Source organism: Primulina eburnea, chromosome 16 (assembly GCF_022965805.1).
Source record: "Primulina eburnea isolate SZY01 chromosome 16, ASM2296580v1, whole genome shotgun sequence".
NCBI classification, from domain to species: domain Eukaryota; kingdom Viridiplantae; phylum Streptophyta; class Magnoliopsida; order Lamiales; family Gesneriaceae; genus Primulina; species Primulina eburnea.
This window is the reverse complement of record NC_133116.1, coordinates 20,728,168-20,800,256: the sequence shown is the minus strand read 5'-3', so window position 1 is coordinate 20,800,256 and position 72,089 is coordinate 20,728,168. Positions and strand designations below refer to the sequence as shown.

Here is a 72,089-nt window from a genome sequence, read left to right as displayed (position 1 = left end):
ACGACAATACGACACGACGGAGTCGGAGTTGGCTTTTTCCTTCTTGTTTCTGCTGTTGTTCTCTCGAATTCAGCAGCTGGTTCTTTCTGATATTTCGAATGTAAGGGTGTAGTTGATGTTAGGGATGAAGGTGTATGATATAGGAGGTGTTAAAGGAGTCTTGAAGTGCATTTAGTGGAGAGTTACAAGTCAAGGAGGTGAATGGTTTTGAATTGTTCCTTATTCCCCTTGCCGTTGGTTTCTTGCACTTGTTTTGCGGTATATTTTCTATGATTTCCTTAGTAATTAGTTGGGCAGAAATGAGGTGTAGTATTGCGTTTGAATTACTACTAATTAGTGAATTAAAAATGGGAATGAATACTCCATAAAGTGCGATTAGGAGTGATTTGAATGGAGAGTTACCAAACTTTTGAAATATTTTAAATTTTGGACTCATTATTATTATTACTACTACTTTGCATGTGTTTTATTGTTTAAATCTTTTATTTTACTTGCTTAAAGTTTAGCACCCTCATTATATATTATAGTGAATTTACACATTACATTTAGGATAGATTATTGCATGGCATTCATGATCTCAAACTTAATATTCAAATGCTATGATTAATTTCTTGAATATTTTATACCTAAATTAATTCATCCTTATTTGTTTACACATTTTATTTTAAGCTTTAATTAAATATTAACCTAAAGAACTTATTTACCAACTTAGCTCTAATTAATTTATTAAATCACAAGGACATTATTTTTTTTAAAATTAAATTATTCTTTGAATTAAATTAAATTTAGGAATATTTTCTTATTATTAATCTTATTATTAATCTTATCTATAATCTCCAAACTCCGGTCCGACCTTGCGTATTTATCCTGAAAAGATAAAACTAAACATCTATCTTTAAAATGAATAATCATGACTTAAAATTATTAAAATAAATCAAACACTTCATATATTTATAAAAATTCATTTGTAATTTAAATAGTAGCAATTATGCATGGCTTATACGTAACCTGATTTTTCGGGTTCTACAATGTTATTCCCTATGATGATGACGTCATCCATATATACAAAGAGAAAAGTTATTCAAGAAGATTCATGCTTAAAAAAAGAATGGTCGTTTTGTAATTTTTTACTCCCAACAACTTCCATCAAAATTGTAAACTTGTGATTCCATCGTGTAGAAGCTTGCTTAAGAGCATATAGTGATTTACACAACTTGCGTGCTTTATGAGTGCCCTGAACCTTATACCCAAGCGGCAAAGTCATTAATATTTCCTCATCCAGATTTCTTTGGTGGAAAGCATTTGCCACATATAATTGAGTAAGACTCTACCCATGAATAGAAGCCAAACTTAACATACAATAGATAGTTAACACTTTTTCAGTAGGTTAAAAAAATGTCGTGGAAATATATACCAAGATATTGAGTGTATCCCTTGGAAACCAACCGCATCTTTAATCTGTCTATTTTTCTATCAGGTAAATTATATTTTATAAAACCATCAACAGCCAATTGGCTTCGCATATGCAAGTAAATCCACCACATCTCATGTATGATTCGATTCCAATGTTGTAAGTTCTAATCCATTGCATGCCTCCATCTAGAATCATTGAAAAAAATAGTTGTTTTAGAACCGGTTATTTTGGAGCGGTAGACACCCGCATCGAATGCTTACGGTATTAGAAGCGGTTATTAATTATCAGATTCAATAGAGATTCTGTAGACGCGGTTCTATTAGACCGCTTCTATTTAGTGAATTCAGAAGTGGTTGATTGGAAGGGGTTTTATGAACCGCAACAAAAGAGGAAGGGCTAGAAGCGGTTACATATTATCTGCTTTAATAGAATTTCATTCGAAGCGGTTTAACCAAACCATTTCTATTTAGTGCATTCATAATCGGTTTTTTCAATCGGTTTTCTAACCGCACCTAACGAGTATGGTTTTAGAAGTGGTTATTTATTATCCGCTTCAATAGAATTTCATACGAAGCAGTTGAGTTATACCGTCTCTATTTAGTGAATTCAGAAGCGGTTGGTAATTAATGTTTGTAAAGTTTTATTTTGAAGCGGTTGAAACCGCTCCGAAAACTAATACATAAGCAGAATTTCATGCTAATTTAAACAAAACATAAGCATAATTTCATTTTAAACAAAACGTAAGCAGAGTTTTATTTTGAATCGGTTGAGAAGTGATCGAATCATTTTAAAAAACGTAAGCAAAATTTCATGCTAATTTAAAAATTTACCTCACATATTTCATTTATTCGATCGGCGGCCACCAAGTCCACATTGGAATTATGCTTGTCATTTTTAGGTAATTTCCCAACTTATTTAGAAAAATTAATCAATTTTTTTTCCTTGAAATCCTTATTTTTTAGATTATATTGTGTTCCATTGCTAGATTAATCAAGAGTGAGGTTGATAGATATATTGTCAGTTTTGGCCCATACTTTAATTTTTGATGTTTTAGATTATTAAATTTTTTTATATAAATGATTTTTGAATACATTCAAATCAAGTTTAAACATCTGTATCTAATATGTTTGTTGAAATGACTAAAAGAAAAGGTGTTCGAAATTTTATTTCCTCACATACCTATATGTTGATCTATTTTAGTGTTTTAGGATTGTACAATAGTGAAATTGATTATGTTTGAGTTATATTATAGGTTCAAACAATGAAGGCATGGATGGATTATCCTCGTGGCAGTCTTGAGTATCAGGTGGGAATCCGAAATTTTTTACGTTATGCATTTGCTATCATGACTGATGAAGTCACGAAACCGTGTCATTGTCGTAAATGCATCAACTCATTGAATCATGATCGTGAGATAATACATGAACATTTGATGATAAACGACATTTTACAAGATTATCGTATTTGGTATTTTCATGGTGAAAAGATGATTGTGCAATCTCATGATAACATGAGAGATGAGATTCATGCCTCAGGAGAAGTTTATGATACAGTTAACCATGAATCAATATGACAAGAAACATTACATGATTTATTTGGGATGTCTGAAGGATCACCCATGAGGAATGAAAATTACACTACTGCATCAACAAATGGTACACCGATGCAGTCTAATGTGGAAGAATTCTATAAATTGTTAGAAGAAGGGAAACAACCTTTATATGCTGGATGCACTGATTTTTCTAAACTGACATTTCTTGTTGAGTTATTTCAGTTGAAAGTTAGTGGAAAATGGATTGATAAGTCCTTTACAACATTATTGGATTTTCTTCGACGAGTACTGCCACATGAAGCACAAGTACCAAATTCATTTTATGAAGCGAAGAAATTAATTTCTAATTTGGGACTTCACTACGAAAAAATACATGCTTTTCCGAACGATTGCATGATTTATTGGGGCAATGATGCTAATGAACAATCTTGCATAGTATGTAACCTTTCAAGGTGGAAAAACATGCACAAACAATCGAAGAAGTCACGCAAAGTCGGAAAGAAAAATCTACAGATGAAAACTCCAGCCAATGTTTTTTGGTATTTTCCATTGAAACCAAGATTACAACAATTATTCATGTCATCTTTACAACAATTATTCATGTCATCTAAGACATCTGAAAATATGCGATGACATTGTAAGAAACGGGTTTCAGATGGAATTTTAAGGCATCCGGCTGATTCACCAGCATGGAAGACATTTGATGAGCGACACGTTGATTTTGGTGCAGATCCTAGAAACGTTCGTTTGGGACTCGCCACCGATGGGTTTAATCCATTTAAAAATCAAAGTATGTCACATAGTACATGGCCTCCTGTTCTAATGCCTTACAATTTGCCACCTTGGGAATCCATGAAACCTCATTTAATTATTTTATCCACCTTAATTCCAGGACCCAAAGCACCAGGTAATGAATGATATTGATGTATATTTACGTCCCTTGTTTGCTGAATTGAAAGACTTATGGGAAAATGGGATTAACACTTATGATGCTTCCAACAAAGAAATGTTTCAAATGCAGGCTGCATTGCTTTGGACAATTAGTGACTTTCCAGGTTTGCGATGTTTATCTGGTTGGAACACATATGCCAAGAATGCTTGTCCAACATGTGCTGATAAGACAGATGCAGTATACTTGAATAATGGAAGGAAATGGTCGTTTAGAGGGCATCGCCGCTTCTTACCATTAGATGCAAAAATCCGAACTATGACGAGTTATGGCAAGCCAGAGCAACGTGAATTAGATTTGAAACCATTGTCAGGATCTGATGTTATACAAATGACCCAAAATAGGAATATGGTATTTGGTAAGAGTAACATATCGAAACCATCTGTGCGAGCAAAAACAGGTTCCACTGAACAAATGTGGAGGAAACAAAGCATTTTTTTCACTTTGCCTTATTGGGAGTTTAATTTGATAAGACATAATTTAGATCCTATGCATATTGAGAAAAATGTTTGTGATAATATCCTTGGAACACTTTTTGATGATTCTAGCAAGAGTAAAGATAACGCTGCCGCACGCAGAGATTTGAAAATATTGGATATTATGAAACAATTATGGCCACAACTACAACTAGATGGCACAAAATATTTACCCCCTGCATGTTATTGTATGAGCAAAGCTGAAAAAAAGTTGTTTTGTTCAGTGTTTAAAGATATTCGTGTCCCTGATGATATGTCATCCGATATTTCAAAATATGTTGATGTTGGACGTTGTAAGATTATGGGTCTAAAAAGCCATGATTGTAATGTCATAATGGAACAATTTCTTCCAATAGCTCTTCGTCGTGTGTTATCAAAAAAGGTAACTACACCATTAATTGTTTTGTGTGAGTATTTCAGAGCAGTGTGTGCAAAGTCTTTACGAGAAGATGAGTTAAAAAAGGCTGAAGAAGGGGTTGTATTGGTTTTATGTCAGTTAGAAAGAATTTTTCCACCATTATTTTTCACAATAATGGTGCATTTGGTGGTGCATTTGGCATATAAAGCAAGAGTAGCTGGGCCTGTACATTATCGGTGGATGTATCCAATAGAAAGATATATTGGAAAACTCAAAATTTTTGTTAGAAACAAAGCACGACCCGAGGCCAATATTGCAGAGGCATACTTAGCAGATGAATGCGTTGTGTTTTGTTTTCGTTATTTAGAGTGTACTGACTCGTTTGGCAATAAAGACGCAAGACACCAGGAGACCCCCGATAATGAGTATCCTTTATTACACTTGTTTCCACAAATAGGACGAGCTACAAAAAAGCGTCAAATAGTTACTTTGGACAGCAAAACTCTGAGCCAAGCTCACGGATATATCCTTTCTAATTGCACAGCTCTACAATTATATCGTGAGTAAGTATTATTTTGTAAATGTAATTTCAATTTTATTGTTTTGTCAATACTACAAGTTTCTAATCATCAATGTTGTGGTGGAATAGAGAATTAAGAGACGAATTGAAGAGAAAGCATATATATGGTCATTGTCCAACTAACTTTCAGTTGGATTATATGGTTTGAATGCAATTTCCAGAATGGTTTGCTAAAAGAGTAAGTAACATATCGATTGATGTATTTGGAGGAGGTTGCCATTAATATCACACATGAGCTTCAAACATTAACATATTTATGTTTATGTTTATAGGCACGATTCATAATCTCGGATCAACATCAAGATTTTTTGATGCAAATGATGGGGGTTGCATGGAGGCGATGGAGCACCGAAGTTAAAGCTACATCTTATGACTCCAATATCCCATTAGAAGAGCTTGTCTCCATTCGCCCTATTCCTCATGGGTTGGCTACAGAAGTTTGGGAAAGATTATGTGCGTACTGAAAGGCTACTGAGGTAATCATGAGTATTTATTATTAAATATATGTATATATATTTTTATGGATATTCATAGTAAACATAATTTTTTTTTCAGAAAAGTTCTAAAATACATCGAGAAAATGGAAAAAATAAAAAAGGAACTCATGCACAGGGACGAACGAGTATCCCTTCTCTGGAAGACAAATTTATAAGCATTAATCTGTATTTTTCTTTGCAAAAAGTCTCATATTACCTATTTGTTGTTTGAACTTTGATGTTATAGATAACTAGTGTTATATGCTTTTATGGTGTTGTAAATATAGATTAATAATTATATATGATGTAATTAAAATTTAAAGATATGTTGTTATTGATCGATTCTAGTTTTTCTTATCATTTATTTTGTTGTTTGTGAATGTGTGAATTAAGAGTATAAGTTTTGTTGTTTGTAAAATTTCAGCAGTCATATTTTTTGTATATATGATATTGTTCTTCTATTAGTTGAAAGAGAATGGTAGGAAGCCGACTCGCATCGAAATAATGCATTTGAGTCAGAGAAGTAAAAAGAAAGGAGGTGCTCCAGTTGATGCAGAAGCCATACGCTATGAGGTGCTGATTGGTTAAAATTTTATATAATGACTTTTGAATAAAATTTTCATTTACTTGACGTATTGTTTGTTAGAATTTGTTGGATGAGGCTGTTCAAACTCGCTTATAAGACATGGCTGAGGGGACACAAGCAATAGAAGTGCATGAGAATGCATTTCGGTTATATTTTCTTTAAAATTTCATATTATTTTTGTTAATGTTATTACAAAATATATATGTATTAATTACAAGTTTTATGCAGTGATGTATTTGGAACCGAACATTCTGGCCGAGTTCGATGTCTGGGAGCAGGACCACTGCCTAGCCAAGTCTTCCCTGAACAATGCAGGCGAAGCTCATTCTACAATAGGTAAAACTATCATTCTACTTTGGATATGACAAATAAATTCAAAGAAATGCAAGAACAAATGAAGAAAGATATGGAGAAGCTAAATCGCAGTTGTGAGCAAAAATGGAGGCGCAAAAAGCACAACCACGGACAGAAATGGAGAAAATGAGACAAATGCAAGATCAATTCGAAAGTTGTACATGGGTTATGCAGAGTATGATACCTGGAGGGTCTAGTGGGCATGAATTGTTACCAACACAGATATTTACATGTTATAAAATATCAAATGAAAAAATTGGTTGCTTGTTCTATTCTTTGATAATTTCGATTTATTTTTACAGATGACAACTGTAATGACAAACATCATTCAGAATAACATTTATGCCACATAATGAAAGAGAAAATGTAACGCTCCGAAAATTTAAAAGCCCACACGAACCACATGCATGCAAATTATTAAATTCTCTTGTATTTTAATCAATTGTTTTAATTGCATTAATTAATTATGTTGAACATATTTGCATGTTTAAAATATATTTTTCTACATGGTTGCATTAAAATGTATTTTTAAAGGTTATTCAAGTTGCGATCGAGGAACGGAGACCGAGGGCTGAAGAAAATAGAAAATGTTTTTATTGGTTAATTGTTTTTAATTATTTAAATTATGGGTGATGATTTTTATTATTTTTGTAAATACGGGTTTTGAGGTGATTTTATACGCCGGGACGTAATTTTTATCAGTGTAGGTTTTTCGACAAAATTACGAACTTTTTGGCAACCCGGCTATTAAATTCACAAACTTAATTTTACTAAAACTATTTTAATATTTTAATTAAATCCTAATTAAGACTAATGAGCCTAAATTGTTGGCTTAATAGGCCTAAAGCCTTGTTATTGATTAATTAGTATTTAAATATGCTAAAACCCTCCCCAAACCCCACAATCTACACGCCTTCAATTCTGAAAAATCTCCTCACCATCACACGGCACACAACTCACACTTTGGGAGGAAGAAAATCAGTGGAAGCTCAAGGGAAATTCAAAATAAGGTCTTGCTCCATTTTTCGCCATCGTCAACGATAAATCGTGCGTTTAAAACGCAAAGGCACGCCATAATTCTCCTTTTACTCATCCATCACACAATAGTATTTATTTAACTGTGTTTTGCATGAAAAACAAATTGCATCATGTTATATTTTCGGAATTACATCATAGGTGATTTTTACCGCTTGTGTTTTCATCCAAAAAATTTGTTTAATATGTGTTAAGGGGCTGCCATGGCTAGGGTATTAATCAAGGACGTTTTTCACAAGTTTTAGGGTTCTAATAACACACCCAAACACGCTGCATCATGATAAGAAAACAAACTGGTACCATCTTTCTTTTATGCAGGAGTTGGGTTCGGTTTTATGGGGTATGTGGTTGGGCTTGGGTTCGGTTGGGACCACAGCCTGGCTAGGGACGTGTTTGAGTCAAGGGAAGAGTCCTAGCCATGCTAGGACTCGAAAACCAGGGGCTGGGAGGAGTCTTTACCAACAAGGACTCCATCCGAGTGATAGCAATGGACTGCGCAGGTTTCAGAAGCTTGTGCAGGGAAGAGGGGCTCAGCCAGGGGGCTTGGGCTGGGCTAGGTTAGGTCCTTAGGGACCTATAAGGGTGCTAGTTGGGTTGATTCAGGGCCTGGTTGGGTTGGCTAGGTCCTAGCAACAGAAACGTAGGGTCCATGCTCATGTGGGTTTCTCGGCTGCTTCAAGTTGCTGAGATGTGGCTTCGGTTTTGGAGCTTGGGGTCGGTCTAGGTGGTCTGGACGGTGGCCAAGGATGGTACATGGAAGGTTAGGAAGGGCTGGGCTCGGTGGTCTCCTGGGTAAGAACCTCCACGAAAGAAATAACAGCTGTACCGTGAGGGAGGCCTGCTGCACGCACTACAAAAAAACAGGATCGAATAGCGACGGTTTAGACAATCCGTCTCTATATTTGCGACGGTTTTTTACAACCGTCGCTATGTAGCGATGGTTATACAAAAAACCGTCGCTAAATAAAACAAGCGACGATTTACTAATACCCGTCGCTTTTTTAGCTACAATGTATAGTTTACCGTTGCTATTTTAGCGACGGTTTATAATAAACTGTAGCTAATATGGCGACGGTTAAAAAAACCGTCGCAATTTATTGCGACGATTTAAAAACAACCGTCGCTATAAAAAACAAGCGACGGTTTAACCATAACCGTTGCTCTTTTAGCGACAATTTAACCTTACCCGTCGCTATTGTAGCGACAGTTTAACATAAACGGTCGCTAATATTACGACGGTTTCTCCGCTAATCAAAATAAGCGACGGTGTCTAAAAACCGTCGCTTTTTTAGCAGCGGTTTAGAGTCAACCGTCGCTATTGTAGCCATTGTTTTTTGGACAACTGTCGCTAATATAAGCGACAGTATTATAACCGTCGCAATATAAGGCGACGGTTAATTCTAAACCGTCGCCGATCTAAATCGGCGACCGTTAAACATAAACTGTCGCCGATCTAAATCGGTAACGGTTAATTAGTATGCCATCGCTATTAGCAACGGTTTAAGATCTAACCGTCGCCATTTAAACCGTCGCTATAATTCTATATATATACCGAGGTTCGCAAACATTTTTCTTAATCGATTTTCGCCTATCTCTGGTAGTAACGAATCTCTATAAATTTTTCGAAGTTTCGGTTTTTAATTTTGTACTAACTATTTCGTATATATTTTGTAGATTTTCTACTCGGTGTGATTTCCCAGCGTTACGTATAATTGCATGTCATCGCGCAACATCAGGTTTTAAAGCTTTTTTTTTACAGAAAATTTAATACTTTTGCGTAGTAGTTTTTTTATCTGTGTAAATTAATACATTAATTTTTGCGTAAATTTAATATCTTCGTGGCATCAGGTTCGATTTTCATGAAACACCGTCGCTATATTAAGCGACAGTTTTTGTTTTACCGCCGCTTATTATAGCGACGGTTTTTTAAACACCGTCGCTTAATATAGCGATGGTGTTTTACAAACCGTCGCTTAATATAGCGACGATGTACATATAACCGTCGCTTATTATAGCGACGGTCTTGTTCAAAAAAACCGTCGCTATAATAAGCGACGGTTTGTAAACCGTCGTTTTATGAATGCGACGGTAAATTTAGTTACGGACGACGAAACCGTCGCTTTAACCTTTTAGCGACAGTTTTGTAGTGACGAGGTTGTTGTCCTTGGTTCAGGGACTTTGCTGCTTGGTTCAGGGGCTTGGGCTGGGGGTGGCTCGGGTCTAGGACAGGTCTAAGGTTAGTAAGGGTCATGGGTGCTCAATGGTTAAGGGCTGGTAGTGTCCCAAGGCAGCTAGGAAACCTACTACACTTAGGACACTAACACACGCACACATGCATGTAATTGGGTCAAGTTCAGTAGGCTTTTTGAGCGGGTTAGGATCATTTTCTTTGGGCTGGGCTTGGTCAGTAGGGTCCCTAGGAGGGTTGGCTAGGGTTTGGCTCAAGGTGGCTCGAGCGTGGCTCGAGTGAATTGGGAGATGGCTCAGTGTGTTCGATAAGGTGTCAAAAACGAAAATAATAAAGCTAAAATTAAATACAAGGGTCCAAGGGGGTGGCTCATGACTTGGAAGGGTAGAATAAATCATGAAAAGGTTATGTTAAAATTTTGGGATCAAAATAACGAGTTTTGGATTTATTCGAGATTTAATCGCCGCACGAAATGCGAATTAACGAGTTAATTGAAACACCTAGTTTTAACCGTTATAAAATTATGAAAACTTATATTTAAGCTTAAATAATTATAATAAATCTAAGTTTTAAATTTGAGAATTTTATATTAAGGTTTGGTTTAATTCAGGATTAAAACACATTAATACGTAACATTTAAAGATTTATTTAAAAATATTCGATTTAAGCTAAATAAAAATATTACAAAATTCATGTAAGCTTAAATAATTATTTGAGACATGTTAGAGTCAACTAAATTAAAAAAACGTCAAAAACGTGAAATGTCACGTGCAAAGATAAAACGGTCTTTTTACACCTAAAAATTAGTAAACGTCATGGCACTGTCTTGAATGCTGTTTTATATGCTAATATGATTATTTTCAATGATTATGGATGTTTATATGTTACTATATCAATTTTAAATGTTTATGGATTTTTAAGATAATATGTTTAATGTTTTATGGTTTAATATGCTAAAACGTTTATTTTAAATGTTTACTTTTAAGATGTTAAAATATTTATTTTAAAATTATCATGGATTTTTATGATTTTTAATATGTTAAATTATGATTTTTAAATGTCTATGATTTTTATGATTTAAATTGGACATTTAAACGATATGTTGCATGTTTGGTTTCAAAATAAAATGATAATATATGCATGTTTTGATTAAGTGATGGAAATACGACATGTCGAAGGATGTGAAGGATTGTGACTACTACATTTTGGAAATATCGTGAGGGTTATGGTCTCAGTGGGAGCCCGACGATCATGTTTCTTTGGTTACGGATACGAATACGAATACGAATATGTTAATACGTAGGCCAGGGCCCAGTTGACCGGTGAGAGTGTTGCTGGTGTCCCCCGCTGCCTAATACTGTGGTTTTTTAGATGGATCCATCGTCCAATACGATCAAGAATATGAGTCATAATCATGATCTGAATTCAACATACACGAACATGAATATGAATATGTTAATATAAATATGAATATGAGAACATGAATATGTTGATATGAATATGGATATGAATATGAATATGTTTATGTTTATATGAAAATGTTTGTGCATAAGATTATGAAAATGTTTTTATTTAAAAGTTTTAATCATCATGAAAATGTTTACAAAAATGTTTATGTTTATGCATATTCATGAAAACGATATTTTAAGTACAAGTATTTTTCACTGTTATATGTTAACTGTATTACGTATTAATTGTTATCAAGAATATGACGTGTTGAGTATTTAGACTCACTAGGTGTGATTGATGCAGGTGATATTGATTATTAATATGATAATAGATGTCTTGATGTTGACTTTGCTGGACTGAAGGTGCACATAACCCGAGGACTGGCGCTAGTTTTTCGCACTAGCTATGATTTATGATTTTAAATATGTTAAGATATTTTTACGTCTTTTATTTATGTTATGAGAGATTTTTTAGAGGTTATAGTATGAGCTATATATTTCAAATAATGTTTTTAGGTTGGTAAAATATTTGACGATTTTATGCTTTAAAATATTTTTCTTTGGATTTTTAAATGGCAGTTGGATGTTTATTTTTAAAATGGTGACAAGATATTTTAAAATATTTATATACACGTATATTTTTAATTATGGAGATTAAGGAGAGAAAAAAAATTATAGCACGTTTTAAGAAAACGAATAACAGACGTTTCAGAAAATGATGGTAGAACTCCTCCAGAAGAATCATCTGGTGATTAGATAGATATTTAAGAAAAAAACATACTTTAGTTTTAATCTTCGTTTGCAATCATCAGTATGTTTTTTTTAAAAAAAAATTCATGTTTCTGCAAACTTAGATATTCATTTGTGGATTTTTTTTGGTTTCCCAGTAAATGACAAATATTTTTGTTGATTTCGAGTTATTTATTATATATGTATCATGTTTTTTTCCATTTTCTTGTGTAGAAGGAAATGAATATAACAATTTGGAATTATTTTTTTAAAAAATACTTATGAATTGGTTTACAACCGCTCTTACAAATAAAAATGTATCGCATTTACAAGCGTTACTTAAGTGCTCCTATATCGCCTCGAGAGCAAAGTAACCAAAGCGGGTCTTTTCATTCGGTTCCCAACCGCTGTAAAATAAATGGAGCACCAGTGGTTAAAAACAGATTGTGTTGCTACTTATAGGGGAGTTTATAAACCGCTTCAAAATAAATGGACCACAAACGGTTACTAGCCACTTGTGTTGCCACTTGTAAGAGTGGTGTCTTACCGCTTCAAACGAAATGCAGCACCAGCGGTTATACACCGCTTGTGTTGCTTCTTACAGAGGCAGTTACAAACCGCTTCAATAATGGGCTTTAGGATAGGTTGTTATTGTTTCACCACCGGCTGTGGTTACGGTGCAATAGATGCTAAGAGCGGAAGAAATGGAGTCGGTACATTAACCGCTTCAAATAAATTCGAAGCGGTGAAAAACCGCTACAGATAGTCCCAAAAACATGTTCTAAAACACGTTTTTTTGTAGTGAATCATGGACTACTTCATTGATACTCACGGGAAATTTAGGGTCCGCTTCCAGCAAGTGTCACTAGTACAGACGCAGGGTTTTGGAATTGTCCTGAGCCTGAAATCACGAAAAAGACCGTTAAAGGGGGCCAGGAGGGTGTCCTGGCGTAGCCCCTCCGACGCTCAAGTCAGTGACTGAGGATATATGGGGGGAGCAGCTAAGGGTGCTGCTGAAAACGATATATTGAATCAATTATCATACGCTCAAACCTGGTATTTATAGGAGAATACCTGGGCTTGTCATGAGCCAGTCACTTGTGGGCCTCAGAGATGGGCCGGGAGTTTGGGCCGGATCTTGAAAGGTTCATCCCGGGGGTATCATTCATGATAAAACTAAGGTTCTTTAATGGAAGAAACATTATCCAAAAATTCTTGATATGTATTAGAGAACTTTGAAAGAGGATACAAACAAGAATTGGCTTGAGGCAAGGTTGAACATGAATAATCATGAGTCCAAATAGATGTCTTAGTGGATCTAGAAGATTTCTACAAAGGTGGAGATGAGACACGCGGGACCACATCAAAACAAGGAACATGACATGGTTGATAATGAAGGGTTTCAATTGCACGAGGCACAAAAGTAGAAAAAAGTTAGAAGTTTGAGAAGATGGTTGAGCAAAAGAGAATATGGTCTCATGGAAGACAATGTCTCGGGAAACAAAAATCTTATAAGTTTTTAGGTTGACAACTTTATAACATTTTTGAACACTTGAATAGCCCAAAAAAGCACAAGCCCATGCTCTGGTAGAAAACTTATGCTTAATAGATAACTAAGTGGTATAGCAGTGGAATCCAAAAACACACAAATGATCATATGCCTGTGAAGCAAAAACTCAAAAGGAGATTTATTATCAAGGATATGAGTTGGTGTTCTATTGATGTTGTAGATGGATGTCAAGACACAATCCTCCAGAATTTGAGAGGAAGGGAAAATTGAAATATTAAGGAATGAGCTATGTTAATGACATGTCGATTCGCAATCTCCACAACTCTATTTTGTTGAGGAGTGTAGTTGAGGAGTGTACGACTAGAACACTCAGATTTAAGAAAGTACAAAGTGTTGTCAGATCGAATAGACATAATCTTGGTGTAAAAATGAGTAGAAATCATGGTAAAGAATTGGGTAAGAAGTCGCAATATGTTGAGTTTGGATTTAATAAGAAATGCCCCGAAAATAGTCATCAACAATTGTTAAAAAATAATATTCCCCATTATATTAAGTCGTTCGAAAAGCCCCCCCCCCCCCCCCCCAATATCCATATGTAACAACTCAAATGGATATGATGATCTTGACATACTAGATTTAGGAAAACACAACCGAGTTTGTTTAGCTTGTGGGCAAACATCAATGTGTTTCAATACAATGTATTTGGAAGTAAAAGTTAACATGTTCGTTCTGGACAGTGAAATATGGTCTAATATTTGATGTTCAAACATCAGTAGTAACAAATGTACAAAAAAAATACATGTTTCTGGAATTGTAAAGTACTACAACGAGACATTATATAAGATAAATTGGTGTAATGCATGGAGAAGATTTATGAGACATATAGGTAGTAAGCTTGTAACGTCCCAAAAATTTGAAGGTTCGCGTTAAACACATGCATGTAAATTATTAAATTTCTTTGATATTTTAGTAAATTCTTTTAAAGCATAAAATGCATGTTTATTTTATTAATTTGTGTTTAATTATTTTCATGCATTTTATGCATAAGTATTGCATGATAAGGGTTTATTTCATGAATTTTCTTAAGTTCATGCATTAGGTTTTCTAGATACATTTCACGCTCGAACGAGGAACGGAGACCGGAGAAGTTTCAAGAAAATTATTTTTTATCACACAATTTATTTTATAAATTAATGCAAGGTGTTTTTAAGTCGATTTTCAAAAATGGGATTTTATTAGGTATTTTTACCCGCATGGTTTTATTTTTTTACGATACGCAAATTTAATCGAATCGGGGACGTTTTGAGGTTTCGGATTGTATTTTTAAAATCTTATCAATGCGAAATATTTTCGGGAGTGTGTTTGGATTAAATGGGCCTACTATTAAGCTCATTGGCCTTAAACATCTTTTAAAAATTTTAATCAACAAGATTAGTGCCCATTAACTTTCTAATGAACTATATTATTTAATTCAAGCACCTCTTTAACTACCCATAACCCATAACCCTCAACAGCCGACGCCCACCCCTTTTCCATTCAAAAGCCTCTCGGTTTCATCAATTCTCAGCTGAATAATTCGGTCACCTCCATTCTCGCCAAGGAATCACTCGGTGCTGCATTGCCACTTCATTATTGTTCCTCCAATCATCAGGCACGCCTCATGCCCTTCTTTTCTCATCACACACTCCATATGTACCTAGGCTGTTATGTGTGAATTATTTATGTTTTTTGTAACGAACCGTACTTTTCATACTTAAAATTTGCGGAAAAATTAAAAATTTTAATCAAATAAAACATCCGTACGGTCGTCACCCAACATACATAAAATATCTTTAAAATAACCCATCACCAAATAAAAGTTTGCTAAAAGAACGCTGTCTCAAATCGTCTCACATTCAAATCAAAACATCAGAGTATTTTAAAAGTTTGCATGAACATAAACTTGCGGTCCTCGGGTTTAGCCTGCCGCTCAGCCCAAGCCTGCCCCTTGGTCGCCACCTCTTGTCTCCTGCTCATCGTACTCACCTGCATCGATCAAGTCTAGTGAGTCTAAAGACTCAACACGTATAAACTGGAATAACGAGTACTACATAATAAAAATCACATGCACTTTAAAATAGGACCTACATAATTTGAAGCTTGAACATACGTACATACAAAACTAGACGTGCCATCAACATAAACTTTCATAAACATACTGCATACGTAAACATACATAACTTCATCATTTTGTGTAGAGGATGTTTCAAAGCAAGTGACCCATACATAATAAACGCCTGATCAGACACACCACAGTACTGGGCTGACAGGGACGTATCCACTGCCGCATACATAAGATCCCCGTTCATAATTTAACGGGCTGGTTGGTCCCCGTTCATAATTTAACGCTTTCCAACCACGATCTAACCCGTTCATAATTTAACGGGCGGATTGGTCCCCGTTCATAATTTAACGCTTTCCAATCCTAACATAATTTGGTCACAAGACATTTAGCATACCTCAAAAACTTGACATATTTTCTTTGCACGTCAACATACTTACTTGGCGTTGAGGGATTCGTTTGGACTTCGATCGGGGCCGTTGCTGCAACATACTAACGTGAATTTTATACTTAACTTGCATTACTTAGACGTAGAAAACTCATGCTTACTCTCAAGCTCAATCATATCTTAGGACCTTCTACAATTTCCCACGACATGCCCTTAATAATCCTTGCACTAACCCATAACATCAAACTTAAAATGAACTTACAAATATTTCCCAAAAATAAGGGTACACGGACCCCGTGCTTGGGTCCGGGAGAGGGTCCGTGTACGTACTGCCTAGAATGTGTCGGAAAACGGAAGGGGCACGGACCCCGTGCTTGGGTCCGGATGGGGGTCCGTGTAGGTACTGCATGTCAAGTGTCTCAAAAAGGAAAGGACACGGACCCCGTGTGAGGGTCCGGGTGGAGGTCCGTGTGGCTACTGTCTTGGAACACCAAATGGAAAACAAAAGCACGAACCCCGTGCTCGGGTCCGTGTGGGGGTCCGTCTGCACACTGTACGAAGAAACCTGCGAGAAAACTTATGCACATGCCTACACACCCAAATTGACACTTGAACACTATGATCCAACACCTTAAGGACACCATAACATTGCATAAAACTTATATAAACACTTCAAGATACGACGTCCACCATACTACCCAATACAACGCTAATTAGCAATTGACATCAATCGAGTTCCTACGACTTTAAACTAATTCAAACGCCTAACGACGTCTAACAAAACCTTGAAAGATACAACAAACCTCAATACTAACATACTCATACGCAGAAACGATCGCCCGTCGGTTTCCAACGAAGCCTGCAACACTGAAACTTCAAAAATACAATGATACCAAACTTTTCTTAAAATTTCAGTTTGAGCAGTCACACGAAAAATATCATAACTCTCTCATTTTTTGTCCAAAAATCTCGTACTTTATATCAAATCGAAGGTATCAAAAAGTTCTACGTTTTTGCCGTTGAAAGTTTTCTCAAAATATGAACAGAAAATTCGAAGTATTTGAAAAGACAGCAAAAACGAGTTTTAGATCTAAAATTTTACCCTCGAAATTGATCCGATCTATAATCCGCTCAAACTACTAACATGATACATAACTTTTAAACATAAAAATCAACGCAACGCATAATATGACTTGATCGACACAGCAAGAACAGAATATACGTGCCTTTATGACGATAACGTTACCGAAAGATGACACCGAAGCGGAGATGGGGAGAGGCTTGATCCGAGACGAACGTGGCACCGTTTCTCTTGAATAAAACTGACCGAAATCTTGCTGGAGATTGAAGGGAAGGGGTGGGCGGCTACTCTAGGGAAATAAGAACCCTAACTTTTGCTCTTTCAAAATAATAAAACTTGAATGCTAGAGTGTGTGTGTGTTTAGGCGTTTTACAGGTGTGTGTAAAAGTGGGTTTGTGTGTGTGCGTGGGTATTAAATAAATTAGGAGACTAACTTTTGTTTAATTAAAATAATAGTCTACTAATCAAAACACTAACTCACACTTAACTTTTAAATAAAACTCTTTAGTTAAAATATCACACACCATACTAGACTTTAAAAGTTCTAAAATCATAAACTCACTAAAATAAATAAATTTAGGATTCACAATACTAACATCTCATAAAATACTAAATTTTAAAAGTTTTAAACTCTTAAAATCACTAACTAAACATTTAGGCTCAAAAATGCTAAACTCACTAAATTATTTAAAATGCCCCCAAACTCAACTTAAAATAAAATACCATCTTTAAAATTGCCAAAAATCGTCCCCGGGTCTCTTCCTCAATCCCGCCTCGAATAATTGCCTGAAACATGAAACTCGAAAGACATTTTAACGTGCATTACATAAACGTAATTAAATTAAAAATAATGCATTTAAATAATTATGCATGACTAAACTCTTTTAAAATAAATTAAATGCTTTAATAATTTAAACAGATGCATGGGTTATACGTGTACTGAAATCGGGTTCTACATTTTTTCTCGGTAATTTCATGACTAGTGCTGATGGCATCGGTTTTTCATGAATTAAGCATGCATCCTTTTAGCATATCACTCTTTACTATCCTTGTGCAAGGGACTGCTGAACTTCGGTGTTAAGGGGCTGCTGGGGTGTGTTGTTAAGAGTTTATATTAGTGTCTCGTTGCGTTTGTGGGAGTAATACCGATTGGAGTCGTTGGAAGTGGCAAGATCGAGAGTTTGAGATGGTGCTCGTTGGGGGATGTGGATCACGTGGGGTGGAACGATCGGTATAGGGGCTGAACCAGGGCTTGGACCAGACCCTAGTGGGTCTGTGTCACTACTCAGGGAGGCACAACCACCGTTGGAAATGAGTTTCCGCCTACATGCAAGAAATCATGCGAGGAAAACTTCTCTATCTGGCTGGTTCAAACAGGAACTGCTCCATGCCCACCGGTTTAACCAAAACTAATCTCTTCTGAAAATCGATCAATACTCTGTTCCTCGTCAGCCAGTCCATTCCCAGAATGATATCAAACTCTGGCATTGATAAGACGATCAAGTCGGCATACACTAGGTGGCTGTGAAATTCCAGGTCGATGTCCCTGACCACACTAGTAGCTGATAATTCTTCCCCTGATGGGACTGTCACTGAGTAACTCACGTCGAGACCAATTGTCTTGATATCCAAGTGACTAGAGAACGTCTCTGATATGAAAGAATGGGTGGCTCCTGAGTCTATCAGGGCCTGAGTGGCTATTCTCTTAATGAAAATATTTCCTGGGGGACGTTAGCACAACACAAACTTATATCCAAAAATTTCTAACATTATCCTCAAGCATTGAAGAAATTAGTATTCCAAGTCACTCAAAAGTATTACTAGCACACTAATAATCCCAAATAAAATTCCACATGTAAGGGAAAATAATACTGAGCTTAGGTAGAAAAGTTTACTTGTCAGTAAAGTCGTGTATGGGTTCTCTTCCTGTGCATGCATGGCGAACACTCTGCCCTGTGTGGGCTGCTTCCACTGTGGGCACTCTTTTAGCATGTGGTCAGTAGCTCCACATTTAAAACACTTGCCTGACCCGTATAGGCACTGCCCCGGATGCTGGCGGTTGCACTTAGGGCATATCGGGAAAACAACTGGCCTCTGTGGCGCCCCTTGCTGCTGAATTGGACCCTTGCCCTTTGACGGTCCCTGATATGGCTTCTTCCCTGGCGGCCCCTGAAACGGCCTCTTAAACTGAGGTCGTTGTTGTTGTTGCTGCTGCGATGGAGCCCGATAGGGCCTCTTGCCCTGCCTGTCTACCTCAATATCTCTCTGATCATGTTCTGCTGCCAAAGCTCTTGACACGGCAACCGTGTAGATAGTAGGACCAGCAACTCGGATATCACGGCGCAAGATCGGCCGCAATCCATCCATGAAATGCCTCAGCTTACTCTGATCATCATTAGCTATCAGGGATACAAAGTGACACCCCCTCTCAAACTTCCTGACGAAGTCTGCCACGCTGCTGTCTCCCTGCCGCAGCGACATGAACTCCCTAGTCAATCTGGAGCGTACTTCCTCAGTGAAGTACTTGGAGTAGAACACCTCCTTGAAACCATTCCAAGGCAGCACTTGCAAGTTGACTGCTACGGACGCACTCTCCCACCATAGTATGGCGTTCCCTGTCAGAAAGAATGTGGCACACCTGACCCTATCTGCATCGGTCAGTTCCATAAACTCAAAGATTACCTCGATGGAATTAATCCATCCATCAGCTATCATCGGGTCATTGGTACCCGAAAACTCCTTTGGGTTCATCCTCCTGAACCTCTCATACACTGCCTCTGGCCTGGGCCTCGCCCCAGCATCCACTGCAGCCTGGTTCCTCGCAAAATGTGCAAAGAACTGAGTCATTCCTGCAAGCATCTGTGCCTGCATATCTGGAGGTGGAGGTGGAGGAGCATCCCTTCTCTTCTCTCGAGGCTCTCTGTCCTTATCCCTTGCTTCACGGTCGATCACACGTCTAGGAGGCATGTTGTTCCAACAATTTACCCAACATGTAAACCCCATATGCATGAACATACTATCAATATCATACGATGCACGTAATTTGAACTTAAAACATGGACATGATGAAATCATGACTCAAGGCTTAATACATAACATAATTCAAAACCTTAAAACTTACAGACTTGAGGTGTGACTTTGTGACCTTCTTGCGACTGGCCGTAGGCATAACCCTTTACAAGAACACCGATCTGATACCAACTGTAACGTACAGTACTTTTACTACTAGAATTTGCGGAAGAATTAAAAATTTTCTTAAATAAAAACATGAGCATTCAAAATTGGATAAAATAAATTGTACGTCTCAACAAGGATCTAAAAATAGAGTTTGACAAAAGTATTTGAACATTTTCATAAAGACTTAAAAACATAGCGGTCCTCGGGTTTAGCCTCCCGCTCAGTCCAAGCCTGCTCCTTGGTCCCCACCTCCTGTCTCCTCATAAACATCCTCACCTACATCGATCAAGTCTAGTGAGTCTAAAAACTCAACACATATAAACTGGAAGTAACAAGTACTACATAATAAGATCACATGCAACTTTAAAATAGGATACATACTTTAAACTTGAACTTGCAAGATAAAACTTGAACATACGTATATACATACTTAGACGTGCCAGAAACTTTTCTTAAACATACTTGCATACTTGAACATGCTTAAACATACATAGCTTCATCATTTTGCGTAGAGGCATGTTTCAAAGCAAGTGACCCATAACATAATCGCCTGATCAGACTAAACCACAGTACTGGGATGACAGAGACGTATCCACTGCCCCATACATGAGATCCCCGTTCATAATTTAACGGGTTGATTGGTCCACGTTCATAATTTAACGCTTTCCAATCTCGATCTAAACTCGTTCATAATTTAACGGGCGGATTGGTCCCCGTTCATAATTTAACGCTTTCCAATCCTAAACATAATTTGGTCACAAGACATTTAGCATACCTCAAAAACTTAAAATATTTTCTTGCACGTCAACATACTTACTTGGCGTTGAGGGATTCGTTGGACTTCGATTGGGGTCTTTGCTGCACCTACTAACTGAATTTAAAATACTTAACTTGCATTGCTTAGACGTAGGTACACATGCTCACCACCCAACTCCATAAATAACTCAAGACGTTCTAAAACACTCGGGAATCGACCTCATTTAAATCAATGTACTAAACCATCACATGAAATCCCAAAACAAACAATTAAGTTTTCCCAAAACATGAAGTACACGGACCCTGGGTCTGGGTCCGTGTATGGGTCCGTGTGTGCGCGCAAAGAAAGTACCAACAAAAGGAAGGGACACGGACCCCATGCCCTGGTCCTGCCCCGTGTCCGTGTAGGTGCGCAAAGTGGGATACTCGGTAATTAAAAGGACACAGACCCCGTGCCCAGGTCCAGCTCCGGGTCCGTGTATGTGCGCAAAAATGGCACCAATAAGAAATAAAGGCACGGACCCCGTGCCAGGGTCCGTGTCCCGGTCCGTGTACCTGCGCAAGTTTGAAATCCACGAAAATGTAGTACACATATTGCTTAGCACTCTAAACTCGATTGCACAGACTATGAACCGACACCCCGAGACCCATCTTAGCATGCCATAGCATCGAACCAAAATTCGCACAAGCACCCAAAGCAACAACATCCACCCTACGACCGTACAATTCAAAAACGTGGCAATTGACACCAACTCGTTTCCTACGACTTCTAATGCATTCGAGTGCCTATCGACACTAAACGACATATGAATAACATCACAACATCATACTAAGCATACCTAGATGAAGCAACAATCACCCGTCGATCCCCAACGAAGCCTGCAAAAATAAATTCTCAAGAACACATCAATACATAATTTTCTGAAAAATGCAGTTTGAGCAGTCTCACGAAAAACGTCATAACTCACTCAATTTTTATCCAAATATTTCGAATTTACTGTCAAATCGAAGTTATCAAAAATTTCTAAAATTTTAACAGTGTTTTCTCAGAATCACGACCGAAAAATCGCAGTATTTAAAAAGAGAGTAAAAACGAGTTTTCAGATCTAAAATTATTTCAAAACCGTTCCAAACCATTTTCCGCTCAAAAGACGAACGTCACACATAAATTTTTACGCATAAACATAACACAACGCATAATATGACAAGATCGATGCAGAAATAACAGGTTATACGTACTTTTTGATATTTAAAAATACCGTAACGGCGACACCGACGCGGGAAAGAAGTGAGGTTGATCCGGGACGACTTGCGGCTCGACTTTCTTGCAATAAACTAGCCGAAAAGTGCTGAAATTCTATGAAGGGAGGGGCGGCTGCTGAGTTTCACAAAAACCCTAGGTTTCTCTCTTTTAAAAAATCTGAAAATAACATGTGTAGGGTGTGTTGTGTGTTTTATTGTGTGTAAAAATGTGTAAGTGTGTGTGAGTGTGTGTAACGTGTGTGTGGATTTTTAATTAGGAGATATTAGTGCTAAATTAACTAATAAAAATACTAATTAAAGGTTAACACACATTAATTAAATCAAACTCCTCAATTAAAATAATTACACACTAATTTTAAAAGTTATAAACTCTTAAATCATTAAATACATAAATAAGGTTTTAAAATGCTAAACTAATTAAATTATTTAAAATGCTCCTTCCTAGCTTTTAAAATAAAACACCGCATTATAAATTGTCAAGAATCGTCCTCGGTCGTATTCTCGATCCCGCCTCGAGTAATCGTCTGAAACATAAAAATCGAAAAATATTTTAACGTGCATCACATAAACATAATTAATTTAAAATAATGCATTTAAATAAATCATGCACTACGAAAACTCGTTTTAAAATTAAATAAATGCTTTAATAATTAAATAATGTATGTGTTATACGTGTACTGAACTTGGGCACTACATTTCGGCTTGTATTTTTAAAATCTTACCAACGCGAAATATTTTCGGGAGTGATTTTGGATTAAATGGGACTACTATTAAGTTCATTGGGCTTAAACATCTTTTAAAAATTTTAATTAACAAGATTAGTGCCCATTAACTTTCTAATGAACTATATTATTTAATTCAAGCACCTCTTTAACTACCCATAACCCATAACCCCCAACAGCCGACGCCCACCCCTTTTCCATTCAAAAGCCTCTCGGTTTCATCAATTCTCAGCTGAATAATTCGGTGACCTCCATTCTCGCCAAGGAATCACTCGGTGCTGCATTGCCACTTCATTATTGTTCCTCCAATCATCAGGCACGCCTCATGCCCTTCTTTTCTCATCACACACTCCATATGTACGTAGGTTGTTATGTGTGAATTATTTATGTTTTTGCTCGGTAATTTCATGACCAGTGCTGATGGCATCGGTTTTTCATGAATTAAGCATGCATCCTTTTAGCATATCACTCTTTACTATCCTTGTGCAAGGGACTGCCGAACTTCGGTGTTAAGGGGCTGCTGGGGTGTGTTGTTAAGAGTTTATATTAGTGTCTCGTTGCGTTTGTGGGAGTAATACCGATTGGAGTCGCTGGAAGTGGCAAGATCGAGAGTTTAAGATGGTGCTCGTTGGGGGATGTGGATCACGTGGGGTGGAACGATCGGTATAGGGGCTGAACCAGGGCTTGGACCAGGGGACGGATCTACCATAGGGCTCATGAGGGCCATGGCCCCCCCAACTTTTTTAAATTTTTTTAGTTATATATATATATATATATATATATATATATATATATATATATATATATATGACTCACCATAATAAATTAAAGAGCATATTTTTCCGTGGCAAGACAAAAGTTTCTGTAAGTGTAAATACGGGTTCGAATCTTAGAATTTTTTTTAATTTTTTAATTAATAATTGATTTACTTTTAATTTTTTAATAGTTTTTTTTACTTGTAAATTTATCATTTATGAAAAGCCTTTTCTACTATCAGGTGATGAGTCTGCTGACTCTTCCAGTTTTTATCGTTACTACAGAACGGTCATTCTCAACTATGAATATCGTCAAAACTAGGATTCAGAAAAAAAAATGAATGATGATTTTCTCTCGGATGTATTGATGGTATTTATTTAAAGATAAATTGTTTAAAATATTTGTATAGATGTTATTATTTAAGAGTTTGAAAATTTTAAGGAATGTCGAATTCGTTTTAGTTAGAAATTTTCTTTTTAAGATGTATTCTTTATGTTTAGTTGAATATAACTGATATAATTTTTGTCTTTCCTCCTTTAACATTTTGTCGGTATTTTTTAAGCGGCCCCCACAGAGTAGAAATTCTAGATCCGCCCCTGGCTTGGACCAGACCCTAGTGGGTCTGTGTCACTACTCAGGGAGGCCCAACCACCGCTGGAACCACCTGAAGCGCCGGCCGCATGCCATCGAGAGGAAAGCTCGGGTTGGGTATTGGCGAATGCTAGTTAGCGGGTCTGTCGTGTAGGCTTGCCTGAGAGGTTACCCGTGGGTTCAACAGGTCAGGGGGAGCCTAAGATGGTCTAGGTGTGCTCGGGTAGGAATTGGATCAGTTGGGCGTGGCTGTTTTGATAAACGATAAACGATAAATGATGAATGATGATTAACGATGAGGTGTTTTGACACGTCATGATTTTACACTACACGTTTATGTTACGTTTTTAAAGTTCATGAAAGGTATGTTGATGTGCTATGTATATGTATTTGCTATTAATTATGCAGGTGTGTTGAGTCTTTAAACTCACTAGACGTGTGTGATGTAGGTGAGCTTGATACTGAGGAGACTGGAGTTGATGAACTCTGAGTAGACAGCTCTGGTGCGGTGACATGACTCGAGGACCACATGTTTTCCAAATTATGATTTACGAGTTTTGAGAGCATACGAACATTGTTCTACGTTGATGATTTTAAGATTTTTATACGTTTATATTTAAGTATAATTTTGGACGAGTTTGGTTATTTTAAACTGCGCTATTTTTATTGGCAAATATTTAAGATCATTTTTAAATTTTATATTTTTCTGTAGAGCGCATGCATGCGAAACGTTTAAATGATATTTCGAAAATGCGAGCTTTTAAAAAAAATATATTTCCGCACTTTTAAAACGGTAGATGTTTCAAATGTGATAAAGGTCATGTTGTTCTCTACCAATCCTGTAACATCTACTACTTAAAATGCTACTAGTAATTTTTTTTTTTACAAGATAATACTTGAAAATTTATATCTATATGCATGCATCCAATATTGCTAAAAAATCACATTTTAAAATAAGAGAAATTTCATACTGAAAATTATTGCATTTAAAAGCATTTACAAAACTTAAACGATTTATTTTAAAACATACCTTTGTAGTTAAACTTATTTCCAAATTTCGATATGAAGCCCACCAAACTCCTTAAAACACTTAAACAAACTCATCAAGTCCAATAACACTCTCGAAAAATATTTCGTTTTGGTACGTTTTTAAAAATATCGTCCGAGCCCTCAAAAAGTTCCCTAATTCGCTAAAATTTGCATACCGGTTAAAAATATGACCCGACGAGTAAAAATACACACCAAGGCTCATTTTTCGAAAATACCTCTAAAAACACCTCATATTAAATAATTAAAAATAATTATCTAATAAATTTTTTTTTTTATTATCTCCAATCTCCGTTACTCAATCGAGCGCGACATGCAACTTAAAATCCTAATGCATGCAACTTTAAAATAAACAAGAAATAAATCTTAATCATGCAATAACCATGCATTAAATGCATAAAAATCCACATATTTTAAATAAAACCCTAAATTGTATACATTCAGGTTACGTAACTCGAATTTCCTAGAGTTTACAAATCCACGTTATCTTCTCATTCCTGAGATTCTGAAAAATGCAAAGGTGGGGATAGAACATGACAAAACAATTACGAGACTTTGTGAATTGAGAGAGATAAAAGATTGAAGTGAAAGTTATAGGGACATAAGAGGGCGATGGTGTCTAAGATGGCCACATAACCCACTTGACTAATTTGAATCCTGCTACCATTTGGCAGTCGAACAACACTAGAGAGGAATCATGTAAGGACTTAGAACCATGAAATAAAGATGAATTACCCGTCATATGTTCACTTGCTCCGGTGTCGATTATCCAATCTACAGTATGACAAAGAGTAACAATATCTGCTATATTAAAAAAAAAAAGTGTCATTCGAAGAATTCAAGGTGTTTCCTCCCAATAATTTCAGTATCTGAAGATACTAGGCATGAGTAATGACAGAAGATGCATCTCAGTTCCTGTTGATGGAGTCTCAACATCAACACCTTCAACTACATTTGCATCCGCTGAACCGCGATTGAATTTAATTAACACCACCTTTATTATGCTTCTTGTAGTTATCCTTATTCTGGATTTGTGATTGTTGTTTGTACATTTTATTCCAATGAGCATAGCCTATAAAATTTATAACAATTTGCCCTAGTGTGCTAACTCCAATGACAATATGAAAATACATCGTTGGTGTTTACAGAGTTTGAGAGACCTATAACTCCATTGAAGTCATTGAAAGAATTATTGTATTGTTTAAATTAGTTGATATTTGATTCTTAATAGGGATATTGAAATCAATATTAGATGATTAACTTCTATTTATCACTTGGGAAAGGGAATAGGAAGAATTAAGAATTCTTTGTTAGTAAACGAGTTGAATTTATGAACATGGATAGTGATTAAATATAATGGAGACCAAATGAAATCGCAGCTCTAGATTCTCGCCGATTTTGCATTTGTTTGTGTGCTTGAATTTATTTTAGTTGCTAGTTAATAATCAAGATTCATCTAGTACTAAACTTGGCACCGCATATTTATGGTAGCAAATCGTGCAATATTACTTTCGTTCTCGCTTTGTAGTTTATCCTTCATGGAGAATTACAGTAATTATAAATCTACAGAGATCATCTAAAATGCATGTGAGATAAGATATTCACTAATAATATAACGAATATCAAAAAAATATCAAAATAGACTCAAAGTTGAAAAAGATTACAAACAAACTCGGATACTTTAAAAAAGTTGATATTTTGCTATTAAAGGATCTATGCGAATTTAAAATTGATTTATATTTACACAAAAATGCATATTAGATTGTCTCACATGTCAATTTTGTAAGTCGTATTTCGGATTCTACTTAACTCATGAGAAATTATTATATTTTATGCCAAAATCATTATTATTCATGATAGTTATGGATCAAGTCAACTCATCTCACGATATAAAACTATATGACCATGTTACAAAAAACTTACTCGTTTATTTATCCAATCGAAGAATATAGAGATAAACCATCACAAATATAATTCGGTTGATGATATATAGAACAAATGGAAAAATATTTAATTAGAAAATTAATTTATTTAATGATGATAGATTCTTCAATATGCTCGTGGCAAAACATCATGCCAACGACATAACATATATACCACGTTAGCTTTACATAAAAAAAAATTCAAGAAAAATCGAATTTCTCACCATTTTTCAAGTACTTACACACTCCACCAACTTAGACACCTTTAAGATCCCTCTAATTAATTTTTTTGCTTTATTTAGAATGAAGATGTGGATTTTGACCAATCACCGCTGGTGATACCCCGATATGTCCCAGGACATTGATAGGACCCGGGATCTCTCGGGTCATATGGCAGGCCCATGAGCGGCGCCCGGGTCAGGGCAGAATATTGCCAAAGTTGAATGCGGAAGCAAACACTCGTATCCTGGGTCATGGGTCGCTCAGGGCGTAACGCCCGAGTTCTGACAAGACTACCCGGGAAGTTTTCTCATCTGTCACCTCGATGCGGGGGGAGCATTTAATGGCGTTGACTTAATAGATTGCATATCCAGCCGACCTATCCCTAGTTAATATTAATGGTTGACAGGACAGACGAGATAGAACTAGCATGAAATTTGACATGTCAGAATAATAGGGTACAATCAGCCACCCTATTATATTTAATGCCCACACACAAAAACCGAGGTCATCATTGCTTCTTCTACTATAAATATCAGGTTTTTATCCGCATGTAACACACACTCATTTGACATTTAATTCTCCCATTTATTACACCAATCATCACAGCCCCCATTGGGCTACATTGGTTTTCTTGCTTGAGTACTAGGCTGACTTAAGCATCGGAGTGGTCACGCCGGACACCCCTCCGGCGCCCATTCACGAGTTCCTTTCCTTGTTTACAGGTTACAGCTGAGGCCATGTTGCAGAGATATATCTTCACCATTGATATAGTCCTTGCTCAGTTTCCCTCATTATAAATTTTTGATAGTTTACCCGGTAGAGTTCCCGACCTGACTCGACCATTTCGCCCGGGTAACATCATTGGAGCCGTCTGTGGGAAACACTGAGTTCTAAAGGCGTTGATATGGCTCCCACTAGGAGAGCTAACCAAGACACCTCTCGAGTCCAAGAGGAAAACAATACCCGTCTTTCTGGTGCGGGTGGCCCTCCTCCCAATGGCCCTCAGCCCACCATTCATCTAACTCCTGAAGAGTTGCAGAAGATTATAGCCGATGCGGTTAAGATGGCTGCAACCAAGAAGGCCACCTCTCGTCATGACAGTCATCCCGAGCAGCAGCGGGAGCGGCCATTAGAAGAAGAAAGAGGGGAAGAAGAAAGGGAATCAAGCGCGGGTTATAAGTCTCCCACTGTTGCGGAAGAATTGGAGGAGTTAAGAAAAAAGGTGAAAGTGTTAGAGGGGCAGGTTGGTTCTAAAGGCAATGTTCCTGTCGTTAAGGGTTGCCCGTTTTCTGATATCATTGTTCGGGAACCACTCCCCGGGCATTTCAAATCAGCAAAAATCAAAGATTACGATGGGAGTTCTGACCCTGAGGAGCACCTCGCTCGTTTCGAAAATATGGCCATGCTACATTGTTATGAGGACCAAATTAAATGTAAGGTGTTCCTCACCACCTTGATAGATTCTGCGCAGAGATGTTTTGAAGGGTTGGCACCACAAAGCATCCGCTGTTTCGAGAATTTTCAAAAGGTATTCTTGCATCAATTTAGCAGCAGCAAGAAGTACAAAAAAACCGCTTTCAGTTTATTTGAAGTAAAGCAGAGGCAAGATGGAACCCTGAGAGCTTACCTCAAAAGGTTCAACCGGGTGGCCCTGGATGTACCAACCTGTGCACCCTAGACAAAGAACACAGCATTTATGCAAGGGCTATGGGAGGGGGATTTTTTCCGGTCCTTAACCAAAAAATTGCCCGGAAATTTCGAGGATCTCTTATCCCGAGTGGAGAAATACATTAATATGGAAGAAGCGCAAAACCAGAAGAGAGAGGCTTTGAAAAGAGCAAAGGGAGATCGGGCTGTCAAAACCGAAGATAGAACCCCTAAGAGGAACGGCTCGGGACACTTCCCCCATGTGCCTTTGAAAGTTGCTCGAGACAGAGAGATTCAGGAATGCAGATCAGATGAAGCCCCTCCTCCCAATTCTGCGGCAAGAACCCCCAGGCCAGAGCAGAAGGGGTATTGTACCCTCCATAAAGATTGTGCCCACAATACCAATGAATGCCGGGTTCTGGGGAGAAATTCCAATAAGCATCCTGTGTCGGCGCCTCACCTTCCGCGAGATAGGTCTAGACAGCCACCCTGGTTGTCTAGACGTCCGATATCGAATATGCCCCCAAAGACGGTGAGCACCCCAAGTGGGAGGTGGGGAGGAGACGTGAGTACCCGGGAGGAGAGAATCAAACCAGCAGAAAGGAAGGATCCCTCCCCAAGTCGAGGGTTAATCAAGATGATTTCAGGAGGGTCTACTGATGGTGACTCTAACCGGGCTAGGAAGGCGAGGAGTAGGAAGGAATGTTTAGAGGTTGATGGAAAAAGGAGAGACGAGCCGGTTATAAGCTTTGGGCCAGAAGATCTCCGAGGGGTGAGTCTGCCTCACAATGACGCTCTGGTCATTCAAGCCCGAGTGGCCAATTACGACGTATTGAGGGTTTTTGTAGACAATGGGAGCTCCGTTAATGTTATCTTCAAAGAGGCCCTGGTTCAAATGGATTTACATGAATACCAGCTAGAAGCCGTTGAAACTGCCCTATTCGGGTTTGCCGGCCACGCCGTATATCCAGAGGGAGAAATCGCTCTACCTTTGACACTGGCCATGGGAGACTTGAGGAAGACTGTGATGACTACGTTCACGGTGGTGGACGCCCCGTCTTCATACAATGTCATACTGGGAAGGCCGGCCATGAACGAAATGAAGGCTGTGGCTTCAAGTTATCATCAGAAAATCAAATTCCCAATGCAAGGACAGGTTGGAGAAGTTAAAGGCGATCAGCCCTCTTCTCGAAGATGTTATGGGGAAACAGTCCGGGTTGACCAAAAGAAGGCCAGGAGGGAAGGGAAGAAGAAAGAGCACCAGGAAGGGACCCATGAAAGAGAAGTGCACTTTGTGGCGGAAGAAGAACAAGAAGTGGTGGAAATCGAGCTCGGAAAGAACGTCCGGGTGGCCCGAGACATCTGCGCAACCACCCGGGTAAACCTCTTGCAATGTTTGAGAACTAACGTTGATGTCTTTGCTTGGTCTCAGCAGGAATTGTCCGGGATCTCGCCCCGAGTGGCCGAGCATAAATTAAACATCCTCCCGGGATCCCGGCCAGTCAAGCAGAAAAAGCGACATTTTGGCCCTGAAAAAGATAAAGTAATTGAAAAGCAGGTGGAAGAGTTGCTAAAGGCCGGGCACATTAGGGAAGTCCATTTCCCTTCGTGGTTGTCCAACGTGGTCCTTGGCCCAAAATCTACTGGGAAATGGAGGATGTGCGTTGATTTCAGAGACTTGAATAAAGCTTGCCCGAAAGATTCCTATCCACTCCCCCGGATCGATCAGCTGGTCGATTCCACTTCTGGATGTGAACTGTTAAGCTTTCTGGATGCATATCGAGGATATCATCAGATCCCTTTAGCTTTGGAAGATCATGATAAAGCTAGTTTCATTACCTCCGGGGGTACCTTTTGCTATGTTGTAATGCCTTTCGGATTAAAGAATGTAGGGGCTACGTACCAACGATTGATGAATCTTGTATTTCAGAAACAGATAGGTCGCAATATCGAGGTGTATGTGGATGACATTCTAATCAAAACCGGGGAAGTAGCTCATTTTATTGATGACGTAGCTGAAACTTTCGCCACTCTGAAACAGTACAGAATAAAACTTAACCCGGCCAAATGTGTGTTTGGGGTTAAAAGCAGAAAGTTCTTGGTATTCATGGTCACGGACCGAGGAATTGAGGTTAACCCAGAAAAAATCCGAGCCATCGTGGACATGCCCTCTCCTCAGTCTGTCCGGGACGTGCAAAAATTGACAGGAAGAATTGCGGCCCTGTCACGCTTCATTTCCCGATCTGCACACCGTAGTTACCCTTTCTTTCAAGTTCTGAGGAAAGCACAGAAATTCGGTTGGGATGACAATTGCGAGCAGGCCTTTCAAGATTTTAAAAAATACCCAGCTGAACTGCCCGTCTTGGCAAAGCCGGAACCCGGAGAAAAATTGTGGGTCTATCTCTCGGCCACTGAAATTGCTGTTAGCTGTGTACTCGTCAAAGAGGAGGGGACCGATCAGAAGCCTATCTATTATGTCAGTCACGCCCTCCGAGGAGCAGAGTTGAGATACAGTGAATTAGAGAAGATCGCATTGGCTTTAGTAATGACTGCTCGAAAGTTAAGGCCGTATTTTCTCTCGGATCCCATTGTGGTCCTCACTAATTCTCCTCTCGGGAGAATCATGACTCACGCAGAGGTCTCGGGGAGAATGATCAAATGGACTGTGGAGCTCGGGGAGTATGATATTGAATACAAACCCCGGGCTGCAATAAAAGCACAGGCATTATCAGATTTCTTAACAGAGATGATTCAGCCCGGAGAAGAAGAAGTATGGAGGGTATTTGTTGATGGCGCCTCAAACATATCAGGGTGTGGAGTGGGGATTGTCTTGATCTCTCCACTAGAAGAGAAAGTTAAATTGGCTCTAAAGATTGACTCTAGGGCCACGAATAACGAAGCGGAATACGAAGCTGTTTTGGCAGGGTTGCGTGCTGCCCGAGAAGTTGGGGCCTCCCGAATCATCATCTATTCCGACTCCCAGCTAGTTACCCAACAAATTAAAGGAGCTTACGAGGTCAAGAATGAAAAGATGCTCAAGTACTTAAAGCTTATTACTTCTCAAGCTTCATCCTTTACAGACTGGAGTATCGAACAAATTCCCCGGGAAGAAAACACCGAGGCCGACATGTTAGCCAAACTGACTGCTTCCTTGACAGAAGTAAGCACCCGGGAGGTTCTCTGTTTTACTCGGCTAGTATCATCCCTTGAACAAGAAACACCCCCGCCTCCAGCAAACTCATGGATGGCCCCTCTCATGGAATACATAGAGCATAAAAAAATCCCAGAGGATCCAGTCCAGGCTGCAAAAATTATGAAACAAGCGCCCAGGTTCGTTCTTCTAAATAATATCTTGTACAGACGATCTCATCAGGGCCCCTTGCTTAAATGCTTAGTGGAAGACGAGGTGGATTATGTACTTCGAGAGATACATGAAGGATGTTGCGGTAAACACCTCGGTGCGACAGCGCTATCTCGCAAAGCCGTATTGACCGGATTCTAGTGGCCTCGGATGACCCATGATGCCGCCCGTTTTGTTCAAAAATGTCAGGGTTGTCAGCATCACTCTAATTTCCACCATTGCCCAGCTGCAAGCCTGCAACCAGTCTTCGCATCATGCCCTTTTGACCAGTGGGGTTTGGATATTGTGGGGCCTTTCCCTATAGCCCGAGCACAGAAGAAATTCCTCCTCGTGGCAGTAGATTATTTCTCCAAGTGGGTTGAGGCTGAGCCCTTAGCCAGAATCACCGAAGACGAGGTTATGAAGTTCTTGTGGAAAAGTATTGTCTGCAGATATGGAATCCCGAGGAAATTATTCTCAGATAATGGAAGGCAGTTCCAAGGAAAGAAGATCACCTCCTGGTGCCGAGAAATGAAGATAACCCAGTCCTTCACTTCGGTAGCATATCCTCAGGCTAATGGTCAAACCGAGGTAACGAACAGAATCATTGTGCAGGCATTAAAAGCCCGACTCCATGGGAAAGGCAAGGATTGGGTGGAAGAATTACCCAGTGTATTATGGGCATATCGGACCACACCACGATCATCCACTCAGGAAACACCTTACAGCCTTGTCTATGGCTCAGAAGCAGTCCTCCCTGTGGAAATTGGGTTGCCTTCCGCCCGAATAAAATCTTACTCGGACAACAATGACCAAACTCGAGCCATTGAACTTGATCTGATTGAAGAGAAGAGAGATCGGGCAGCTCTTCGGATATAAGCTTATCACAGCCGAATAATAAGATCTTACAACAAACATGTTCGGGCAAGAGAATTTCAAATAGGGGACCTCGTCATGAAGAAAGTCAAACCAGTGGGTGATGTAGGGAAGCTAGAAGCAAAATGGGAGGGACCTTTCAAAGTTATTAAGAGAGTCAGCTCGGGCACAGCTTATTATCTTGAAGATCCTCAAGGACATACCCTCAAAAGACCATGGAATGCCTTTCACTTAAAGAAGTATTATGTCTAGAAACATTTGTATCTATTATCGCATCAAATGAAGAGGTTATTCAAAGGAGTATTTTTAAAGACCAGGGACCCGTACCCTAGCCCGGTGGACCCGTACCCCGGTTGTATTTTAAAGACCAGGGACCCGTACCCTGGCCGGGTGGACCCGTATCCCCGGTTGTATTTTAAAGACCAGGGACCCGTACCCTGGCCCGGTGGACCCGTACCCCGGTTGTATTTTAAAGACCAGGGACCCGTACCTTGGCCCGGTGGACCCGTACCCCGGTTATATTTTAAAGACCAGGGATCCGTACCCTGGCCCGGTGGACCCGTACCCCGGTTGTATTTTAAAGACCAGGGACCCGTACCTTGGCCCGGTGGATCCGTGCCCCGAACATAACAAAACCTCAAAGGAATCATATGTAAGGACCGTGTATCGTATTATCGCAAATCTTGTATGATTATCGATAATTAATGAAATTGTCAAGGATTATGTATATTGATGTATATCGTGACAATGAATTGAGAAATGAGATTGAAAAACGAATATTGTATATGAATTGAGGTGGTATGAATTGATTTGAGAGGCCGGACGCCAATTTAATACAAAACCAATCTTTTGTACAGAACGTGTGGCGCCCGAGCGGTAGAAAATTACCGCCCGAGCGCCAGGATATCTGGAAGGTGATGTTCGGGCAGAACATGCGGCGCCCGAGCGGTAACTTTCGACCGCTCGAGCGCGGCACAAATGAAACTCGGGGACAGAATGTCTCGCGCTCGGGCGCGAGAATTCTACCGCCCGAGCGCGAGAGCGGTGGCAAGATAAGAATGATTTCTGCTGTTCGAATTCTTCATTTCATTTACGTAGCTTCGAGAGAACACGAGAGATTTTCATTTTCTTTCGTCTGATTCGACTTCGAAACGCTGTCTAAACGCGAAACAAATTATATATTTGTGATCTGCGCGTTGAGGGCTTCTGATTGAGGTAATTTTCTTCCAGTTCCATCAGCTTTAAATAGCAAGGTGCTGGAATATTATGTATTTGAAGTTGAATTTCTGATATGTAGTAGAATATCCGACAATAAATTCGTATTCGAAGTCGGACTTGAATTATGATATGATTTTGATTTGATATGAATTTTTGAAGTTTCAAATAATATTTGAAACTCATATTAATGGTTTTGAAGCGTGTTATTGATTGGAATGAATATGTTATTGATGTAGATCAAGTATTATATCAGTATCTTCAGGCTACATCAATTGGAACGAAGAATTGAGGTATGTTGCGACCGGGTAACATACGGCAGGTATCTGTATTATATGATATATGATTGGATTGGATTGGAATACGTGTCTATGTGCCTATTTGATGATTTGATGTGGCATACATGACACTGAGATTTGAGTATCGATGTATAAAATAAATGTTTTGTTAACACACATCATTTTATGCATACATCGATACATGACATGCACGTTGAGCTATGATCCTTGGATACCCTGATATGATTTGATTGGATTCCGGGGTTTGTGAACACAATCGCTATGCCGGTATTATATGACCCGTAAAGCATAGACAATTGTGGCCCCATATGATTGGATATGAGATGTGGGATTGACGACGCTTCGTCGACGTTGTCATATGTGTATTCCCATATCGGCCGGTGTGCCAGCTCGAGCATTGATTTGATTTGATAGCGATTCGATTGATTCTGACATGTGCTCAGTGGATGGGCATTTGACCTGATACCTCCACGACATACATGCATTGCATACCATATATCATTGTTTAGATATCTGTGGTATATATGATTGGTTGTTCCATACGGAGCTTTGCTCACCCCCAAGGGGGGCTGTTGTTGTCTTTGTGTGTGGACAATGGCAGGTACTCCAGGATATCAGGAGACCGGAGAGGGTACTTCTGGAGGGAGTCACTGTTGAGTTGAGGTTTTATATGTTGTTCCCAGTATATATGTATATGTATCTATATACCGGGGCATGTCCCGAGGATATGAGTTGTTTGTATGTGATTGGTTTTGATTATGTGTGGGCGTGTTTTATGATTTGAATTTAGATACTATTTTTAGTATTTAAATATCAGAAGAGATATTTTGGGCTCATTGTAAAGAAATTTTAAACTCGTTTTCCGCTGTGATTACTTAACCCTAATCAAATTGTGTTGTAATAACGATTAGGAGCTAAGGGCCCCACACTAGATGGTATCAGAGCATAGCTGGGAATGCTCTATTGAGTCTTGTGTACACTTGAATAGGCACAAATGAATTGTGCGTATGTGTTTGACTTATTTGTATTACTTGCTCTTATGTGATTTGATTTGAGTAAGTAGCTGATGAGATTGATGATATGAGGTGATGAGATTATGAAATTGATATGAAATTGTGATATTCATCTTTTGATTTGTAGATGGATCACACAAATGAAACTGCGAGTAGCAGTACTGAGAGGATTGTTGGGCAATTTGAAGGATTGTCCATGGATGTTGTGATGGCTCGATTCCAGGATCTGAAACCACCGAGGTTCTTTGGCACTGAGAGTGCTGAAAGAGCTGAGGCCTGGCTGAAGGATATCGAGCACTTGTTTAATATTGTTGAGTATTCCAAGGCTCGGAGACTGAAACTTTCTCTATATCAGTTGAAAGACCGAGCTAAATCTTGGTGGGAAGCCGCTGAGATTGGATTGAAAGAGGCCGGGACTGAAGTCACATGGGATGTCTTCAAGGCCCAGTTTTTGGAGCAGTATTCCCCTCCTTCTTATTATACTGCTCAGGAGAATGAATTTAATAATCTGCAGCAGGGAACGATGTCTGTTGCAGAGTATGCTTCAAAGTTTTCTACTTTGTTGAAGTATGCACCTCACGTAGCTGGGAATGCGAGGGCAAAATATAACAGGTTTGTAAATGGTTTACATCCTGTCTTGTATACATATGTTGTTTCTGGATTGCCTACCAGCTACGCAGAGGCAGTTGAACGAGCCAAGGCAGCCGAGGCTGGACTTAGGCGGGGAGGTCCACAGTATACTCCTCCACCACCGGTGTCAGCTCAGCAGCCTACTTTGCGACCGAGGGGTAAGAAGTTCAAGAAGACTGGATCTGCTTCTTCGTCTTCTTCGAGCTCTAGTGGATCACAGCGAGGGATTCCTGTGATAGCTCCCTACTGTAGTCATTGTGGAGGCAAACATACTATCGAGCAGTGTCGAGGTATGTTTGGTACTTGTTATCAATGTGGGCAGGAAGGCCATTTCTCTCGAGTATGTCCGAACAGGGGTACGACTTCTGCTCAACCCCAGCCAGGATTTAGAGGTGGCCCTAGTATGATGAGACCTGCTGTTCCTGTTCCATCTTTTCAGCAGTCGAGTGTCCCACGATATCGAGGACCGGGTGGTCAGAGTGCCCAAGTTCCTCCTCAAGTGAGAGTGTACGCCATGACTGAGGATCAGGCAAGAGAAGCTCCTGGAGGTGTGATTGCAGGTATTTGCACGCTTTGCGATTATCCTGCACGTGTTTTATTTGATACAGGAGCATCTCATTCATTCATATCTCATGCATTTGTTGCATCTCACGATATTGAGTGTACCCCGTTGTATGATACTTTGTCGATAGCCACGCCAGCAGGGAAGATTATATTGTCTGAGAAAGTTGTGCATAATTGTGTATTGATATATGAGGATAATGTGATATTTCTGAATCTGATTGTCCTCCCTATGCACGACTTTGATTGTATTGTTGGCATGGATATCTTGATGACGAATCGAGCTACTGTTGATTGTTGTCATGGAGTAGTTCGATTTCGACCGATTGATGGACCCAAGTGGAATTTTTATGGCAAGGGTTCCCAAGCCAAAATTCCATTGGTATCTTCCTTGGAGATGTCTCGATTGTTGAATAGCGGAGATGAGGGTTATCTTATCTACGCTATTGATATTTCGAAGAAGGAGTCTTCTTTATCTGAGATTCCTGTTGCGAAAGAGTTTCCAGATGTATTTCCCGATGAGATTCCTGATTTTCCTCCTCATCGAGAAGTTGAGTTTAGTATTGATCTTGTGCCGGGGACTGCGCCTATTTCTAAAGCTCCCTATCGCATGGCACCATTGGAATTGAAAGAATTGAAAGAACAATTACAGGATCTTCTCGATAAGGGATATATTCGACCGAGTGTATCACCTTGGGGAGCTCCAGTTTTATTTGTTCGAAAGAAAGATGGTACTATGCGAATGTGTATCGATTATAGGCAACTGAATCGGGCTACTGTGAAAAACAAGTACCCACTTCCTCGTATTGATGATTTATTTGATCAGCTTCAGGGTACTTCTGTTTACTCGAAGATTGATCTTCGTTCTGGGTATCATCAAGTACGAGTTCGAGACGAAGATGTGCCCAAAACTGCTTTTCGTACGAGGTATGGCCACTATGAATTCCTGGTTATGCCTTTTGGTCTTACGAATGCTCCTGCTATTTTTATGGATTTAATGAATCGAGTCTTTCGAGATTATCTAGACCGAGTCGTTATTGTGTTTATTGATGATATTCTTGTGTATTCGAAATCGAAAAAGGAGCATGCTGAACATCTGAGACTGGTACTTCAAACTCTTCGTACTAGTCATTTGTATGCCAAATTGTCCAAATGCGAATTCTGGATGGACCAAGTGGTATTTTTGGGCCACGTCATTTCGAGACATGGCATATCTGTTGATCCTACGAAGGTCGAAGCTGTATTGAATTGGCCGAGACCTACGAATGTTCCTGAGATCCGTAGCTTCATGGGTTTAGCTGGATATTATCGTCGTTTTATTGAAGGATTTTCGAAAATAGCTAAACCGATTACTCAACTGACACAGAAGAATCAGAGATTCATTTGGTCAGATGAATGTGAAGCTAGTTTTCTTGAATTGAAGACGAGATTAACCACAGCACCTGTGCTTACTATTCCCTCAGGTACCGGAGGATTTGTGGTTTGTACAGATGCGTCTGGTAAAGGGTTGGGCTGTGTTCTGATGCAACATGGCAAAGTGGTTGCTTATGCGTCTCGTCAATTGAAATCTCATGAAACACGTTATCCTGTTCATGATCTTGAATTGGCTGCCATTGTATTTGCTTTGAAGATTTGGCGCCATTATTTGTACGGAGAAAAGTTTGTTATCTATTCGGACCATAAGAGTCTGAAATATCTCTTTTCTCAATCTGATCTGAATATGAGGCAACGCAGGTGGATGGATCTCCTAAAAGATTTTGATTGTGAGATTCAATATCACCCTGGATCGGTGAATGTTACTGCGGATGCCCTGAGCCGTAAAGTTTATGATTCTGTTTTAGCTTCTGTCAGTGTCGCCAAGGTACATGAAGATATTTGTACTTCTGGCTGGACTTTTCACTCGAATTGGAATTCTGTCACTGTCTCAGCATTGCAAATTGAGCCGAATTTGATATCGAAGATTCGAAAGGCCCAACGAAGCGATGCTCAGATCCAGAAGTCGAAAGAACTTGTATCTGCAGGACATCAGTCTGGATTCCAGATTGCTTCTGATGGTTCTTTACGACTTAATGGTCGGCTTGTAGTTCCAGATGATTCTGATTTGAAATCTGCCCTTCTTCGAGAAGCACATTGTAGCAAATACAGTATTCACCCTGGAGGTCGGAAGATGTATTTGACACTGAGACCTCAATTCTGGTGGAGACGTATGAAGAAGGACATTGCTGAGTTTATTTCTAAATGTCTTGTCTGCCAGCAAGTAAAAGCCGAGAGAATGAAACCTGGAGGGTTACTCCATAGTCTTGAAATCCCGAAATGGAATTGGGAACATATTGCTATGGATTTTGTGACTCATTTGCCTCGTTCGCCCAAGGGCTGTGATGCTATTTGGGTTATTATTGATCGGCTTTCGAAATCTGCACATTTTGTTCCGTATGAACGGACTTATCCTTATAAGAGAATGGCCCGTTTATACATTGAGAATGTTGTGAGACTGCATGGTGTGCTAGTCTCGATTGTATCTGATCGGGATCCCAGGTTTGCTTCTAAATTCTGGGGTAGTTTCCAAGAAGCTATGGGTACGCGTTTGGCTATGAGTACTGCTTATCATCCTCAAACTGATGGCCAAACCGAGCGTACGATTCAAACGTTAGAAGATATGTTGCGTGCTGTGGTGATGGACTTTAGAATGGGATGGCAAGATGCCTTACCATTGGTTGAATTTTCTTATAACAATAGCTTTCAGACGAGTATCGGTATGGCTCCGTTTGAAGCTCTATATGGGAGACGATGTAGATCACCGTTATTCTGGGATGAGATTGGTGAGAAACAATTGACTGGACCTGAAATGATACAGGAAATGAACGATAAGGTTCAGTTAATTCGGCAGCGGATGAAAGCTGCTCAGGATCGTCAAACGAATTATGCGAATAAACGAAGACGACCCTTGGAATTCCAGAAAGGTGACAGAGTGTTTTTGAAGATATCTCCCTTTAGAGGCACTGTTCGATTCGGCATGCGAGGGAAGTTATCTCCTCGATATGTTGGTCCATACGAGATTCTGGATCGAGTTGGTGATCTTGCGTATCGATTGGCATTGCCACCAGCTCTATCTGCTATTCACGATGTGTTTCATGTTTCTATGTTGAGGAAATATGAACCTGATCCATCACATGTACTTGCACCTGATGAGGTTGAGCTGGATCCTTCTCTTTCCTATGTTGAACAACCTATTCGCATTATGGATCGAAAGGAAAAGATATTGAGAAATAAATCGATTCCTCTGGTACGAGTGCAATGGACACGACATGGTGTTGAAAAATCAACGTGGGAATTGGAGAGCAAAATGCGAGAATCATATCCGCATTTATTTGATGCTGATCCATCTGTTCCATTGTATTCGATGTATTCTGATCCTTATTCTGATTTTAGTTTTGATATGTACTATAACTGGTGACATATGTATGTTTACCAATGTTATGTATATAGTGATGTTTGAGATTTCGAGGACGAAATCTTTTAAGAAGGGGAGAAATGTAAGGACCGTGTATCGTATTATCGCAAATCTTGTATGATTATCGATAATTAATGAAATTGTCATGGATTATGTATATTGATGTATATCGTGACAATGAATTGAGAAATGAGATTGAAAAACGAATATTGTATATGAATTGAGGTGGTATGAATTGATTTGAGAGGCCGGACGCCAATTTAATACAAAACCAATCTTTTGTACAGAACGTGTGGCGCCCGAGCGGTAGAAAATTACCGCCCGAGCGCCAGGATATCTGTAAGGTGATGTTCGGGCAGAACATGCGGCGCCCGAGCGGTAACTTTCGACCGCTCGAGCGCGGCACAAATGAAACTCGGGGACAGAATGTCTCGCGCTCGGGCGCGAGAATTCTACCGCCCGAGCGCAAGAGCGGTGGCAAGATAAGAATGATTTCTGCTGTTCGAATTCTTCATTTCATTTACGTAGCTTCGAGAGAACACGAGAGATTTTCATTTTCTTTCGTCTGATTCGACTTCGAAACGCTGTCTAAACGCGAAACAAATTATATATTTGTGATCTGCGCGTTGAAGGCTTCTGATTGAGGTAATTTTCTTCCAGTTCCATCAGCTTTACATAGCAAGGTGCTGGAATATTATGTATTTGAAGTTGAATTTCTGATATGTAGTAGAATATCCGACAATAAATTCGTATTCGAAGTCGGACTTGAATTATGATATGATTTTGATTTGATATGAATTTTTGAAGTTTCAAATAATATTTGAAACTCATATTAATGGTTTTGAAGCGTGTTATTGATTGGAATGAATATGTTATTGATGTAGATCAAGTATTATATCAGTATCTTCAGGCTACATCAATTGGAACGAAGAATTGAGGTATGTTGCGACCGGGTAACATACGGCAGGTATCTGTATTATATGATATATGATTGGATTGATTTGATTGGATTGGATTGGAATACGTGTCTATGTGCCTATTTGATGATTTGATGTGGCATACATGACATTGAGATTTGAGTATCGATGTATAAAATAAATGTTTTGTTAACACACATCATTTTATGCATACATCGATATATGACATGCACGTTGAGCTATGATCCTTGGATACCCTGATATGATTTGATTGGATTCCGGGGTTTGTGAACACAATCGCTATGCCGGTATTATATGACCCGTAAAGCATAGACAATTGTGGCCCCATATGATTGGATATGAGATGTGGGATTGACGACGCTTCGTCGACGTTGTCATATGTGTATTCCCATATCGGCCGGTGTGCCAGCTCGAGCATTGATTTGATTTGATAGCGATTCGATTGATTCTGACATGTGCTCAGTGGATGGGCATTTGACCTGATACCTCCACGACATACATGCATTGCATACCATATATCATTGTTTAGATATCTGTGGTATATATGATTGGTTGTTCCATACGGAGCTTTGCTCACCCCCAAGGGGGGCTGTTGTTTTCTTTGTGTGTGGACAATGGCAGGTACTCCAGGATATCAGGAGACCGGAGAGGGTACTTCTGGAGGGAGTCACTGTTGAGTTGAGGTTTTATATGTTGTTCCCAGTATATATGTATATGTATCTATATACCGGGGCATGTCCCGAGGATATGAGTTGTTTGTATGTGATTGGTTTTGATTATGTGTGGGCGTGTTTTATGATTTGAATTTAGATACTATTTTTAGTATTTAAATATCAGAAGAGATATTTTGGGCTCATTGTAAAGAAATTTTAAACTCGTTTTTCGCTGTGATTACTTAACCCTAATAAAATTGTGTTGTAATAACGATTAGGAGCTAAGGGCCCCACATCATACCTCGCTCGACAATCAAAATCACGAAAAATTTACTATGGCATGAAAGGAAAAAAAATCGGAAACAAGCGCCTATATTCCATCAAGGAAAAACTTTACAAAGTGCCCGGGACCTGGGAGTAAAAAGCAACAACAGAGTTTATCAGGGATCCTGTTCTTTGCCCTGCTCCTCTTCTTCATTAGGGAGAGAGGCTGCTGCCTTCTCTAAGTCCGGAAAATCTTCCTGGTCAGCAGGAACTAAACCTGTTTCCTCGAATTGCTCCAGGCACTTTTTGAAGCCCTGTTCGAAATATGGGAAGGCCTTCTTAGCTAGCATGAGCTTAAACTCGGGAGAGTTTAGAAAGATGTTCATTTGCTCCTCCTGGGCAGTCTTAAGAAGGGACATATCTGCCTGGAGACCCTCAGCTCGGGCACGGGAGGACTCGGCTTCCTCCCTTAAAGCTTGTATCTCCTCCCGGGCCACTGCTAGCTCCGCCTTTACAAGGTCCATCTGTTGCTCCCAGATAGCCTTCTCTCGGGCCAACACGTGTTCGTGAAGCTTGTTCAAGCGACCCACCTCTTCTCGAAGTTTGGCATGTGTCTCTTGAGCCGAGGAAGCCCGAGCGTTGGCTCCTTTAGCCACAGCAGCTACTCGCTCGAACGAGTGTACAAGCATCTGCAAACCCTGAAAACATGGCGCCCATTCAGGATCAAACCGTAGGGTTTAAAAGAAAAAAGGAAGGGATGTCGGTTAAAAACCGATAATGCATCCGGGCCATAAAAGAGAAGACCCCATCATTGAATCGGCAAGAATAGAAATAATGGAAGATGGAGGAGTTAATGGGAATAAGCTTCATACGGAACAAAACGAAGGTAGCTGCCATGATACGAAAGGCATTGGGATGAAGATGATTAAGAGGGAGATTAAAAAATCGAGCAACTCCTTCAAAGAAGTGATGCACTGGGAAACGGAGACCACTCTTAAGCTGCTCAATAAAAAAAGCATGGTATCCGGGGGGAGGGGTATCGGGATGATCACCCGGACCAGGGATCCTGATGTTATAAGAGGAGGGAATAGATCCCAGAGACCGGATCTCTCCTAAGCTACCCGGGCGAAGGGTAGAGGTCACCGTGGAAAACCAAAAGGGCCCTGTTATTTTCTCTTTCCCCTTACTCGGGGAGCCCAGGGGTCGGGAAGAAGACGCTTTAGCAACCTTCTGGGGAAGGGGTCGAGAAGAAACAGTAGGAACACCCCTTGGAATTTGAACAGATTGCTCGGAAGGGGTAGGGGAATTGTCCTCCGATCGACCTCTAACATTCTTACCGGAAGTAGAAGAGGTAGAGTTGGACATGATGGAAAAATGAGTAAATAAAATGCGAGAAAAGAAGAACTTACTGAAAAGAAGCGAAAACGGTGGTTGGTAGCCGGAGAGGTTGCCGGAAAGATCTACGTAACAGAGAGGCCCGAAAGAGGAATTTGACAGAGCTTCGCTGCGAAATGAATTTGCAAGTGATTTTTGGGGGAAACTGACGAACTGCTATATATAGGGGAAAAATGAGATCCATACCGTCGATCCAAGATTGATTGGACGGGTTAGATTAGCTTTGGGAATCGAGCGGCATGATTAAGCGGGAAATTCGAAAAGACAGATGCGGGAATCGAGGCATCATGATTATTTAAATAGCAGGGAATGTGTACAGGTTCTGACAGCATGTCAGTAGAGGATTGATCCTTACCCGGGACTGCACATCGATTACCCGGGGGGTACAAATCAGAAAAGAATCTCCAAGCCCGGGGGATATGACGACCCGGCCTGAGAAAAATAGCTCTTGCCACCTTATCCGATGACTTGAGAAGATAAGGCCCCGGCATTCTACGACAGGTTTTTAAGCTAATGTGTTCAATTTTTTCGACTATTAATTATTATTAGATCCATTCGTGTTGATCCACTTGCAGAAAATCAAAAAGACACGAGAAGCAATAATTGAATATTTTATTAGGGAAATGGCCGACGTCGTATTACAGATATTTCAGAGGCCACTCGGCCTTTCCATTCATCCATCCAGTCGGTAACCTTTTGGATGTGAAGATTGGCGAAGGAGTCGGTGTTCGAAATCTTATTTAGGTGACGCCATTCTTTCCACAACATGGCATGCAGCAGGTTCTGGTCAGTCAACAACTCTTCAATACGAGCTACCCCCAGCTCCCGTCTGTATTTCCTCATTACCAGCCTCTGAGAGCGGGTGAGGACCGTACCGTTCATGTGTAGAAGGCCGATGAACTGAAGTTTATGGTCGCCGATCATCTCAGTTATTAATTAGGTATTTTACTCAATTTAGTAGTATGCCTGCCATAATGGACATTAGACCCGGGCTCCAAAAGTGAAGAGCAGAGACGAACAGAATACGAATTTTATTTATTTAAGTGCATTTCTGCGGATTACATTGAAGTATTCTTCCTCTACAAAAAGTGTCCACATGGTCCTCCACTTTCTTAACTCACTGGTGGACGCTTTGAGGAAGCTATCGGAGCCCGTGATGCTCGATAAGATCTTCCTCTCTTTAAACAACATCAGTTGGTATACGTAGTCGCCTTCAAAAATGTTCACCCTCTCGGTTACATTCAGGCGATCCCGGTACTTCTCCATCTTTACCACCAGTCTCGAAGCAGTAGCTTCCCCGGCTTCGTAAAGAAGTTGTAATTTCTGGAGTTTTTCCCAGTAGCAAATAATCTTCTGGAACACTTTGTCTTCTATCTCAGCTTTTCTCTTCTCGGAATATTCATGCGAAACTTCTTCCGTGACAAGAGCCTTCGGGACGCTTGAGCCCGCCATATTTATTCTTCGAATAGTAGGCTGGTTGATGGAATTTTAGAGAAAAGATGCTGTTATATATAGGAGTGGGGGGTTAGTCACAACCGTTGATCTCTTAATACGTGGACGGTTAAAAGGAGTGTTGGAAGTTGTGCCCTACAGTTGAAAAGACGTGCACAGATATCAAAATATTACGATACATCATCCTCGAGAACATAAAACGCTTTGGATAAGGTTACAGTATAAGACATGTCTCAGCAGCGTACAAGTGTCAGTACAAGTACAGTCAGTTCCGGCAGTATGATAAAATGACTTTCCTGACCGGGCGCATGGGACTAATCGGGACAGCGAGTAGACTCTAACCCGACTATTTAAGGGGGGAGTGGTGATACCCCGATATGTCCGGGACATTGATAGGACCCGGGATCTCTCGGGTCATATGGCAGGCCCATGAGCGGCGCCCGGGTCAGGGCAGAATATTGCCAAAGTTGAATGCGGAAGCAAACACTCGTATCCTGGGTCATGGGTCGCTCAGGGCGTAACGCCCGAGTTCTGACAAGACTACCCTAGAAGTTTTCTCATCTGTCACCTCGATGCGGGAGGAGCATTTAATGGCGTTGACTTAATAGATTGCATATCCAGCCGACCTATCCCTAGTTAATATTAATGGTTGACAGGACAGACGAGATAGAACTAGCATGAAATTTGACATGTCAGAATAATAGGGTACAATCAGCCACCCTATTATATTTAATGCACACACACAAAAAACGAGGTCATCATTGTTTCTTCTACTATAAATATCAGGTTTTTATCCACATTTAACACACACTCATTTGACATTTAATACTCCCATTTATTACACCAATCATCACAGCCCCCACTGGGCTACATTGGTTTTCTTGCTTGAGTACTTGGCTGACTTAAGCATCGGAGTGGTCACGCCGGACACCCCTCCGACGCCCATTCACGAGTTCCTTTCCTTGTTTACAGGTTACAGCTGAGGCCATGTTGCAGAGATATATCTTCACCATTGATATAGTCCTTGCTCAGTTTCCCTCATTATAAATTTTTGATAGTTTACCCGGTAGAGTTTCCGACCCGACTCGACCATTTCGCCAGGGTGACATCAACTGCGATGGTAGATGTTATGAAAGAGAGCAATCTTGAATACCAAAATCCTCTTCAGCAGATTCGATTCAATTTTACTTAATTTTTTTATGCGAAAATTGCTTAGGCTATTATCATAACATCAATAAAATAAATACATAATCAAAACTTAAACAAAAACCCAATTGTGAGTCTTAAAAATGTAACAAAACTTTACAAATACGTAATTGTTCAAACCATGTGAATATTTATTTTCACCTTACCGCTGAGAAAAACAAACAGATGAGATGTAGAAATCCATTTCACCTCCACCACAAATTCAGATTGTGTTTAAGCTAAATTATCTCCTCTTTTCCTCCAAAATGGCCCACTTATATCCTCTCTTGGCTTTAAAAAAATGTAAGCATCAAAGGAAAAAAAATCGAATCAAAGAATTTTTTCTTCTCGACCAGGGAACACACACATATCCATCCAAGTCCAGTAGGAATTGTAGGAGAACTTGTTTGAGGGTCTGAGAAATGGCTGGGGTTTCTTCAATTAGTCCACACACATCTGCTTCTTCTTCTCTGCATCCCAAGTTTCATTCTTCAACTCTTGCTTACAATTTTAACTCTAGCGCCGAGTCTACTGGTACAAAAGTGGGTAAATTATCAAGAAGCTTTAGGCCACTCAGAATCCAAAATGCAGCCACAAAACCTGCCAAATCACCAGGTAGATAAGATATATAATACAAGCAATCTCTATAATTGTTAATCTGTATCGAGCTGAATGTGTCAGTTCTTTCTTTGGGAGAATCAGCTGAAGAAGATTGGAAGATTAAACGACAAGTTCTGCTAGAAAAAAAGGTGAGAAAAACAGGTGTCGTTAGTTCATGTTAGGAAAAATAACTGAGGAGGAAATTGGCCAAAATCATTTATTCGTTGAGCTAAAAATTTTAAAATCTACAAAACCCTTCTTTGTTTTCTTAATAACTTCCCAGTTTTAGGTTGTCATTGTATACTTGGGCAGTCAGTTTGGTGAGAAGTGGGTATGGATAACTGGACTAAGTTTTGCAGGTAAGGAGTGTGGATGCAAAGGAAGCATTGCGGCTCACAAAAGAAAATAACTTTGTCATTCTTGATGTACGGCCAGAGGCAGAATTCAAAGAGGTGAGTCCTATTTCACCAGTCTCTCTTTTAGAAGTCCTAAAAGTCGAGAGATGTAGGTTATTCTAGACATGGCAAGCAGAAACTCATGGAGTAAATCCCATATGATTCTTGGTTTTATGCGAATGAACAAATTTCAGGATCAAAACTATTGGTGGACAACGTTTAAGATGTTAGGATAGTTGAACCATCGAAATGGTAGTACAAAAGGGTGCAGATTTGCATTTCAATTCGCTCCATCTTACTGCTTGATTGTTGTTTGGTGTAGGCTCATCCGGAAGGTGCTATTAATGTGCAAATATACAGGCTTATAAAGGACTGGACTGCATGGGACATTGCAAGGAGAGTAGCATTTGCGTTTTTCGGTATCTTTGCGGGAACGGAGGAGAACCCTGAATTTATCTCAAGTAAGATGCAAACGACATTTACACTTGGTACTCCTAAGAAAAACGAAATTTAATTACTTGACGGCTATGGATTGTGCAAGCAGGCGTGGAATCAAAAATAACCAAGGATTCAAAGATTATAGTGGCATGTTCAACTGGAGGAACGACCAAGCCTACACAAAATCTTCCAGAGGGCCAACAGTCAAGGTTCTCCTCACCTCTACTTGTATTTCTTAGCTAGCTAGCTATCTTCACCATCCCTAATACCTAGAGGCGTGAACAGTCTCCACCCTCTCCTTCTACTGAATTTCTTGGTTTGTCTTTGGTTATCCCGTGATGCAATAAAGATGCATCGAAAGCCCAGAGAAATAATCAATACAGTGCCATAACATTTATTAGTATTATTCTTCAAACACGAGCGAAAATGGGTCTAACTGTTACAAAAGATTATTGATTTGGACCAAACTCCAACCCAAAAGCTAGCTCAAGACGCGAGAATATCCAAATTTATATGTACAACTCCCAAGCTTAATCCAGCCAAATGATCGTCTGAAGCGTGAAGTTAACAAGACATTTAGCGGGTGACCCATAAGCGTAGTCCAACATATAATGGTGGATCTAGACTCTGTTAAGATTATGACAGTCTAACTTCTACCCAAAAGCTAGCTCAAGAGAAGAGAATTGTCCAAATATATTCTTAAAAACTTAACTCAGCCAACGTATCTAACAATAGCCTATTTCTAAGCACAATGAACACTTTAGGCATATGAGCATGGCAAAACCTAGGATTTTTTTTTGCCTTATAAAAGATGGGACATCCTACAAAATGAATTGTGGATTGAAATATTTAGAGAAAATTCTCGCATACAACCAAATATGTATCTTAAATATCATTGAACACCATTAAAATATAAATACTCATTTGACTACAGACAACTATTATCTAGCATTTCTGTTAGGCCATAAGCTATGAGAAGAGCCCAAATCCTAAAGACTCCCTAAAACTCATCGGCCACTCTGCACTTGTTTGTGGAGTTGTCTAGTCTGTAGGAAAGCATCTGCTGTATTCATGTAACCTAATTAAGTAGGAGGTCTTCAAACATTTGTAATACTACTCAATGCAGGTCATTCATAGCAGCTTACTTGCTGGTTCTCAACGGCTACTCAAATGTCTATCACTTGGAAGGAGGACTTTATAACTGGTTTAAGGAAGACCTACCAACAGTATCCGAAGATTGAAGCTCAGTCCGAAAAAGTTATCTTGAGCAACTTGTAATGTGATTGTTTTTTAAACTGAGATTTGAGTCTTACTGAGTTCTACATAGGTAAAAAAATCAAATCGAATGTAGTGGACATCAGTTTTCCTTCTAAGTAGGATTGATTTAATTACTTCAGAGATCAAGCTCCTGCAGTTTTCAAAAGTTCTAGACTTTTTTTTATGCTTACTTAAATGCATGCATCCACCACAATAAACTCGATCATGCAACAGTTGCACTTGAACATCTCAAAATATCCGAGAAAGTTGTCTAAAATTCTGACAGAAGAACATCAGCATGAGATCTCCAGATAGCTAAAGTTCATAATTATTGTATACACAAATGTGTATTTTGTATCAAAGACTAGAATAACTACAGAGAACAAGGTAAGCTTCTACAGATTCGTAATCTCACAACCTTAGATTGAGGGACTTCACACAGCATCGTGATGAGGCAAATCTTCAAAACTTTCTTAAGTGACTTCATGATGTAGGTGCATCACCGAGTCGGTACATTGTGATTTCTTGTTGCTTGAAATATCGACGGTCCTCTTCATCCACAATTACAAGGTTCAAGTAGTACTTTACACTAAATTTGTTGTTGATGTTTTGATATGTTGGGGTTAGCTCATAGTGGCTAAGGAACAATCTTATAGGAATTGATTCACCTGTCAAAGCAAGCACTTGTCCAGTGAATTATCGACTTATCCAAAAGTTACAGCAGAGTGGAACCTTTTCCAAGTAAATAAAGACAGGCAAACACAAAAGGGAAAGGGAAAAACAAAGAGAATACGATACTATCACGAATCAAGAAGAGACACAAAGAGAAGAAACACTTGCAATGAGTCTTCTCACCAGTACCTACAAGCATATAGGAAAATTAAGAATAGCTCTTAATGTACCTCTGACTGGAGCACCATCCATAAGTTCAAACTTTGCTAGAGTCTCTGTCTCAACATGGGTGTTAGTCCCTGACCCTGTCGATTCTCTGCGTCTAATCTCAAGATCCATATTTTTAATCTTAATTCTTACGAGGAGAAAATATATTTTGCCTAAAATAACATCTTTCAAATGATACCTGGATATTAAAAAATTCTGATCAGTATGAGATCGTTGGCCATCTTTAATTGCAAAAGAAGATAAAACCTAGCACTCAATAAAAAAAATTGACTGCAGACAGGGTTTGCTGATCCTCAATTGGTTGTGTGAAAATACCCATTAGGTGAAACCCGGCAATGTCACATAAGTGACCAGGGTTAATTGCTTAGACCCTAAAAGAAACTGACAAAAAAAATCAAAAAGAAACAGTATTTGAGTTTACTCACTACAAATACCAGAATTGAGTTCCATCCCAAACTGAAGAAGGTACATTGGCTTGATTATTAATTAAAAGGTAGTATGTGGTAACTTACTTGCTCTTATTGTACTCGAACTCAATATGAAGGCAGTCTTCGATTCCAACTTCCATCTACAACCAGAAGATCGAGATTATTGAAACATGTATAAATCAAAGGAGAATATCCTCAATGTTGCATAATGTGTCAGAAATAGTTGAAGATTATGATCCAAACATCCTTTAGATCACTTGCATAGTTGCACGCTCAGAAGAATTACAGTCACTCGGAAAACATGAACACAAAAGTAAATATAAATAACAGTATACCTTGATGCAGGTGTTGATCGATGGAGAGGGAGTATAATTCCTAACCTGATACACCACAAAACAATTGACTAAATCAAATGAGTAGATCATAGCTATTGAAAGCTCGTTAACACAAGGCAGTTTTGAACTCAACAAAATGACAGATCCACTGCACAGTAAAATATGCAGAAAACAGAAAATGCTTCCAGAAACAATCTCTCTCCTCTCCAAAAGTAAACTGTCCTTGTCACTATTCAATCTCAAGTACACTGGAGGCTCAAATCCAGAAGATTACGATGGAAAATTAAGTTAGAAATCACAGGTAACACAAGGCATGAAAGAGCCTCCAACAATAATGGCACTCTAAGTTCATAGAAAGAGAAATTACAGATTCTCGAATGAGGCAAGAGTAAAATTACCTCCTCTAACATAGAGATAGGCATTTAAAATATTTTCTTCCCACAAGATTAAATTATAAGTGCCATTTTTTCCAAGGAGTGACAAACAAACTAGTCCCTTTGTTTTTATCTCTTGTAGACATTTTATCTCAAAATAAAAAAAAACACTGTCACCTATTTTCATTCTCTTTTGCCCAACACACATTTTCGTTCATTTTCACATCTCCCAACATAACATTCTCTTTTACTAGTATTACGTTATATTCTAGCTCAAGAATATATTTTAAAAGTTAAAATAGTTTTATCCAATATTTTTTTACATGATTTGTTATTAAAAATTCTATTGTCATCAAACAACGCTAAACAACATTTATTCTCTCAAAATAGTTCCCAAAAGTATTTTCCAAAATTCCCAAAACAAAACCAAACAGCCTAGTGGATTTGAGTGGTATCAAATTTTCACCACCACATCAGCGTAATGATCCACTTAAACAATTTTCAGAAGAATAGTGAGTGCCTTAATACATGTCCTCTGATGGAATACACTGCATAGGATACTTTAAAAATTTTAGGAGAAGATTATATTCACCACAAATTCTTGATATTCTATTATGCTTCCAGCATAGCCCCGACTTATTGTCACCTTCAGGACATACCTGAAACAAGCACAACATTCTAATAAAGTAGGGCTAAGATTTAACATCTGACTCTGGAAAATGAAAAATAAGGAATCAAATGCCAGAACAAGAGAGAAGGCAACAAGGACATAATCTTTCTGGGCTTATTCACATTACCAAGTCTCTATGCTGCAACGGTAAATAGTTGTGAGTTTTCGCAAACAGATGCTTGATATATAACTTTATGCAATCAATCTATATGCCAAGAAACGCTTAAAAAAATTGATATTACAAAAAGAGCATGCAAACTCAAAAAACCAGATGTTTCAACCAAAAAAATAAACAGAGTGATACATCACAATAAGTCATCTCAACCTCCCCTTCCCCAGCCGCCACACTTGGAGCTCACTAACAGAACCAAAAAAAAATCAACAACTATCGACAAATTACAATTACAGCAGTCAGCAAAAGAATCCAGAATAGTTTAACATAGACTTGAAAACCAAAGTCCTTGGTCATAGGCGGTCAATCTATTCCTAAATATCTAGAAACATGACTTTCCCCGGCACACTTTCTGCTTTACGCACTACGTATGGTAAAAAACTTGAGAACACATCATTTCGCCAGTACAGAAACAGCCAAAACATATAGTTACTGTACAGGATCATAAATTATACAAAAATAACTCACCTAAGTCGCACATTTATTCCGTTGTATGTCTCATATGGCATCTCAATAGTTGAAAATTCGAAGGTAAATGTTTTCTTTTCATATAATTCCCCAGGAACATCCAGTTCACGAACTATATGCAAAAATAGAAGATGGGTTAAAAGGGTGTGAACCTATGAAGCAGAACAGCATACTTATTGTTCTAAATGCACACATTTTTATGAATAAGAAAATCAAATAAGCAATGTTATGAGTTGTGGTGCCAAAAAGTTTAGATAAAGCACGTAGACAGCCGATATACAGCTTCAATGAGTAATAAATAAATGATAGTACTTACCCAGAGAAGTGAAGTCGTAGAAGTTGCCTCTGTCAAAAAACATTTCTACAAACAGAAACTAATTGTGATATTTGTTCAGTCTACAATATTTCTGTATTCATAATTAAGTCAATCTTACATAAAAAAAAAAAACTAGGGAAGTTCAAGATGAAGTGGCAACCAAAAAACTTACTTCGTATAACAACATAGAAGTAAAACTGAACCTGAATGCTCTGAATAACATCGACAACATCATGAAGAAACAAACCTATTTGACCAAGAAGCTCTACTTTGATTCCATTGTGTTCCACCTTCTTCCCAGAGACTGGTTCAATAGATATCTGAAAACACAACTCATGGGTGGACATCCACATTATTAACAAACCAATTTGTAAGCTAAATTTTTTTGTTCCGAATTGATAATGATAATACCAGTAAAAAATACCTTTCCAGATATATTTTCTTGACTTTGGAAGAGTGGGGCCATCACCGTACCACCACCATCCCCCTTCTTCAATGGGACCTAAAATAACAATGGTACATGCAATATAGAAAACATGAGACTGTCTTTCCATTACTGACAGCAGATAAAATTAGTAAAGAAATCTTAGTTACCAAAGCAACCATCCAAACTGAACAAACATTCAAAACATGCGTTTTACTCACTCTGTTCAATTACACTCTATTAGCTACAAATAAAATGTCAGGAAAACAAGCATAGACATAAACTCTTATGGAAACCAAATTATATATTGGTTAGATAATTATGTGCAACAAACCCATCCACTAAACATCGTTACAGAATGTAAATGAACAGATATGATATAGCCCCGTGGTCGCTTCTACCCATCGAAATAACATAAGAAAAGTACACAAGCATAAATTCAGTAGTTCGTCAAGTACTTGGAGAACAAAGAAGTTATAAAGGCTGAAATGTACACCTGCTTTCGAGCTTTCCCATCCGCAAATGTAACAGATATGTTGCAAGCAGGCTTAAAGGCTCCAATAATATAATTCTGGAACAAGCACACCAAAACTCATAGAGGCATGAAATTCAACAGCAATAAAAATATAATCATCATCGTTAAAGCTAGCACCGAAACGTTACCATAGCTGAAATCTAACGCTAACGGAATGCAAACTCCTAATGCAACACCTGCAACAAAATTCATCAAAAACTTAAGCTCGACAGCGTAATTGAAACAAACAACCGCAAATCAAACAATCGCGCTTCATGAACAGAAAGATTTCAGGTTGTAATATGAAATAATTTGGAAATTGCTAGTATTAAACGCAAAAAATTCGAATACCACCACTAACATAAGGTGATGCAAAGATCTCTACTGAAGATCAAAAGAGTGAGTGAAGTGAAATGCGATCACATCGAGACAAAGTCGTCCCGAGTCCAAATCCAAACCGTCCAATTCTTCCAGAGGGCGTGTTTGGTTAATAAAACAAAGGGAACAAAAATGAATTTGGGCCCATTTGATATTGATCCTCACTTAGGCTTGGGCTTCGGGTCAGGTTAAGCTTTAATTAATTAAGTTCATCCAAGTGAACTCAAGGCATGTATCAGTGCAGGCTATTGCGGCTCGATTAGAAGGGCTCGTACCCCCGAGTGTCGGCAAAGTTATCTAGTCGAAGAATGACAGCACATACAATGCAATAAATGTATTGAAGTTGGGGCAGACTTCTTTGAATGGAAAGTGGAGAATTCGAACATGTTATTTATTTCTTAAGTGAACGCATTCTACAGTGATAAGGTAAATAGATTTCCCTTTTTTTCGTTGTTATATATCCTTTTTTCGAGTTTTCTCTCGTCTTATAGCATTTTAGTGCTTGGTTCTATAATATTTGTGAGGTGTCTTGTTCTCCTGTATTAAGAAAGTGTGTGTTCTTTTTGGAAACATAGTGAGTGATTGTACACCGTAAAATATTATAGTGGAATTTTTTTCATCTTGCCCGTGGTTTTTACCCTAATAATTTTTAGGAGTTTTCCACATAGATCTTGGTGTCCAATTTATTCTTTATTTTCATATTTATTATCTCAAATTAAAATTACCGCATGTAAGATCAACAAATGCTATCAGAGCCTTGGTTTAAAATTTCTTAAAATTCTGAGTATGCTATGTGGTTTCAGCCTAGACTGATCTTCCACATCAGAAATTTTGTTTTAGATTTATTTTATTAAGGCGTGATTACTTTGTTCAGTCTACTAAATTGTTGTAGATATAATGGCGGGCAGATACGAGATAAAAAAGTTCAATGGAAGCAATTTTATAATGTCGAAAATAAAGATTCAAGCAATTTTAAGAAAGGATAATTACTTGGCAGCTATTGGAAATAGACCGATGGAAATTACGGATAATGGAAATTGGAATGAGATGAATGATAATGTTGTTGCTAATTTACACTTGGCTATAGCAGACGAAGTACTGTCATATCTCTGAGATAAAAACAGCAAAAGTTATCTGGAATACTCTGACAAAGATGTACGAGGTCACGTCGCTACACAATATGATTTTCCTAAAGAGAAGGTTTTATACTCTTCAGATAGCAGAATCGTCATCGATGACCGACCATATCAACGCATTATGAAGCATCTACTACTTAAAATACTGCTATATTTTTAAAAAAAAAAAAAAACAAGCTCAAACTCGAAAATTACATAAATTAAGCATGCACGCAACACTGCTGAAAATATCACCTTTCAAAAATAGATGTAATCCAATGACAGATAAAAATAATGCATTTTAAGATATTCACCGAGTGAACAACACTGGACTTGCGTTAAAAATAGAATAACAGGAAGCAAGTAAAAATCCTCATGACTACCAACATGTCCAAAACAAAAGCATATAGAATAATCATGTCCACTCCTATATCAAATCGTGATGTGCGGAAAATATATGGACATCGGGTTCACGTGTGCACATCCAGCCCCACCTACTCAGACTTCAGCACCTCCAGCCTCCTCATTAATACGCTCATCTGAAACATTCACGTCTAGTGAGTCTAAAGACTCAACACATCTATAACTTTAATAGCAAATACATATACATAATATGCAAAAGTGAAAAGTACAGTAATATAATTAAGTTTCATGAACTTGAGAATAAACATGAACTTAAACATTTCATATCATAGCATAGCGTGTCAAAAACATATCATCATATACTTGTTCATTTCCTTAATCGAATTCAGTCTGTTTCAAAACTTATACGATTTGTTTTAAAACTTGGATCGGGGTCCTGGTTTTAACCCGAATCAACTCAAAACATAACCAAATTTTTCCCAACTTAACCCATGACCTTATCCTATACCACCAGCACACTAACCACTCTTTCCAGCCTATTTATGACCCACGAAACAGGCCCCAAAGGTTGTTGTAATTTTCTGCACAATACATCTTCAAACCCTAATACACTAAAATTGCCCATTTTCGATCCTAGGCCCTATAGGCTTGGACCAGCCTTGGACCAACCCTTCCTAGCCCACCTTAGGACCCTCCTGTACCTACCTAACCTAAGCTCACAACCCCATGCATGCTGAAAGTCGCAACCACTCGCTAGCCTCCACAACGCACAACTGTGACACTCCATTCACTCGTCTCCCTGGTGCAGCCCTAAGGTCAAAACCAGTGGTGTTCGAGCCCTTCCAGAACATGAATCAGACCCACAAGAGTCTGGTCCAAGTCCTGGAGCGACCCTCTCACCGTCGGCTTTCCCTTATCATCCGATTTACCCGACACCTTGAACAAAGCTCACGATTCGGACGATTCCCTCCGAGACTCCAGCACCTATCACACCTTGATCCTCGACGTGGACAGCCCCTTAAGATCCTAATTCTTGCAGCCCCTTGCACCATAATTAAAAAAAACATGAGAACGAAGCAAAAGGATACACTTTCATGTCAAATCTTTGCATACAAACAAAACCTCAACATAGATAAGTAACTTCTCATGCATTTACATATATTTTGGCGTGAAGGGAGAGAAAAAGGAGATACATGCATGCCTTAACATTTTTATGCTTGAAAACTCGAAGATGCGCGCGTCGGACTAGCACCGGAGGAGCGGAGGAGAAGCTTGATTGAAAACTTAAGAGAAATCCGAAACTTGCAGCTGAAGATGGCTTTGAAAATGTGGCTGCTGCTATGGGGTGGGCGGCCGAATGGGTTAGTGTTTGATGGTATAGGGTTTAAATAGAAATTAACATACTAATGAGCCCTAATTAAAATTTTAAAAGTGTTAAAAGAGTTTTGGGCCCATTAAGCACTAAAATAATCTCATCAAGTCCAAGCACACTCCCGAAAAATATTTCGTTTTGGTACGTTTTTGAAAATATTGTTCGAATCCTCAAAAAGTCCTCTGAATCGTTAAAATTTGCGTACCGGTTTAAAATACGGGGCGGCAAGTAAAAATAACTAACCAAGGCTCATTTCCAAAAAAATCATATTTAAAAACACCTCATATTAAATAATTAAAATTAATTATTCAATTAAAATATTTTTCTTACTTATTCACGATCTCCGTTACTCGTTCGAGCGTGAAGTGCAATTTAATACCCTAATGCATGAAACTTAAATGAAATCTTGAAATAAAACCTAGCCATGCAATATTCATGCATTAATGCATAAAAACATTAAACACTTGTTTGAAATAGAACCATAGATTGCATGTAGTTGGGTTACGTAGTACGAATTTCCTAGACCTTACACATTAAATACTCTTTTTGCCCAATCACTTCCACGGGGCATAAAATAGAGGAAAATGAACGTGCGAAAATTCTACTTCAAAGTCTACTAGATTCATACGATCAACTTATCATCAACATAACCAACAACATTCTTATGAGCTATCTAAAATTCGACGATGTCTCAACTGTGGTTCTCGGAGAAGAAATCCGGCGTAAGAATAAGGAAGATAAGTTGGTAACTTCGAAGTAGGCAGAGGATTTGGCGACGATAAGATGAAGATTTATGGATCGTGACTCCAGTGATAACCAAAAACGAGGTAGATCAAAGTCGAGAAATAAGAAGAAAAATATTTACTGTTTTGAATGTGGCGGTATAGGGCACTTCAAGAAATATTATATGAGTATCGACAAGAGTTCTCAAAGAAATGTGGTCAGTACTTCAGGCGTTGTTGAAATATTATTCAGTGAAGCGGCAACAGTTGCAGAAGACATATACAAATTTTGTGGCGCATGAATTATGGATTCAGGAGCGACGTGGCACATGACGTCTCAGAAAGAATGGTTCGATCATTATGAACCAGTCTCAGGAGTATTGGTATTCATGAAAAATGATCATGCCTTGGAAATCGCTGGGGTTGGTACTATCAAAATAAAAATGTTTGATGGCACCATTCGCACCATACATGAGGTACGACATATGAAAGGACTGACGACGAATCTTTTGTCTTTGGGGCAATTGGATGATATCAGATGTAAAACTCGTGTCGAGAACATGATCATGAAAATTGTTAAGGGTGCGCTTTTGGTTATGAAAGCGGAAAAATTTGATGCAAATCTGTATGTAATTTTGGGAGAAATACACAAAGAGGCGGAACTAGTTGTTGCATCAATTGGTTCAGGAGAATAATTAACAGTTTTATGGTATAGAAAGCTCGGGCATATGTCAAAACAAGGGTTGAAAATCCTCTCAGAATGGAAGCTGTCGGGACTTACAAAAGTGTCACTACCATTTTTTGAGCATTGTGTTACTAGTAAACAACACATATTAAAGTTTGACACTTCGACTGTCAGGAACAAAAGCATACTGGAGCTGATTCATTCGGATGTTTGGCAAGCACTAGTCGTATCCCTAGGAGGAGCGAGATACTTTGCCTCATTCATTGATAATTTTTATAAGAGATTTTGGGTGTATCCAATCAAGAAGAAATCAGATGTTTTCCATGTCTTCAAAAATTTTAAAGCACAGGTTGAACTTGATTCTGAAAATAAAATCAAGTGTCTGAGGACTGAAAATGAAGGAGAATATACCAGTGGTGAATCTGATGCATTTTGTCAATATGAGGGCATCAAAAGACAATTCACGACGGCTTACACACCTCAACAGAATGGAGTGACGAAGCGGATGAATAGAACCTTGTTGGACATAACAAGCGCCATGTTGAAGACTGCGGGTATAGAAAAGTCATTTTGAGCAGAAGCAGTCAAAATCGCTTGTAATATTATCAATTGTTCTCCTTCAGTGGCGATTGATCTGAAGACTCCGATGGACATGTGGACTGAAAAGCAGACAGATTATTCTTATTTCCATACATTTGGAAGTCCTGTGTAGGTTCTGTATAATGAGCAAGAAAGATCGAAGTTGGATTCGAAATCCAGAAAATGTATCTTCTTGGGATATGCTGATGGAGTTAAGGGTTTTCTCTTGTGGCATCCCATTGTCCACAAGCTTGTCATCAGCAGTGATGTTATCTTTGAGGAAGATAAAGTAAATGGAGACAAAGACACACTGAATTCAGAAACTACTATATTTCAGGTCGAAAATAAGACGGACGAATGTCAAATTTTTTGTGAAGCAGTACAAGAGCACGAAGAACAAGAACATATTGAATCTAAGGTTTCCAATGTGAGGCAGTCCACTCGAAACAGAAGACCACCAAGTTGGATTTCAGATTATGTCACTAAAAGAAATATTGCATATTTTTTATTATCAGAGGATGGTGAGCCATCGAGTTTTCATGAGGCTACTTAAAGCTCGGATGTATCTTTGTGGATGATAGCAATGCAAGAAGAATTGGAGGCATTAGAAAATAATAAAACTTGGGATCTTGTTACATTACCACAAGGGAGGAAAGCCATTGGAAATAGATGGGTCTATAAGATCAAGCGTGATGGAGATAACTAAGTGGAGCATTATCGTGCTAGATTGGTGGTAAAGAGATATGCTCAAAAATAAGGCATTGATTTCAATGAGATATTTTCTCATGTGGTTCGTCTTACAACAGTCATAATAGTGTTAGCATTGTGTGCAGTGTTTGACCTACATCTAGAACAGCTAGATGTGAAAACAACATTTCTTCATGGAGATCTTGAAGAAGAAATCTAAATGCTTCAGCCAGAAGGTTTTGCGGAAAAAGCCAAAGAGAACTTGGTTTGCAGGTTGAACAAATCTCTGTACGGTCTAAAACAGGCGCCGAGGTATTGGTACAAGAGATTTGATTCTTATATCATGAGCTTTGGATACAACAGACTGAGTGTAGACCCTTGTACGTGTTTCAAGAAGTCTTGTGATGATTATATTATTTTGTTGTTGTATGTGGACGACATGTTGGTGGAAGGCCCCAACAAAAATCAGGTCCAATGATTGAAGTCACAGTTGAATAGGGAATTTGATATGAAGAACTTGGGACCAGCAAAAAAGATTCTAGGTATACAAGTTCACCGAGACAGAAATAACAGAAAGATTTGGCTTTCCTAGAAAAATTATTTAAAGAAAGTCTTGCAACGCTTTAGCAAGATAGTAAGCCAATATCGACCTCTCTTCATGTTAACTTCAAGTTATCCTCCGAGATGTGTCCTAGCAGTGAAGCAGAGATGTTGAAGATGTCTCGAGTACCATACACATCAGAAGTGAGAAGTTTGATGTTCGCCATAATCTGTACAAGACCGGATATTGCTCGAGTAGTGGAAGCAGTTAGTCGGTACATGGCAAATCCTGCACGAGAGCATTGGAGCACGGTTAAGAGGATCCTTAGATACATTAAGGGTGCCTCAAATGTTGCATTATGTTATGTAGGATCAGATTTTATACTCAGGGGCTATGTTGATTCAGATTATGCAGATGATCCTGATAAGATGAAATCTACTATTGGTTATGTATTTACACTTGCAAGGGGAGCAGTAAGCTGTGTTTCAAAATTGCAAACAGTTGTTGTATTATCTACAACGGACTCAAGCTTGCAATGAGGCAATATGGATTAAAAAGTTATTGGAAGAGATCAGGCACAAACAAGATAAGGTTTCTTTGTTTTGTGACAGTCAGAGTGCCTTGTACATCATCACATGAAATCCAGCCTTTCATTTCAGGACGAAACAATTGAAGTCTAATTTCACTTTGTACGGAAATTAGTAGAAGAAGGACGTATGTATATGCAGAAGATCCATACAAAAGATAACATAGCTGATTTTTTGACCAAGGCAGTAAACATTGACAAATTTGAATGGTGTAGATCCTCAAGTGGCCTAGCGGAAACATAAGCAGCAGGGAATGACAAGATTGAAAGAATATGTTGAGATGTGTTTGATTAACAATCAAATCTCCAAGTGGGAGAAATGTCGGCATAGTCATCTAGTCAAAGAATGACAGCACATACAATGCATTAAAGTTGGGGCAGACTTCTTTGAATGGAAAGTGCAGAATTCGAATATGTTATTTGCTTCTAAAGGGAAAAAGTGATAAGGGAGCTCTATTTATAGAGCTTCTTCCTCTCATTGTTATATATCTCTTTTTCGAGTTTTCTCTAATCTTATAACATTTGAGTGCTTAGTTCTATAATATTTGTGAGGTGTTTTGTTCTCTTTTATTAAGAGAGTGTGTGTTTTCTTTTGAAATATAGTGAGTGGTTATACACCGTAAAATATTATAGTGAAATTTTTTTCATCTTGCTCGTGTTCACGTAAATATTAGTGTCCAGTTTATTCTTTATTTTCATATTTATTATCTCAAATTACCACACATGGGACCAACACCGAGTCCCAGATACCCTCAGACTCAAGGGATGTTGAGCAAGAGACATGGACCCTGTTTCACTGACTTCTCTTGGATGATGAGAAAAAGAGTGTTTTCAAAAATATATTTAGTTGTGTTGTGTTATATTGTCTTATATTTTTACATCAACTGACAATACACAATGCACATTATCCTCAGGAGTAGAGGATGTGATTTCAAAATCTCAAGAGATAAAACTTCATCAAGAGTCTTGTATGTCAGACGGTATATTAAATCTTGATAAGATAAACTCAAGAGACGGCGTGACAAATCTTTTATCGCTCGAAGGTAAATAATCAATACGATATTACTGTGAATTTTTATTTTAAACATGATTGATTCCACACTTGGAATATCGACGATCTTCTCCTCACATGGATACTATTTTAGTCCACAATTCCTCGTCTTCGTGAAGGTTGATCAATCCATGATATAAATGCTAAATTCAAAAAAAAATGGTGGATTCGCGAATGAAAAGATTAATTTTAAAATTAAAAAAAAAAACAATTTCTCATGATTACAAAAATTATTATTTTGAAAGTCTCTCGCTTAATGCTGAACTATAAGTAACCATTGATTTTCCAATACTCAAACTGCGAATTAAATCAAGCCCCAATCAAAATATGATACCTAGCTAATCTATATAATCTTCTTTTATACCCCTTCAAATAATCATTTGACATGGAGATGTGATTATATTTTGTTGTGGCATCATGTTTTCCTAGCCAGCTCAAATCTCGACACTATCATCTGACAAACTATTTAGAAAATCAGAAATAAGGTAAATTGTTAAACAATTATGAATTTTTATTATTTATTCACATTTTTCCACATAAAAGACACATACTTTTCATATAACCAAGTTTCTACTTACTTCATGATGTATTTTTTTATTTTTCTACTATATCTTTGTTTTATCTAACTTAGACATCAGAAAGTTCATATCAAGAGAAAACCCGTGCCCCTGGCCGGTTCGTTCATAGTTTCCAACGATTTTGGAAGAACTGAGACCAGGAAAGTTTAACATAGGAGGAAGCCAACTTGGGAAGATCATTCTTCTCTTTTTTTCATTCCAAGTGTAACGAGTCGAACAATGATATTATGAAAATTGAAAGCTACAAAAATAGTCAAGTTTTATCCATTTGTTGATCAAATCAAACATATCTTGATTGAGATCAATTATTCTGAGGCTGAGTTTAAATCCCGTGAGTTATTTCGTGATTTTATTATTGTTAGTATTATTATTATTATTGATCAAACTATAGACCAGTTTAAATACTATTGAAGTTAATAACGGGGCAAGGTATTTCCATTAATCTCATTTTTCATGTCCATCAATGATCAAATAAAAAAAAATATGCTACGCATATTGGCATATAATCAAGCTGGGGATCGAGGAGAGGAGGGCAGACAAAGTAAAGGTGACGTGGATGTGATGACGACCAGAGACATATGTATTTGAGGAGTTTATTGGGCTGTAGCCCAGCCATATTTTTTTCTCGTGCCTAAGTTAAAATTCCAGCCCAGCCCATCTCTTTGGCATTGCCTTTGAATACGTTGTTTTCATTTTATGCAATTAGATTTCATCACAAGAGCCATCAAACACAGCCATAATCACCACTCGTGGGTACACATTACTGTCCTTACACAAAATTGCTTATAATTTGTACTTAATTTGCAAAAAAGGATGGAAAAGTTGAGTTTTCTCCCAAAACTTTCAATTAGAAGTTAGATTATTGCATGAATATTTCATGAAATTTCAATTTTCTTTAGATAATTTGATAGCAAATTTCTTGTCATTCGAATTTTTTTTAATCCTTAATTAATATGTCAATTATGTAAATGCGGCTATTTTGAATTGTGTATCTGTTTTCTGTTCCAAGTGTATAATGTAAAGTTTGTTGTTTCGTGGAACAAATTTTTTGTGGTAAATAAAGAAGTAGGAACATTTTTTACAAACATAGAAACTTATGTGAAAACGACTCACATATCAATTTGATGAGCCATAGATTGATTATTGCTTGAATATTTGTTGACGAGCCATTGATTCTTGAATCTTGTTTTTGTTTTTGAGACATTGATTGATTATTACTTGAATATTTGTTGATGAGCCATTGGTTCTTGAATCTTGTTTGTTTGTTGTTGAGTCATTGATTGACTATTACTTGTTTATTTGTTTGATCATTATTTTATTACTTGTTTAGAATTATAAATTGAACTTTTTCAAAATAGAACATCAATCTTATACAAAGAAAAGAAAGATATTGATATCATATTTCTTCAAGAAGAGCGATAATCAAGCTAGTGAAAATACTTCAATTCCTACAATCCTTACAATACAACTTAATCCACTGAAAGTCTTCCATTTCTCAATATCCAAATTCCTTCGATTTCCTATCCTAGATACGATAATCAGTCATCATCTACTTGTAATGAACGAGATCTGAAAAAAGAAAACACATATGTGAATATCATATTAATTTAAGAGATGAGATAAGACATTCATATATAAATATGGGGTCTTATCAACCAGATATGTTGGAGTATCCAGGTACAAATTTGGAAGTCAGAATCGTTGTTTTCAGAAAAAATTGGTTTCAAAAATTTTATTGTTTGGAGTATTCTCCTTCAACAAATAAGACATATTGTTTCTATTTTTATTTTTTTTTTGAATGATTTTAATTCATCTAATGTATCGGTGCTCACCAATAAAAGATTTGATAATTAGAAAACGGTAAACCAAGAAAAACATGTGCTCTTCTTGCCTATATTGCTTTTGCAGTTTCTTCGCCTCAAATTATATGTGAGAGAAGGGCTGAAAATTTGATGAGTTCCTCGTAACATATTGATAAAGTGATGCATACACAATCTAAAAAGGAAAAAGAGAAAAAATGTTTGCATTTGAGTATCTCAATTGTTGTTGTTTCATTGGCTATCATTTCAAGGTTGTATATTTAGAGGTAACGATGAATCTCTATCTTCATTCAATCGTGAGAATTTTCTTGAATTGGTGAAATTTTTTGAAAAAATGAGTACAAAAATTGATGAAGTTGTACTTGAGAATGCTTCAAAAAAAATGCCCAATATATCGCTCCAAAAATTCAAAAAGAGATTTTACATATTGTGGCCAATAGAGTTGAAGAAGTTGGAGATAAATGCTTATGTATTATTTTTGATGAAGCACGAGATATATCTAAACGAGAGTAAAAGACCATTATCTTGAGGTTTGTCAACAATCATGAGATTTTAACAGTTTTGCTATCAAAAGTGTTGGTGACACTATCTCAATGAAGTTAAAAAAAAATCAAATGTTCTTGTTTATCATGATCTCTAGGTTAAGAAAATCAGATACCAATGATATGATAATGCTAGTAATATGTGTGGCACGAGGAATGGAATTCAAGCATTAATTCTCAAATATTCTCCTCATGCATACTATGTCTACTATTTTGCCCATCGACTACAATTGACATTGGTTTCTGCAGTTAAGATTGTTAGTGTTATTTGGGATTTTTTTTTCTCATTTGAATATTGTTACTTTTTCTACTAAGCTGTTGGGATCCACTAGGGGGTAATCGTTGAGATACAATAGCTCGGTTCTTGAAATATTGAATACCGATGAATTAAATCGAGTTTGGTTAAAAACCAAGCGGAAGATACTCGAAATAATCCTTCGTAGAAACCGATTGACTATTTTGTAAACCATTTAAGAATATATGCAAGTTGAATGAGTAAAAATATTTTAGTTGAAGCATTTTATCAAACACATGGTATGCAATATTTTGGTATTTGAAGAACACATAAAATGCTTCAACAATGCATCCTTAAAACAATGAAAATGATAACTAAATGCAATAAACAAATAGACACAAATTTTTTTATGGATGTTCGGATATTTAAATACTCCTACGTCACCCCTTCTTCCCCTTGGGAAGGATTCACTAGAAGACTTTGATTTATACAACACTTTGTACAAACCCATTCAGCTAGGACTTACTCACTGCCTAAACTGAACTCCTAGCACTCAAGATTGTAGGCAACACCTCACAATCAGCATATTGTTTAATGTCTCATATGCAAATACTACATATACAAGTTTTACGTCTTTGTGCAAGACTCACTCAACTACAACTCTCTTGTATATGTGTGAGTGATCGTGTGTGAGGAATTTATCAGTTACAGTGTACATATCAAATGTATCCTCACACAAGGGCCTTGTGCTCTCAACTAGCTGATTTCTTCATGCTAACTGCCCATGCTTTGAATTTTCTTCAAAAGCTCTTGTTTGATCTTCAATATGTTGTATTTATAAGCACCAACAATGATATATACGTTAGACACAAGAATATGACCGTTTGGAAAGTTTCTGTACTATTTCTGAAATTGCTACGGTCAAATTCAGCTTGCTGGGCATTTTCACGACTGGTCAACTCTGGTCAACTCAACTGGTCGTTCAGTTTAACTGGTCAGCAGCTGGTTCAGTTCAATTCAGTTGGTCAACTGCTGGTTCAGTTCAATTGGTTGGTCAGCTGGTCAGCAGCTGGTTCAGTTGGTTCAGTTTCAGCTGGTGTGCTGAAATCAGCTAGTCAGCCTAGCTGATTTCAGTTCGTGCAGAACCAGTAGTTTCATCGTCATTTATCAACATCGTAAGCTTTGATTCAGACTTTGACTTCTGAAGATGATTTGTAGATCTTCGTCTTATCTTTCCAACGCATACTGAATCGCTTCGTTTCGATAAACGAGCTGAGAGATATGACCAAAATACCGCAGCTGCTCAAACCCAACTGATTGCTGTTTTCGTGTGATCCGTTCAGTAATTGAGAGTTAGACCATGATAACATCCGATTTTGCCCAACTAACGTGAGATACGACTTGTTCCAAATTGAGTTTCTGATCAGTCCAATTGGAGGAATCTCATTTGAATCATCTATCATCAAAAAACCTAAGCTTGCCAGAAATTCAGTTTGTCAAGAATTCAGTTTCAACTTGCTTCTTGTGTTTGCAACTTCACACTTGAATAAATATGTTAGAAATACAATAACAAGTTTTGTTAACATCAAAATCAAGATTCCGAACATGAAATGTTCCAACATAAGCGCATTGCTGAGTTACATACTGCACAAAGAAATAAAATTGAGCATATGTTGGCAATTGGAGAACCTGATTTTGGAAGTGGTGCCAATCATATTGGTAACTTGCAACGAGCAAGAGCTACTCGTTAGAGTTCTCACTATGATTCGGTAAAAAGCTTTATATGTATGTACACTGCTACTTGCAAAATTTTTGAAGTTCTTAGCGATCATTCTCCAAATGGAGAGTTGAGGCTGAAGTTCGAGATATTTACAGAAACATGACAAGCTTTGAATTGGTGTTCATTTTTCATTTAATGTTTAAAATTATGAGTGTTCTTTGTTAAATTCTTCAAAGAAAATCTCAAGATATTTTGACTACAATTACATATGTCACTACTACCAAAACTATCATTCAGAAACTATGAGAATGCGGGTGGGACGAATTTCTTCAGGAAGTTAAAGTTTTTTGCTTGGGAAATGAAATTGAAGTGTTTGACCTTGACTAATTGGTCGTTCTCGCCGACAAATTACAATAGAGCACCATTACCACTTCGATGTTTTAATGCAGCAACATATTTCATCTTGATGGAGTTAAATACTCAATTCAATGAGTCATCTGTGGAACTTCTTTATTTTGGTACAACTTTATATCCTAAAAATTCATTTGATTTATTTAACAATGATGACATTTGCAAGCTTGCAACGAAGTTTTATATTGGAGATTTCAGAGATTAAGACATTGTTGTTTTGGAGTATAAATTGATACATTATAAACTTGATGTGATGTAGAATTTGAAGGTTTCTGCACTCATTGAGTTGTGTCCACGATTGACTGAGAGGAGACGGTCAAATGTTACGTGATGCTGGCTAGATTGATTCTTCTTGTTTTGAAGTAACACGTGTTTACTGCCACTATTGAGCGAATTTTTTCAGCAACAAAGCACGTGAAGACGACACTTCACAATACAATGGAGGATAATCTTCTTGCCGATTATTTGATACTCTATATTAAACAAGATTTAACTAAATATACATATACAGATTCTATTATAAATAAATTTTATGTATTAAATCTCTTAGAGCATAACTTCATTAAACAATATAACGTAATTTTATGTATTAAATCTCTTAGAGCATAACTTCATTAAACAATATAACGTAATTTTTTTAATATATATAACTTATCACATTAAGTTCAAACCACCCCAACTCATTCCCGGATCTGTCCCTCATGACGACGGGACACAAGCAGCACATATAAGCAGTTCTCGTAGGGGCAAGGAGTAAGAAGGGTTGGATGCTTGGCATGCAAGAAGGCAGATGAAATAAAGATGGAAGTGAGAAATTAAAATCTAAATGCATTAGCTTTTAACGGTGTTTAACAAAGAGGACTCATTTGTCGATAATATAAGTGGTTAGGTACCAAAATTGAAATGTGACCAAAACAAATGTTTTTCCCTAATTATGCACAAATGAAAGCCATTGTATTAATCTATAAAGATTCTAATATAAGCTGACAGGATGTCAAAAATGGCCTAAACCACTCAACATTCATGCGTGAATGCATTTCAAAAGGTTTCAAAATAGGAAGCTTTACAGGCATACAATACAAGCAATTAGCATGATGCAAAGCTATGAGTAAGCAATGGGTGGTTAAAGATCTTGAGCATCCGAACGAACGTTCAAAATTTGGGAAACCACGAGCTTCGAAAGCTCATTAATGGCAGTTTGATAATCATCTGATTCTCTCTGAGGTGACCATCCTGATGACAGTGAGCTTAATCGGCTGTATTCACCAGCTGCAACTTTTGTTTTCATGGTCGTGGCGAGGACCCTTTCCAAATCATTCATTGATAATGGTCTTGGCTCCTAAAATGGAAGAATGACACCATAATATATAAGATAAAACTTTTGAACATCCAACCCTGTCAAACTAAAGCATTCGTTACTGTCTCCCCGACAACACAAATTCAGTGCTAGATTTTGGGCGGAGATTGGATACATAGGCACTGAACTTTAAAAAAACCACTATATGTACATGAAACATTTGGTAAAAGTATGTTTCAAGGTAACACAAATTAAAATCACATAAAGTCATCACTGCCCATCTGTAAGATATTGTACAATTTCCTGTGGACCAAAAGAGCATACACATTTTCAACAAAAGATTGCCTTGTACCAAAAATACAAGTTTAGAGTAGTGCCGATGGCAAGCAAACTTTAACATAAATAAGCAACAAAAGAAAATATTGTCCGGGCCACCTCCTTAACCTCTCCCAGTAGGGGAGAAGCCAGGGCTCGTACCCAGGTTCAAGCGTTAAAGCGACAAAATCCCCCACCATGATGTAAGGGGAAAAAAAAGAAATACTGACCAGAGATGGCTTTCCACTCTTCTCATCATTAAGCAGGTCCCGAATAGGATAATAAGCTGCTTTTTTGCAAAGATCTAGAAGATCTGAACCAGTGTATCCATCACATAGACCGGCTGTTCGATCATAATCAATGTCATCCGCTACCTTCTCATCCTTCAACAGAACCTTCAATATAGCTGCCCTTTCTTGGCGATCAGGAATCCCAATTTCAAATGCCTGAGGAAGACGTCGAAGAATTGCTTCATCAAGTTCGGATGGGCGATTAGTTGCAGCAAGTACCATCACCCTAGCATTTTCTACATCAACCAATTCAAGTCATTCAAACATTGATACTCTCTAAAATAACCCATAATCATGGAATCAACACGGAGGAACATCATAAGGCAAAAATCTAATCCTGGAGCACGGAAAAACAGTTAAAAGGGATTGTGAAAGAACTTACTATCAGTGGTGAAACCATCCCACAAAGCCATAAATTCGGTCTTCATAATGGTCACTGCTTCATGATCTGTACTCTTGCGTTGGCATAAGAAACTATCCACTTCATCAATGAAAATAATAGCTGGCTGGAGCTTGTAGGCCAAGGTGAATACCGCAGCCACTGCAGAGAAATAGTACAGCAAAAATAAATAGGAAAAATACAGAGAACTGTTAAAAAACCCAAGTCTCTTCAAATCCTACAACTACAAAAATAAGTGTAATAATAAAAAAGTTTAAGAAGTTCTGTATCTCATGAAAAAATAGAAAAATGAAATAGGTAATCACTTCTTCTCCTCCTCTCAAATATAACGATCAAATTTTTAAATAAATAAAATGAGTATTCACATTAGGACCGTTCTAGCGAAATAAGAAATCCTTGATTAACAAACAAGATATTCGTGAAACAGAACCCCACCCATTCATCTTACTATCATTCTGCTTAAAACAAAAAGATAAGTAACTAAATTTTAAAAACAATATAATGCTCTCCATGACCATCGAAGCATCACTCTCATCATTCATGAAATCGACACATCTACAGACTAACTGAAACACATAAACCAATCCATCTCACAGTTTCTTCAGACGTCACAAACATTCAAATATACAAAATCCAGAAAATGCAATACAGAGAAAGCCGAAAGGAGTTTAAGAAATTTTAGGAGCTATACCTAATTTCTGTGCATCGCCAAACCATTTGCTCATTAGATTCGATATTCTAACATTGATAAAAACAGCTCCCGACTCTCTTGCAATTGCTTTTGCAAGCATTGTCTTCCCAGTGCCGGGTGGTCCATATAGTAAAACACCTTTTTGTGGAGAAAGAAGCTTCCCCTGAGAAAACAGCTCGGGTCTTCTCAGCGGAAGAATTACTACATCATACAATGATTGTTTAATGGCATCCAATCCACCAATAGAGTCAAATTTGACATCTATTTCGTCCGGGTTGACTACATCACATGCTATAACATCCTGTGTCATTATGAAAGGAATCCAATAAGCAGAACATCTTTACTTACAGATATCCAGCACCTAAGCAATTTCAACTGTCAAAGCATAAAGATTGCTTCAGTAGCTTAACCAAAACCACATCAAAATTTCAACCGAAAGTTCAGTCAGATATGCAAATTGGAACAGCAACAATTCTTCATCTTATTGGCCATGTAGCTACAAAAACTAATGGTGGACTTATGTCTATCGCGTGATAGATCGTCAATTTGCCAGTACTTTTCAAAATAGCCACAAACACAAAAATCTTAAACTCAAAGGCAGGAATGAATACAAAACATCGGTCTAGTGACTAGTGACGCGAGGGGGTGATCCCATGTATTTGCTAGAATTACACGTAAATTTTAAAATATTGTACATTCAAGGGCTGTACATGGAATCCCCCCCTGGATTTGGATAAATTGTCTGCCAAATGCAGCGCATCTTCTGGAAACAGAATTCTGAAATCTTTGTCTAAGTTTAGTAAACCTAATACTTATCCACAATATCAAACTTATCAAAAGAATCTACTAAACTTCTAATGGCGTAAACACCCGCACTTCTTCATCCTAAAAATCTACACCGTCAAATTTCCGAAGTTATCTTGCGGCACAAGGATGCAAAACGGGGGAGTAATTCGATGATTTCTCGGGGTGAAATGAAAAACAACAAAGGTAAAAGTGACCTCGTATGGATTTGTTTGGATGAGAGGTCGGCCTAAACGCTTGGCGATTTCCTTCTTGTTTTCCAGTGCTTTCTTGGAAGCATCACGGTTAGGGTCGAGATGCCTGAACCCGACGAACAACACCAAGGAGCTGAGGGCGGCGCTGGCGGCGTACAGAATCAGTTCCCTAACCAATTTTGTTTCCCACGAAGCACTACTCATTCTCGTAAAGTTCCGATTCGGGATGATTCAGGGCTCCTCGGAAATGGAATTCGAAAGGAGGTTCTGGAGAGGCGTGGAGCGGGACTTGGCCCTTAAGCTATTACATATAATAAAAATAATTTATTCTGGAAATTATCCTAAAATACCTCAAACACAACAAAGGAAGTATGAGCTCTACAAACTCGATATGACCACAACTTTGTATCCAAGAACTATGTTACTTGTGTATATTCAATTTAGAGATTTAACGACTTTCAATTCTTTTTTTTTAATGATATATTTTCGTGAATTTCGTATAATTTTATTGACTTTTATAGAATCTCACAAATTTGTAAACAGAATTTCATAGATTCTTGTGGATTTTTTGCAAGTTTTTTGTAGATATTTGTAAATTTTTTGATTGATTGTGCAAATTTTGTACACACACATATATATATATATATGTATACATATATATGTATACATATATATATATATATATATATATATATATATATATATATTGTATATATACTAGGATGGTGCACGTGCATTGCACGTGAGATGTAATTGTCGGTGATCTGTTTGAAAGGAGTATATATAAATTTTTGTATTTTCTGAGTTTGTTTAATATTAGCT

General features: G+C 38.1%; 5 protein-coding genes across 8 annotated transcripts; 3 read left to right on the top strand and 2 right to left on the bottom strand.

Moving 5' to 3' along the window:
* The first annotated feature begins 3,876 nt into the window (after nucleotides 1-3,876).
* Nucleotides 3,877-6,393, top strand: LOC140816108 (uncharacterized). The gene is made up of 4 exons (XM_073175174.1): nucleotides 3,877-5,308; nucleotides 5,491-5,507; nucleotides 5,602-5,766; nucleotides 6,271-6,393. Exons 1-4 carry the CDS (start codon nucleotides 3,877-3,879, stop codon nucleotides 6,391-6,393), a joined length of 1,737 nt encoding a protein of 578 aa, XP_073031275.1.
* A 23,083-nt stretch (nucleotides 6,394-29,476) lies between these two features.
* On the top strand, nucleotides 29,477-32,830 carry LOC140816107 (uncharacterized). Its single transcript, XM_073175173.1, has one exon. It carries the CDS (start codon nucleotides 29,477-29,479, stop codon nucleotides 32,828-32,830), a length of 3,354 nt encoding a protein of 1,117 aa, XP_073031274.1.
* Nucleotides 32,831-46,840: 14,010 nt separating this feature from the next.
* LOC140817581 (rhodanese-like domain-containing protein 14, chloroplastic) lies at nucleotides 46,841-49,437 on the top strand. The gene is made up of 6 exons (XM_073177343.1): nucleotides 46,841-47,215; nucleotides 47,303-47,349; nucleotides 47,560-47,652; nucleotides 47,918-48,056; nucleotides 48,140-48,242; nucleotides 49,160-49,437. The coding sequence occupies exons 1-6, from the start codon at nucleotides 47,023-47,025 to the stop codon at nucleotides 49,272-49,274; spliced, it is 690 nt and encodes a 229-aa protein (XP_073033444.1). The 5' UTR covers nucleotides 46,841-47,022; the 3' UTR covers nucleotides 49,275-49,437.
* A 115-nt stretch (nucleotides 49,438-49,552) lies between these two features.
* LOC140817580 (vacuolar protein sorting-associated protein 26A-like) lies at nucleotides 49,553-54,500 on the bottom strand. 4 transcript variants are annotated; one of them, XM_073177342.1, is made up of 12 exons: nucleotides 54,246-54,500; nucleotides 54,041-54,088; nucleotides 53,874-53,948; nucleotides 53,378-53,455; nucleotides 53,201-53,273; nucleotides 52,954-52,998; nucleotides 52,638-52,749; nucleotides 51,920-51,986; nucleotides 50,954-50,998; nucleotides 50,703-50,758; nucleotides 50,193-50,368; nucleotides 49,553-49,958 (listed from the first exon to the last, which is right to left on the bottom strand). In XM_073177342.1, the coding sequence occupies exons 2-12, from the start codon at nucleotides 54,041-54,043 to the stop codon at nucleotides 49,774-49,776; spliced, it is 915 nt and encodes a 304-aa protein (XP_073033443.1). In that variant the 5' UTR covers nucleotides 54,044-54,088; nucleotides 54,246-54,500; the 3' UTR covers nucleotides 49,553-49,773. The 4 variants fall into 4 exon arrangements, with proteins under 4 accessions (XP_073033443.1, XP_073033440.1, XP_073033441.1 ...); XM_073177339.1 differs by having other exon boundaries at nucleotides 54,243-54,499; XM_073177340.1 differs by having other exon boundaries at nucleotides 54,253-54,499.
* Nucleotides 54,501-68,084: 13,584 nt separating this feature from the next.
* On the bottom strand, nucleotides 68,085-71,585 carry LOC140816948 (uncharacterized). Its single transcript, XM_073176467.1, has 5 exons — nucleotides 71,271-71,585; nucleotides 70,270-70,570; nucleotides 69,561-69,719; nucleotides 69,119-69,414; nucleotides 68,085-68,615 (listed from the first exon to the last, which is right to left on the bottom strand). Exons 1-5 carry the CDS (start codon nucleotides 71,469-71,471, stop codon nucleotides 68,400-68,402), a joined length of 1,173 nt encoding a protein of 390 aa, XP_073032568.1. The 5' UTR covers nucleotides 71,472-71,585; the 3' UTR covers nucleotides 68,085-68,399.
* Between the last annotated feature and the right edge of the window lie 504 nt (nucleotides 71,586-72,089).

Coding starts and splice junctions, on each gene's coding strand:
- LOC140817581 (XM_073177343.1), top strand. CDS start 47,023: ATGGCTGGGGTTTCTTCAATTAGTCCACACACATCTGCTTCTTCTTCT. Junction 47,653..47,917: donor CAGAGGCAGAATTCAAAGAG/GTGAGTCCTATT, acceptor TGTTTGGTGTAG/GCTCATCCGGAAGGTGCTAT. Junction 48,057..48,139: donor GAACCCTGAATTTATCTCAA/GTAAGATGCAAA, acceptor TTGTGCAAGCAG/GCGTGGAATCAAAAATAACC.
- LOC140817580 (XM_073177342.1), bottom strand. Junction 53,456..53,873: donor ATGGGAAAGCTCGAAAGCAG/GTGTACATTTCA, acceptor TTGTTATTTTAG/GTCCCATTGAAGAAGGGGGA. Junction 49,959..50,192: donor GGATGGTGCTCCAGTCAGAG/GTACATTAAGAG, acceptor TTGCTTTGACAG/GTGAATCAATTCCTATAAGA.
- LOC140816948 (XM_073176467.1), bottom strand. CDS start 71,471: ATGAGTAGTGCTTCGTGGGAAACAAAATTGGTTAGGGAACTGATTCTG. Junction 70,571..71,270: donor TCCAAACAAATCCATACGAG/GTCACTTTTACC, acceptor ATAATGACACAG/GATGTTATAGCATGTGATGT. Junction 68,616..69,118: donor AGAGTGGAAAGCCATCTCTG/GTCAGTATTTCT, acceptor CTTCCATTTTAG/GAGCCAAGACCATTATCAAT.
- LOC140816107 (XM_073175173.1), top strand. CDS start 29,477: ATGGAAGAAGCGCAAAACCAGAAGAGAGAGGCTTTGAAAAGAGCAAAG.
- LOC140816108 (XM_073175174.1), top strand. CDS start 3,877: ATGAATGATATTGATGTATATTTACGTCCCTTGTTTGCTGAATTGAAA. Junction 5,767..6,270: donor CTCATGGGTTGGCTACAGAA/GTTTGGGAAAGA, acceptor TTCTTCTATTAG/TTGAAAGAGAATGGTAGGAA.